Source organism: Amblyraja radiata, chromosome 2, assembly GCF_010909765.2.
Source record: "Amblyraja radiata isolate CabotCenter1 chromosome 2, sAmbRad1.1.pri, whole genome shotgun sequence".
Classification (NCBI taxonomy): domain Eukaryota; kingdom Metazoa; phylum Chordata; class Chondrichthyes; order Rajiformes; family Rajidae; genus Amblyraja; species Amblyraja radiata.
In genome coordinates, this window is record NC_045957.1 from 134,042,039 (window position 1) to 134,096,644 (window position 54,606).

The window sequence follows — 54,606 nt, forward strand, 5'->3', positions numbered from 1 at the left end:
GAGGGGAGGGGAGGGGGAGCTCTCCTAAAGTCTACAACCAATTCCACTGTCTTAAGAGCATTGCGTTGCTACGGCACCAGGACACCAGCTGTGACACTTCCTGTCTGTAGGCAGATTCCTCCCCATCCTGGATCAGTCAAATCAGGGTTGTGTCATCCGCAAACTTGAGAAGCTTGACAGAGGTGTCTGTGGAGGTGCAGTCGTTGGTGTAGAGAGAGTAGAGGAGAGGAGAGAGTACGCAGCCTTGCGGTGCTCCTATGCTGAGCGTTTGCGGGTCCGAGATGTGCTTTCCCAGCCTCACATGCTGCTTCCTGTCTGTCAAGAAGCTGGTGATCCACCGACAGAGAGGTTCAGGCACAGTCAACTCGGAAAGTTTGGAGTGTAGTAGCTCTGGCACAATGGTGTTGAATGCAGAGCTAAAATCAACAAACAGGATCCTCGCATAGGTCTCCTGGTGGTCTAGGTGCTGTAGGATGAAGTGCAGGCCCAGGTTGACTGTATCATCCACAGATCTATTGGCCCGATATCCAAACTGCAGAGGGTCCAGCAGGGAGTTTGTGATATTTTTCAGCTTGGCCAGCACAAGCCTTTCGAGTGTCTTCATGACTACAGAGGTCAGTGCGACAGGCCTGTAGTCATTAAGACTACAATCCTTGCCTTTTTGGGTACAGGGACAATAGTGGAGACCTTGAAGCAGGCAGGGACAGTACAGGTATGCAGGGACTGGTTAAAAATGTCTGTATAGATGGGTGCCAGCTGTTTAACCATATAACCATATTACAATTACAGCACGGAAACAGGCCATCTCGACCCTTCTAGTCCGTGCCGAACACGTATTCACCCCTAGTCCCATATACCTGCGCTCAGACCATAACCCTCCATTCGTTTCCTGTCCATATAACTATCCAATTTATTTTTAAATGATAAAAACGAACCTGCCTCCACCACCTTCACTGGAAGCTCATTCCACACAGCCACCACTCTCTGAGTAAAGAAGTTCCCCCTCATGTTACCCCTAAACTTCTGTCCCTTAATTCTCAAGTCATGTCCCCTTGTTTGAAACTTCCCTACTCTCAGTGGGAAAAGCTTATCCACGTCAATGTTTGGCACAGAGCTTAAGAGTAGATGGGGAAACATTGTCAGGTCCGGCCCTTTTGTCCTCTGAAAAGCCTCACCGCCTCCTCTACGTTTATTGTTGATATTGGATAAGTTATATGTTGTGCAGCACAGAGGGTGGGGGTGATTGGGTGCGAAGTAGTGATTGGAGGGGGGTGGGTGTAGAAAGGCCCAGTCTTTGCAGACTGTGGTCAGGCTGTGAGTGGGTGTGAAGTGTTGGTTGGGGTGGGAAATTGTCCAGTCTTTTCATACTGGAGTCTTGCCTTAAGTAGGTGTGAAATGGTGAAGAGGAGAGGGTGCAGGGTCCATTCTTTGTAGACTGGGGTCTGGCTGTGTTGGTTGGGGAGGGGGGGAGGGGGTACCAGGGTTACGTTTCTGATTTTCAAATCTGCAGTAAAACTCATTCAGGTCGTTGGTCAGCTGACAATTGTCCAAAGAGCGGGGGGCTTTCCTCTAGTAGCTGGTAATTTCTTGCATGCCCTTCCAAACTGAAGAAGAGTCATTAGGTGAGAACTTGCTCCTCAACTTCTCAGAGTACCTTTCCTTGGCAGCTCTGATTCCTCTTCTCAGCTTGTACTTGGCCTGCCTGTAGAGGTCTGCATCCCCGCTCCTGTAGGCCTCCTCTTTAGACCGTCGGAGCTGTCTGAGTTCTGCAGTGAACCAGGACTTGTTGTTGAACCATGTCCGGGTCTTATTTTGGGCACCATATATGAGGAAGGATGTGCCGGCTCTGGAGAGGGTCCAGAGGAGGTTTGCAGGAATGATTCCAGGAATGAATAAGTTAACCTATGATGAGCATTTGTCGGCACAGGCTTCTACTCACTGGAGTTTCGAAGAATGAGGAGGAACCTCATTGAAACATACAGAATAGTGAAAGGCTTGGATAGAGTGGATGTGGAGAGGATGTTTCCACTAGTGGGAGAGTCTAGGACTAGAGGTCATAGCCTCAGAATTAAAGGATGTTGTTTAAGGAAGATGATGATAAATGTATTTAGTCAGAGTGTGGTGAATCTGTCAAATTCTTTGCCACAGAAGGCTCTGGTGGCCAAATCAGTGGATATTTTTTAAGGCAGAAATAGATAGATTCTTGATTAGTGTCAGAGATTATGGGGAGAGGGCAGGAGAATGGGGTTCGAAGGGAGAGATAGATCAGGCATGATTGACTGGCAGAGTAGACGGTGGGCCAAATGGCCTAATTCTACTTCTATTCCTTATGAAATGCAGGATAAAGTGCATGGACCTGAACAAAAGGGACAGGTTACACATTAACTGGATGGGGGTCAATGTTCTGGCAGGCAGGGGGGAGGGATTGACAAATTGGGAGTATAAAGATGGAATTAAAGTAGAAATAAGTACAGGAAATGTTACAAAAGACTCCTGAATTAATGGGAAGAAAAGTTCGAGAAGGGATAAGAGAGGTAGGTCAGGGCCAATAGTGTTAGAGGGGAGGTGAATGCCAAAGTTAAAGTGTTGTACATGAATGCGCGGAGTATAAGCAATAAAGTGGATGTTAGAAATTGGCAAGTATGAAGTTGTGGGAATTACAGAGACATGGCTGCATGAAGGCCAGTGCTGGGAACAATATTCAGGGGTATACGTCCTATTGAAAAGACAGACAAGTGGGCAGAAGGGGTGGCCTATCTCTGTTGATACGGAATGAAATTCAGTCACTTGTGAGGGGTGACATAGACTCAGGAGATGTAGTCAGTATGGATAGAACTGAGGAATTGTAAGGATAAAAATACCCTAATGGGAGTTATCTACAAGCCCCCAAACAGTAGTCTGGATATAGGGTGCAAGTTGAATTAAGAGTAAAAATTGGCATGTCGCAAAGGGAATGCTACGGTGGTTAGGGGAGATTTCAACATGCTGGTAGACTGGGAAAATCAGGTTGGTACTGGACCCCAAGAAAGGGAGTTTGTGGAGTGCCTCTGAGATAGATTCTTAGCACAGCTTGTACTGAAGCCTATCAGGGAGAAGGCAATTCTGGATTTAGTGTTGTGTAATGAACCGGATTTGATTAAGGGAACTCAAGGTAAAGGAGCCATTAGGGGGTAGTGACCATAATATGATGTTTTAATCGACAATTTGAGAGGGAGAAGGGAAAATCAGAAGTGTCAGTGTTACAGTTAAGCAAAATAGACTATGGAGCCATGAGGGAGAAGCTGGCCAAAGTTGACAGGAAAGTGACCCGAGCAGGGATGGCTGTAGAACAACAATGGCAGGTATTTCTGGAAAAAATGCAGGTGTGCAGGATCAGTTCATTCCAAAGAGGAAGAAAGATTCTAAGAGGTGTAAGAGGTGACCGTAGCTGACAAAGGAAGTCAAGGACAGTATCAGAAGTATAACACAGCAAAGATGAGCAGGAAACCAGTGGATTGGGTAACTTTTAAAGAGCAACAGAAGATAACTATAAAGGCAACACGGGGAGAAAAGATGAAGTGCGAAGGTAAACTAGCCAAGAAGTGGCGGTGCTGCCCAAGCAGCTGCGGCTCACCTGCAGTCCGTCTGTCTTTTTTTTTGTTTGTTTTCTTTTGTCCTGTTGTTTAGTTTATTTCGTTTATTTTGGTTGTGTATGTGTGCGGGGGGGGGGGGTGGGAGAAACTGTTTTTAGTCTCCTCCTTCGGGGGGATGCGACCTTTTCTTGTCGTATCCCCCGTCTCCATCTCTGTCTGCGCTGAGGCCTAATCGCGGAGCTGGTGGCCTGCAACTGGGACCGACCTCGAAGCTCCGGAGGCAGAGCCAGGACTTAATTACCAACGCGAGGCTGGCCGACTTCGGGGCTGTGGTGGCATTGCGGCGGTGACCCGACTTTGGAGCCTCGGAGGTTCGGCCGCGGGCCCAGTGGACGACATCGTCGGGAGCTCGCAGGTCCCAGGTTGGTGACCGGTTTTCCGGAGCTTCCGCAATGACAACTTCGTCCGCTGGACTGGAGGGTGGCAGCTTCGGCAGCTTCGACCACCCCAGGCAGCGGAGTTTGAACCGGCCCATTCGCGGAGAGAGGGTTGCGTTTCTGGTCGAGACCCTTCTTCAGACAATCACAAGTACTCTCACCGACGAGAGTTCAGTCTGAAGAAGGATCTTCTCTCCGGAGTCGCTGCGCTACCTGTCCGGCTGAGTTATTCCCGCTTTATGTCTATCTTCAATTTCAGAGAAATAAATTTTTTCACGGGGGGTTTATACCGTCTATCCCCCTTCCTTCCCAACCTCAGCCTCACGGACCTTGGAGTACCCCTAGTTCCTTAAACTCATTTCCATCACTGTTCATGTTGCACTTATAATGCAGAGACCGGGCTTGAAGTGATTTTGTGATAATGGGTGCTATAGAAAGTGGCCCGGTTCCATGGCAGAATTGTTTCCACAGCAGCCTGAAGCACTTCAGCCTCTTAGCCCTGTGACCAGCTGTTTCTAGTTTTGTACTGCTGTTGACTGAAACCAGCTCTTTATCTTTTTGTTTCACGGTGCTTGCTGCTTTGGTGGCATTGCCAGTTAACCACTGATTTATTTTCAAGTGGTCAGTGCAAAGTCTGCCTTCTTAAAACTTGGTATCGTTGCTAAAAGTGACTTGCTGCGTGAAAATGGGCATTTGTAAAAATAACCCCAGTGTCCTCTGAGCTACGTGTTACTGTATTGTTCAATATTCTTGCTAATTGTCATATTAGCATTTCAATGCTGCGTGTGCTTCAGCCTGGGGCCATCCATTAGTTCGATCGCAGCAGAACATAGATTTAGAAACATAGAAACATAGAAAATAGGTGCACGAGTAGGCCATTCGGCACTTCGAGCCTGCACCGCCATTCAATACGATCATGGCTGATCATCCAACTCAGTATCCCGTACCTGCCTTCTCTCCATACCCCCTGATCCCTTTAGCCACAAGGGCCACATCTAACTCCCTCTTAAATATAGCCAATGAACTGGCCTCAACTACATTCTGTGGCACAGAGTTCCACAGATTCACCACTCTCTGTGTGAAAAAAAAAATTCTCATCTCGGTCCTAAAGGATTTCCCCCTTATCCTTAAACTGTGACCCCTAGTTCTGGACTTCCCCAACATCGGGAACAGTCTTCCTGCATCTAGCCTGTCCAACCCCTTAAGAATTTTGTAAGTTTCTATAAGATCCCCCCTCAATCTCCTAAATTCTAGCGAGTACAATCCGAGTTTATCCAGTCTTTCTTCATATGAAAGTCCTGACATTCCAGGAATCAGTCTGGTGAACCTTCTCTGCACTCCCTCTATGGCAATAATGTCCTTCCTCAGATTTGGAGACCAAAACTGTACGCAATACTCCAGGTGTGGTCTCACCAAGACCCTGTACAACTGCAAGCAACTTAAATCACAAGCAACTGCAGATGCTGCAGATCTTGAGCAAACAAACAAACTGCTGGAGAAATATTGAGTCACACCATTTAGTGAAACCACCTAACAAAGGGATGCTCTTTGGAGGCGAATAGTCACTTCCTGACTAACTGCTGACTCTTTTTAACTTGGCGCAGAGTGCAATGGTTACCCATTTTCTGCTGCACAAATGCGTGAGTGAAGAGTTAAGTCAAGAATGTATAATTGTCATGTGTACCCACAACAGAACAATGAAATTCTTATTTGCTGCAGCATAACAGGCGTGTAAACACAATACTCATAGATTGTATGAGAACGTATGAGAACGTATGAGAAGCAAGTAAATTCAATAACTTAATAACCCTAATACTAGTGCAAAAAAGCCCAGGGTGCCCCATCAAATCCTATCAATCGCTTGCTAGTCAAATATCTAACATATAACATATATAACATATTACAATTACAGCACGGAAACAGGCCATCTCGACCCTTGTAGTCCGTGCCGAACACGTATTCTCCCCTACTCCCATATACCTGCGCTCAGACCATAACCCTCCATTCCTTTCCCGTCCATACAACTATCCAATTTATTTTTAAATGATAAAAACGAACCTGCCTCCACCACATCCACTGGAAGCTCATTCCACACCGCAACCACTCTCTGAGTAAAGAAGTTCCCCCTCATGTTACCCCTAAACTTCTGTCCCTTAATTCTCAAGTCATGTCCCCTTGTTTGAATCTTCCCTACTCTCAGTGGGAGAAGCTTATCCATGTCAACTCTGTCTATCCCTCTCATCATTTTAAAGACCTCTATCAAGTCCCCCCTTAACCTTTTGCGCTCCAAAGAATAACGCCCTAACTTGTTCAACCTTTCTCTGTAACTTAGTTGCTGAAACCCAGGCAACATTCTAGTAAATCTCCTCTGTACTCTCTCTATTTTGTTGACGTCCTTCCTATAATTAGGCGACCAAAATTGTACACCATACTCCAGAATTGGCCTCACAAATGCCTTGTACGATTTTAACATTACATCCCAACTTCTATACTCAATGCTCTGATTTATAAAGGCCAGCACACCAAAAGCTTTCTTTACCACCCTATCTACATGAGATTCCACTTTCAGGGAACTGTGCACAGTTATTCCCAGATCCCTCTGTTCACCTGCATTCTTCAATTCCCTACCATTTACCATGTACTTCCTATTTTGATTTGTCCTGCCAAGATGTAGCACCTCACACTTATCAGCATTATACTCCATCTGCCATCTTTCAGCCCACTCTTCCAACTGGCATAAATCCCTCTGTAGACTTTGAAAATCTATTTCATTATCCACAACCCCTCCTATCTTAGTATCATCGGCATACTTACTAATCCAATTTACCACACCATCATCCAGATCATTGATGTACATGACAAACAACAGTGGACCCAACACAGATCCCAGTGGCACCCCACTAGTCACTGGCTTCCAACCTGACAAACAACCATCCACCATTACTCTCTGGCATCTCCCATTCAGCCACTGTTGAATCCATCTTGCTACTCCACCATTATTACCCAACAATTGAACCTTCTTAACCAACCTTCCGTGAGGAACCTTGTCAAAGGCCTTACTGAAGTCCATATATACAGCATCCACTGCTTTACCCTCATCAATTTCCCGAGTAACCTCTTCAAAAAATTCAAGAAGATTAGTCAAACACGACCTTCCAGGCACAAATCCATGTTGACTGTTCCTAATCAGACCCTGTTTATCCAGATGCTTATATATATTATCTCTAAGTATCCTTTCCATTAATTTTCCCACCACTGACGTCAAACTAACAGGTCTATAATTGCTAGGTTTACTCTTAGACCCCTTTTTAAACAATGGAACAACATGCGCAGTACGCCAATCCTCCGGCACTATTCCCGTTTCTAATGACATTTGAAATATTTCTGTCATAGCCCCTGCTATTTCTACACTAACTTCCCTCAATGTCCTAGGGAATATCCTGTCCGGACCTGGAGACTTATCCACTTTTATATTTCTCAAAAGTGTCAGTACTTCCTCTTCTTTGAATCTCATAGTTTCCATCGCTACTCTACTTGTTTCCCTTACCTCACATAATTCAATATCCTTCTCCTTGGTGAATACCGAAGAAAATAAATTGTTCAATATCTCCCCATCTCTTTTGGCTCTGCAGATAGCTGTCCACTCTGACTCTCTAATGGACCAATGTTATCCCTCGTTATCCTTTTGCTATTAATATAGCTGTAGAAACCCTTTGGATTTACATTCACCTTACTTGCCAAAGCAACCTCATATCTTCTTTTAGCTTTTCTAATTTATTTCTTAAGATTCTTTTTACATTCTTTATACTCCTCAAGCACCTCATTTACTCCATGCTGCCTATAATTATTGTAGATCTCTCTCTTTTTCCGAATCAAGTGTCCAATTTCCCTTGAAAACCATCGCATGACTGCATCCAATTGCTGTCTGGTTCGTTGATCGTATTGCTAGATATGAACTGTTTTGGGAGAGAAAAATGTCCTGGTCTGCCCACGGCAGACCAAACATGTTAAACAGAGATTGGTCAGATACTGAGCTTTACGCTGTGAGAAATCATGAGAAATAATCACAACATTTTATTTTAAATGAATGTACCTGCATGTTATACTGTTTAGTTTGGAGATACAGCACAGATAGTCCACTGAGTTCGCACCGACCAGCGATCCCCGCACATTAACTCTATCCGACTCACCCTGAGGACTATTTACAATTTTACCAGAGCCAATCGGCCTACAAACCTTGATGTATTTGAAGTGTGTGGAGGAAACCAGAGATCCAGGAGAAAACCCACATCAGTCACGGGGAGAGGTACAAACTCCGTGCACTCAGCACCCATAGTCACGAATGAACCCAGGTCTCTGGCCCTATAAGGCAGCAACTCTACCGCTGTGCCACCATACTGCCCGCACTGTTGAAGTGGCTTGCTACTTGTGTGTGACAGCACTTGCTGCAAGTTTCAGTGGGTTCATCCATTACAATGCAGGTACTACTTCCGTTCAAGTGGTACTTTCTGAACGAGTCCAGGAACAACGACGGTGGCCATGGTCAAGTGTAACTGAAGTACCGCTACTCCCTCCTCACTTCCTGGAGTGCACCACTGGCTCACTATTGTTTGTGATGTTTGCTTTTCAAATATATTCAAGTATTCCGCCTGTCTTTCTCTTGCAAAAACGGAATGCATTAATAGCTTGTCTCAATCTCGTCGGGTTAGTTCACCTCATCAACTGCAACTCTCCAGAATGCAGCTTCCTTTACTTCAGAATTTAGTGTCTACCTTTAAAATAAATCCGTGGTCCGCTGAAGAAACAACACGATAGACCACTCTGGAAGTGCAAGTTTTGCTGTACACTTCATACTGTAGAACACATCATAATACACCTTGAGTGAATTAATGGGATTAGATTATTTTTTAAATCTGTTGTCTAGAATTAATCGACACCCACCCTATGTACCTTATATCAGATTTAAATCGGAATTCAGATTTTTTTGTTTTCCTATTTGTTAATTTTTTTGTGCCCGATTATTTGGCGGCCAATCAACCGCTGTCTCTAAGGGGGTTGCATCCAATCACATAATGCGGTTTAATGGTAATTAGCAGCTACGGTAAAGGTTGGAAGCCAGCGGAGGTACTGACAGTCAGACGGGAGCAGGAGAGATTAAGACACTGTATAATCCATAGCATTTTAATGTACAATTTCATAATATATATTAAATAACAGGGCTGACAGACCTTGGCTGGGAACCTGTGGCTCACCAAAATTATTCCCAATTGTGCCTCATACCTCCTAAGGCCGGCCCTGCAGCATACAGTGAAGAAAGCTAATGGCATGTTGGCCTCCATAACAAAAGGAGTTGAGTATAAGAGCTAAGAGGTCCTTCTGCAGTTGTACAGGGCCCTAGTGAGACCACACCTGGAGTATTGTGTGCAGTTTTGGTCTCCAAATTTGAGGAAGGACATTCTTGTTATTGTGCAGCGTAGGTTCACGAAGTTAATTCCCGGGATGGCGGGACTATCATATGTTCAAAGAATGGAACGACTGGGCTTGTACACTTTGGAATTTAGAAGGATGAGCGGGAATCTTATTGACACATATAAGATTATTAAGGGAGTGGACACGCTAGAGGCAGGAAACATGTTCCCGATGTTGAGGGAGTCTGGAACCAGGGGCCACAGATTAAGAATAAGGGGTGGGCCATTTAAAACGGAGATGAGGAAAAACGTTTTCACAGAGTTGTGAATCTGTGGAATTCTCTGCCTCAGAAGGCAGTGGAGGCCAATTCTCTGGATACTTTCAAGAGAGAGTTCGATAGAGCTCTTAAAGATAGCGGATTCAAGGGATGTGGGGAGAAGGCAGGAACGGGGTACTGATTGTGGATGATCAACCATAATCACAGTGAATGGTTCGAAGGGCCGAATGGCCTACTCCTGCACCTTTTGTCTACATGCTATGAATCCCAGTTGTGGAGACACTGGTATCGTTGTCTCGTTGTTGGACATTGATCATCTTTTAATCTGGATTTTTAACTTAAGTATTGTGGGTTTTTGTTAGATATAAATTATGATGTTTTTATGTGATATACCATGATTTTATATATATTTATGATATTTGATATGCAATGCATTTTTTAATGTAATGTTGCCCCTTGTCTGGACCTTGAGTCCGTAATAAAGTTTATTATTATTATTATTATTATTATAACCTCAGTGGCATTTAATAGTTAAATTAAGGTGGTGTTCAGCCTCACCACTTGGAATTTCCCTATTTGATTGCAATATAAACCTATTTACTTCCTCTTTTCAAACACTATATATGGTATGAGAAGCCATAACAAGGTTTTCAAAATGAACTAGAGAAAGCAGAGATGGAATAAAGCTTGAGGTAAAACACATATTTTCTGATGAAACTTTCCGTACAGTTCTTATTTAATATTTGAAGATTCTCTGCTTCTAATTTCCATAAACTAATGCCAGTTTCTGAAATCTACTAATCTGTCAAAACTTACTGTTATTTACTTTATAAAGGAAGTAAAGGGGGTGGCACAATGGCATAGGGGTAGAGCTGCTTCCTTACAGCGCAGTTTATATCTTTGGTACGGAGTTTGTAGTGTCTTCCTGTGATCCCGTGGGTTTTCTTCAGGTGCTCCTGTTTCTTCCCATTCTCCAAAGGTCGGTTAACAGGAATTGATGATGTTTCCCCAGAGATGCTGTCTGACCCGCTGAGTTACTCCAAGCTTTAGTGTCCATCTTCGATTTGAACCAGCATCTGCAGTTACTTCCTACACAGGTAAATTGGCTTCAGTAAAATTGTAAATTGTCGCTAGTGTTGGTGTATCCTGATCGCTGCCGACTGAGTGGGCCGAAGGGCCTGTTTCTGCGCTGTATCTCTAAAATCTAAAGATCAGCGGGGCTTTTACACCGGTCAATGCTTTTGCTTCATTACTGTCCATGTTAGGCAATATATATATATATATATATATAGTCATTTCTATCATTGGCTTGGTTCAGAGATTTAGTGACATCATGACATGCTGTACTCGAGAAAAGGTAAAACAAATGATTCCAAGGTCATTTCAACGGATCAATGGTGTTATTTGTCACATATGCAATTGCACAGTTGAAAATATTTTTTGCACGGGCATTTTTGGCGCTGTAATTCAGTCCGCTCTGCCCGTGTGCTCCCAGTACTGGAGCAGTTCTCACAAACCGACAGACCTCTATATTCCTCGCCCCGTTAACTTTCTAACCCGGGGGCGCCTCCCGCAGCCTGAAGTCTCCGGCTCCCTCCCCGGTCCAAACCAGCCTTCGGGCGGGTTACACGTCCCGCCGACCGCTGTCAATTTCTGCAGATTACCGGTCCCGCCGAGCCTTCGGGCGGGCAAGATATTTTTAACATTCATGTTGGAAAATATGATTTCCCTTTTAGTAAGGAAAACCTACTATGTTTGAAGGCAAATATCCATGGATTCTTAATTACATCTATCCATTCACTTGAATCTGTGCTACATTTTAGCATTTTAAGTGGAAGTCAACAATACATCGAGAACGTCATTGCTTTACATTTATTTGTTTCAAATATTTAAACTCGTGTTAATCTTTGATATCAATTTAGAGCAAAGTTTTGTAACTTAAAATGCATGACCAAGTAGGATGCAATTGTTGAAGATTTTCAAATGGAGTCTTTAGAAACGAAAGTGGCAGAACCTCTGTCAAACGATCTTTTCCAACATGAGTGTTCAAAGTATTTTGATTTATTGCTAATGTTCTTTCCAGTAAGTACATAGTGAATAAATACAATTCTATTTTTATGGCATAAAACACGTAACATTGATTTTAAATGTAAGTAGACCAAATGGGACCCGTTGGTGGGTGGGGGGGGGGTCACACACACACACACACACACACACACACACACACACACACACACACACACACACACACACACACACACACACACACACACACACACACACACACACACACACACACACACACACACACCCCCCCCTTGATATTATATAAATATTATTCATTCGCTCCAGAGAGAGAGGGGCAGAGAGAGAGAAGGGGGCAGAGAGAGAGAGAGAGGGGGCAGAGATAGAGAGAGGCAGAGAGAGGGGCAGAGAGAGGAGCAGAGAGAGGGGCAGAGAGAGAGGGAGAGAGAGAGGGGCAGAGAGAGGCAGAGAGATGGGGAGAGAGAGGGGGAGAGAGAGGGGGGGAGAAAGGGGCAGAGAGAGAGAGAGAGAGGGGAGCGAGAGGGGCCGAGGGGGAGAGAGGGGTTCCGTCCCGAGGACCCGAGAGCTCGGCCGCTCCAGTACAGGGCCCAACTTGCTCGTTCTTTCTGCGTCTTTTGAATAACTGGGGGGGGAGGGGGGTGACATCACTCACAGCACGTGAGAAAGCAGCGAGCGAAGCAGACCCATTGTGACGTCATCAGCGAAAGGCAGTTGATTTTAAATTCCACGTTTTGTCATATTTTTAAACATTTACAATAATAAGTCGAGAAATAAAGCATGAAATTTTCAGATAAGTCGTTTTTGGACGACAGGAAAAATGTCCACCGGAATATCTAAATATTTTATCGTTACCGTGGCATTTTTTGGCGAAGATGTGATAACAAACAAACAAACAAACACAAACAAACACACAAACAAACACACATACACATACAAGATCAGACTTTTAATAGTTAAATGATATGATATCCATCAATTCACAAAAGTTTAAACTTAAGTGTTGAATCACCCACTGAGTAATTTACATTAATTCACGTGGTTTAAGACCAATTTGCTTTGGGTTGGACTTTTCTGATTTTTGGCTAAAAGCATTTGCAATATTCTATAATTAGCACGATATGAATAACATTGGTTGATATTTTTAAAACCCTTTACTGGAAATGCTGATATGTTATAATCATCAAGTCATATGATTAATCAAACCACTTGCCAAGATTCATGCCAAGTTTGAAATGTCATAAGAAATCACCAAAATATTCTCAAAATGAAGGAGAAAAAAGGGTTTGATATGAGATAATAAACTTTTATTTAAAGTAATTTTAACTTATTCCTGTATTATTTAAATTGTTATTTAAAACAATTCCATTTCGAATTTCAAGGGATGAGGATTTTTTATAATTATGTGAAACATGTTTTTTATGAATAAAGTTTCCTGAAAAATGTTGTTTATTGGAAACCTAAATTATCCGAGGTTACTGGTGACTTCATGAATTTTCAGCTTAGTCAGTTGAGTAATATCCTGTCTGGTTTGCCAAAGGATATTTCTAAAAGTCCAGGGTGAATAAAAATATTTTCATTTTTTGAAAGTTTAAATAAAAGTAATAATAATTTGAAATATTTTGATACCCATCAAATCATGACTGTTTAACACTCAAGTGTTGAATTACAATAATTGAGATAATTAAATAAAATCAGACACGTTTAAACCAATCTGCAGGTTATTGCAACTTTTGGCTGAAAACAACTTTGCATATTTTATAACTGACGTATTGCACCGATTAATTTCTTTAGAACCTTTTACTGGAAGATTTTTCTTTTTACAAGTCAGCATGGATTTATGAAGGGGAAATCTTGCCTGACTAATCTTCTGGAATTTTTTGAGGATGTGACAAGTAAAATGGATGAAGGAAAGCCAGTGGATGTAGTGTATCTGGACTTTCTGAAAGCCTTTGATAAGGTCCCACACAGGAGATTAGTGAGCAAAATTAGAGGACATGGTATTGGGGTTAGGGTATTGACATGGATAGAGAATTGGTTGGCAGACAGGAAACAAAGAGTAGGAATAAACGGGTCCCTGTCAGAATGGCAGGCAGTGGCAAGTGGAGTGCAGCAAAGCTCGGTGCTGGGGCTGCAACTATTTACAATATATATTAATGATTTAGATGATGGAATTAAAAGTAACACTAGCAAACTTGCAGATGACACAAAGCTGGGTGACAGTGTGAACTGCGAAGAGGATGCGTAGAGGAGATTGCAGGGTGACTCGGACAGGTTGAGTGAGTGGGCAGATGCATGGCAGGTGCAGTATAATGTAGATAAATGTGAGGTTATCCACTTTGGCGGCAAGAACAAGGAGGCAGATTATTATCTCAATGGTGTCAGATTAGGAAAGAGGGAAGTACAACGAGACCTGGGTGTCCTTGTACACCAGTCACTGAAAGTAAACTTGCAGGTACAGCAGGCAGTGAAGAAAGTTAATGGCCTTCATAACATGAGGAGTTGAGTATAGGAGCAAAGAGGTCCTTCTGCAGTTGTACATGGCCCTGTTGAGACCACATCTGGAGTATTGTGTGCAGTTTTGGTCTCTTAATTTGAGGAAGGACATCCTTGCTATTGAGGGAATGTAGCGTAGGTTCACGAGGTTAATCCCCGGGATGAGGAAAGATTGGAAAGAACTGGGCTTGTATTCACTGGAATTTAGAAGGATGAGGGGGTATCTTATAGGAACATATAAAACTATAAAAGGGCTGGCAAGCTAAATGCAGGAAAAATGGTTCCATTGTTGGGGGAGTCTAGAACCAGGGGCCACAGTCTAAGAATAAACAGGAGGCCATTTAAAACTGAGATGAGTTGTGAATTTGTGGAATTCCCTGCCACGGAAGGCAGTGGAGGCCAATTCACTGGATGAATTTAAAAGAGAGTTAGATTGAGCTCTTGGGGCTATCAGATCAAGGGGTATGGGGAGAAGGCAGGCACGGGTTACTGATTGTGGATGATCAGTCGAATGGCCTCCTCCTGCACTTATTTTCTATGTTTTATGTTTCTATGTGTGACATGTTTTAATGTTTAAGCTAAATGATGAATGAATCAATTATTGAACAGGATTAATTATTACAGATGTTATTCAACAGCGACAATGTGGTTTTATAAATCACCTGGCTTCTATACTTGGCTTTAATTGCGTAAGATAATTGTCAGGTGAAGAAGACAAAAACAATTCCACATTTATTTGGTAAGTTGATCTATAATTTGAGCCTGTGAATTAATGTGAAAATTTTTAAAGTGATAAATAAGATGCAGTTTTCTGTTTTAGATGGTGCTTTAACTATAAATTGTTTCCATTTTCTTCTTCGCAAAACTATTTCCAAAGCTAAATCCATCAAATGTTTTAATGTAAAAATTGCAAATGCATTACCTGTACAGGACAGGAATTAAGCTAACTTTGTTTTCATTACATGAATCCAAGTTAAGAATTCAAATATTTATAATTTACTTCACTCTTTCTAATACTTTAAGTTTTAGCTGATGACTGGAAAAATAATAATGATTGCTTAATTTGTAAAGACAATAAATATTAGATTTTCAGTGACAACAGGGGGACCTCATTGAAACTTACCGAATAGTGAAGTCTGGATAGAGTGGATGTGGAGAGGATGCTTCCACTAGTGGGATAGTATAGGACCAGAGAGCATTGCCTTAAAACAAAAAGACATACCTTTAGAAAGGAGATGAGGAGGAATTTATTTAGTGGTGTTTCAGTGGAATCCATTGCCACAGAGGGTTTTGGAGGCCAAGTATATGAATTCAGTTAGTATATTGTCACATGTACCGAGACACAGTGAAAAGCTTTAGTTGCATGCTAGATTGACAGATTCTTGATTATTATGGGTATCAGGGGTTATGGGGAGAAGGAAGGAGAATGGGGTTGAGAGGGAAAGATAGATCAGCCATGATTGGGCTGAATGGCCTAATTCTGCTCCTATAACTGTTGAACCTACCCGGCTGGGATCTTCATCTATATTAATTAGTAAAGGATAGAATAATCTATTTTCTCACTTTAATGGAGGAGTTGACAGATCACAGACATAATCAGGTGGGGTTGTATTCCATAAATATAAATTCAGTGGCTGCCTGTGGTTAAGGTTAGATCTGAGTTCTTACAGACAATGGTGTCTGATTACGATAGGGAGTTTAGAGTCAGAGCGGTAACAGGAAACAGCATGGTAACAGTCACTTCAGCTTTGTATCAGAGCATCCTGTAACAATTGTCCGTATTCTTCACCAGTAATTCAAAGAAAGATGATGTAATTTTTTTGCTGCATAATACGATTCTACAAAAACAAGAGCTCATGGAATCTGACAAGCAAATATCTCAAAAAATGATCACTTTGTTTTATTCTCATTTGAGCAATAGGTTCAAAAGGTGGAAAATGGAAAAAAACGGTGAAGATATAGCTATTATCGGAATAGGGTGTAACTTTCCTGGAGGTAAGGAAAACATCGAAGGAAAACTAACCTTTCAGCAACATTACTGAATATGATTGACAAATTAGGGCTGATTTTTCCAGCGCTCAGAAAATTGAAAAAGTTCTCGAAGGTCAATGACGTTCCTATAATGGGCACAGCCAATTTTCTGTCCCCTTAGTTTGGTCAGTCTGCAGCACCCCCTGCCCATTTTTCATGTCTTTAAGCACACCGGTGATTCTTACGGCTGTGTATAATACAATTAAAGCATGGCCAGATCAAATCAAAGCATCAGATAGTTTTCTCTTTATACACTATTATATATGTTGGGCATCGACTTTCATGGGTAGAATACTGAAGATGTTATAGTTGCCCAAAGTTAGTTTTATTGAATTCATGGATTTAAATAACTAGTGTCTTCTCCTTGATGGGTGGGTCTTTAGGTTTTACTGGGGATTCCAGGGAATTAAAAAAAAATCATTTGCATATCCACTTCCAGAAAAAAATACTTGTTCTCAGTATTTTCAGAATCTGCTTAGATTGGCACATTAGCTGGTGGATCAATGCCAAGACAGCAGCAGCCTGCCTGATCCCACTGTGTTTCAGGATAACATTACATGCTAGGCCTTTAAAACCCATCTTATTAGCCATGGCACAAAGGTGAAGGTATTTGGCCACCCATTTATAATCTTAAGATGGTGGGGGAACCATCTTCCTAAATAGATTTATAACCATATAACCATAAAACAATTACAGCACGGAAAACAGGCCATCTCGGCCCTTCAAGTCCGTGCCGAACACGTATTTTCCCCTAGTCCCATCTACCTGCACTCAGCCCATAACCCTCCATTCCTTTCCCGTCCATATACCTATCCAATTTATTTTTAAATGATAAAATCGAACCTGCCTCCACCACCTTCACTGGAAGCTCATTCCACACAGCTACCACTCTCTGAGTAAAGAAGTTCCCCCTCATGTGGGGGAAAATAATTGTTCGGCACGGACTTGTAGGGCCGAGATGGCCTGTTTCCGGGCTGTAATTGTTATATGGTTATATTATATGATTGCCCCTAAACTTCTGTCCCTTAATTCTCAAGTCATGTCCTCTTGTTTGAATCTTCCCTACTCTCAATGGGAAAAGCTTATCCACGTCAACTCTGTCTATCCCTCTCATCATTTTAAAGACCTCTATCAAGTCCCCCCTTAACCTTCTGCGCTCCAAAGAATAAAGACCTAACTTGTTCAACCTTTCATTTATCTCAGCTTGATAATTTTTTGGTGAGTGAAAAGAAGATAGTCTCATTTTCTTCCAATTGAATCCCTCCAATTGAGGCTATACCAGAAAGAGAGGAATAAAGAAACTCACTTGCAGCAAAGAATAGTCGGTTCAATCAGCTGCAGTCTTATCATGGAAAATAGAAAATGCGCACTTATTTCGTGCTGGTCATACAGGATCAAAAAATGCTGATGTATTCTCATATTTTGGATTCAAGGATATATCAATATTTGTGAAGCAGGAGGGAAGTTAAGGTAACATTGATAAGGATTAGCCTTATCAGGTGGCTTCTGACAATTGTGGCAAGAAAAACCACAATTCAAAATGTAGAAAGAGAACTGCAGATGCTGGTTTATACCAAAAATAGGCACAAAGTGCTGGAGTAACTCAGCGGGTCAGGCAGTATCTCTGGAGAAAAAAGATGGGTGATGTTTCGGGTCGGGACCCTTCTTCAGCCTGGTAGTTTGAAGAAGGGTCCTGACTCAAAACATCGCCTATCCTTTTGTTCCAGAGATGCTGCCTGACCTGCTGAGTTATTCTAGCACGTTGTGTCTATCCACAATTCAGAATGATGGAGATCTGTGCATAGCTTGAGCTTTGCACAGTAAAGGCATCGTGCAGGCAGGCCGACGAAACGACTGAGTAAATGGAGCGGGAGGTTTCATGTCCTAGATACCCCACATTCAGCAGGAGAACCAGACGGTTCCACATGGTAGGCTGCTCTGGAAGGTTAGATTGCATGGGATCCAAGGAGAGATAGCTAAATGGATAGAGAATTGCCTTCGTGGAAGGAAGCAGTGGGTAATAGTGGAAGGTTGCTTCTTTAACTGGAGCCTCTGACTAGTGGTGTACCTCAAAGTTTGGTGCTGGGCCAATTATTGTTTGTCATCTATATCAATGATTTGGATAAAAACGTACATGGCAAGATTAGCAAATTTGCAGATAGAATAGAATAGTTTCTTTATTGTCATTGTAACATGAACCATGTACAACAAAATTTAAAAATGTCAGCCAGTCAGTGCACCATTCAAACATTTCTAAAAGCTAACGATACATACAAGGTAAAATATTAAAAAAAGATAAACAACTAAAATAAATATCATGAAAATAGCACGCATAAACACCCAACCCTACATCCTTCTGTGGATTTCACAGTGTACCACAGTCCCTTAGTATGTATCGCCCCTGCGTTCCTTGGCGGCATTTAGTGCCTTTATAGCAGTGGGGTAAAAACTGTTTTTAAGTCTGTTTGTCCTTGTCCTTGTAGATCTGTACCATCTGCCTGACGGCAACAGTTCAAACAGGGAGTGTCCGGGGTGGGAAATGTCCTTTATAATACTCTGGGATTTTTTGATGCAGCGGGAACTGTGTAAGTCCTCCAAGGTAAGGAGAGGGCAGCCGACAATCCTCTGGGCTTTGTCAATGGCCCTCTGGAGCGCTTTCCTCCGAGCCGCTGTGCAGCTGGTGTACCATACGCATACACAGTATGTTAGGATGCTCTCAATGGAGCACCGATAAAAGGACAGCAGGTTGAGTAGGCTGGGACTCTATTCCTTGGAGCGCAGGAGGATGAGGGGTGATCTTATAGAGGTGTATAAAATCATGAGAGGATAGATATGGTAGATGTATAGTCTATTGCCAAGAGCAGGGAATCGAGAAGCGGAGGACATAGGTTTAAGGTGAATGGGAAAAGGTTTAAAGGTTTTTGAGGGGTAACTTTTTCACACTAAGGGCGGTGAGTGTATAGAAGGAGATGCTAGAGGAGGCAGTTGAGGGAGGCACCATTACAACGTTTAAGAAACAATTAGACAGGTACATGGATAGGACAGGTTTAGAGGGATATGGGCCAAACGCAGGTAGATGTGGCTCGTGCAGATGGGACGTGTTGGTCGGTATGGGTAAGTTAGGCCGAAGAGCCTGTTTTTATGCTCTGACTCTATAACTCTACCGTTTGCTGTGACTTTTATTTCCAGGGCTCTTCAGAAAAAGTTACAATACACAAACACGCAAGCACCCCAGAAAATATTTGCCTGCTGCTAATACAAATTTTACTTGTGAAAAAGAAATTAACAGCTTTAATTAATTTGATCACAAGCTTTCACTATAACCTCCCACATCTGTACCCACTTATCACTGACCCGACTTTGTCTTGTTCCCACCGCTCTTTGTCAGCTTTCTCCCTCCTGCCACATTTAGTCTTAAGATGTGTCCCAGCTAAGACATCATCTGTTCATTCCATTCACGGATGCTGCCTGCCCGCTGGGTTACTCCAGCACTTTGTGTTTTGCTCAAGATTGCACCATCTAGTCTCATGTGTCTCCACTCAGAACTGTTGGCAATTCCCTCCAGACATCAGAGAAACTGACACATTGAAGCATCAGAAACTGCTGCTAATTCTTATTGCATAGATGCAGAATATTGACACTACACAAGAGACTGGCCTGGTCCATGAAACGTTACCTACTCACAGACAAATAACTGAAATACAAGGGTAAAGACAGTTAATATCCAAATGATTTTCTTTCATTTTCCAGGCGAAGGCATTGATAATTTCTGGAAAGTTCTTCTTCAGGGAAGGAACTGTGTGGTTGACATTCCACCAAATCGGTTCGATACGACATTCTGGTATAACTCTGATGGCAACAAAGCAGGGAAAATGATCACAAAACGAGCAAGTTTAATCGAAGGGTAATGACCTGTAAAACATTTAACAACATGACAAATTGAATGATAAATATCAATAATTATAAATCAATAAAGAGCATTGTACTGTTTAATCTTGAGGTCTAGTTGAACTCGGAATTAAATATGCAGATCATCATCGCGATGCTATTAAGAGGGCAAAGATTTTAACCATTTGTCAGAGGTTGCTGGTCAGGGCTCGGTGTGAAAGTGGCCAACACAGTTGGTACAAACAGGTTAAATTGGCAAAGTTAATGATATAACTACTAGTAACAAATTTAACTTTGTTTTATCCCTATCATAAATGAACATTAAATCAAATATATCTGATTTTGCATTCTGCTTAAAATTATGCAGTCTATCTTTAATTGATTTTCATTGCTCTTTGACATAATGCAGTTTACATTTTTGCTAAATTTCTGTGAAAGTTTTCCAGATAATCCAAACTGTCAATCCAATAATTCAACAGAAGATTAGTTATGAAGTGACCATAATGACTTTTATTTCCAAGGTTCTTCAGATGAATTTGCAGTCCATGAATATGTGATCACACTGGAGCACTCGCTGGCTGTTAACACAAACTTTATTTATTTTTTTAATTAACAGGTTTAATGAATTTGATCACAACCTCTTTGACATAAGGCAAATCGAAGCCAATAGTATGGACCCACAACATAAACTTCTGTTGGAGTGCACATACAAAGTGTTTGAAAATGCAGGAATTCCTATGGAAGAAATCAGTGGGAGTAAAACGGGTGTTTTCATTGGTGAGTAGTTATTGCTAGAACATGCATATCAGACCTGGTTATTTGGACCCCAAAACTTGTTTCATGATGTTATTGAAAGGAACATTCACCCACCTTTGACTGAGTAAATTCACTTTACAACCATTGCCTTTTGGACAAGGAATCCTAGATTTCCTTCAATGTTTATGGGAAGCCATGGCGTCAAAGAGTCTTAGTATTATCCAGCACAGAAACAGGCCGTTTGGTCTACCATGTCTTTGCCAACCTATATACCCATCTACTGTAGGTACACAAAAAAGCTGGAGAAACTCAGCGGGTGCAGCAGCATCTATGGAGTGAAGGAAATAGGCAACGTTTATTTCTGGGAGGGGGGGTGGGAGAAGAAAGGAAAAAGGAGGAGGAGGAGCTCGAGGGCTGAGGGAGAGATAGGAAGGGGAGGAGACAGCAAGGGCTAACAGAATTGGGAGAATTCAATGTTCATGCCACCAGGATGCAGACTCCCCAATTTTTTAGGTCCTTGGTGGAGTTAAGGTGGTCCAGGAGTCGTTGATTGAAGAGGTGGATCTTCTGGAGGATGAAGTATAGTTGGGGTCCGTTGCAGGTTTGGGTGAGTGAGGCCCGATGCGGGAGAGTCAATGCGAGGTCCTGCTGGTGCCGGCACATCGCAGCCAGGGTAGATCTCAGTGCCCAGTTGGAGAATTGTAGTGTATTGCCGGTAGATAGCCAGTCGTGTTTTAGATCCTTGGTGGAATCTACTGTAATCCCATTTACAACACATTGGGTTTGAATTCTATGCCTTGTCTATTTAAATGTTTGTCTAAACGCATCTTGAGTGTAATAATTGTATCTGATTCCACCGCCTTCTCTGGCATCGTTCCTTTTATTGACTATCTTCTGTATTGCCTCAGTTCCACTCTAAAACTTCTACCTTTCAGCTTAAGTCTATGCCATTTTATTTTTGATAATCCTCCCATGGGAAGAAGATGTGACCACCCTGTCTATGGTTGAGTCCACAAATTAAAATCCTAAATTTCCCAAGGCAAATTTTCAAAGTATTCGACAGGGTCTTGTTGATTGCAAGAGGCAGATAAAGGGACATCTGCAAGTGGGATGCTTTTAAAAGAGAAATACGGAAAGTTCAAGGACAGCATGTTCCTGTTAGAGTTAAAAGCAATTCTGGCAGGAGTAGGGAACCCAGGGTGATAAGATGTATTGAGGCATTGGTCCAGGAAATGAAGGAGATGTATGTCTGGTATAGTAGGCAGCAAAGATCAAGTACATCTCATGAGAAGTATAAAAGATATACAAGCACACTTAAGAGGAAATGAGTGGAGTATAAAACAGGACACAGGGTAGCTTCTCCAAATATGTTAAGATCAAAAGGCTAACCAAGCAGAAAATAGGTCCCTTTAAATGATCACTGTGGGGTCATTAGGGATGGATGAGGTGTTAAATGAATATTTCCAATGTGTATTTACTGTGAAATAGGTCCTGGAAGCTAAGAAATGTAGGAAAAAGGTGATGTGTTAGGACATATTCCCCAAAAATGTTGTTTGTCACCTTTATTAACGGTTTGAATGACAATGTTGTTAACATGGTTAGTAAATTTGCAGATGACAACAAAACTGGTGATGTAGTGGTCAGTGAAGAAGGTTATCTAAGATTATAACAGGATCGAGAATAATTGAGGAAGTGGGTTAAGAAATGGTAAATGGAATTTAACTCAGACAAGTGGGAGGTGTTGCATGTTGGTGAAGTAAACCAAGGCTGGATTTACAGAGTAAATGGCAGGGCCCTGGAATATGTAGAACAGAGAAACCAAGAGGTCCCTGAAAGTGCCGACATGATTAGAAAGGGTGAAAAGAAGACATTTTGGACACACTTGCTTTAATGGGTCAGGGTATTGAGTACAAGAGTTGGAGCATCGTGTTATAATAGTACAAGTTGTTGGTGAGACCCCATTGTGTGCAGTTCTGGTCACTCAGATACAAGAAGGATGACATTGAGCTGGATAGGGTGCTGAAAAGATTTTATGAGGACTGGAGGGCTTGAGCTATAAGGAGAGGCTGGGTAGACTGTGACTTTTTTCCCTCGGGCATAGAAGTTTGAGGTGTGACATTTCAGTAAGATTATTTGGGAAATATTAAGAATTATTATTGCATTAAATGGTCATGTACAAAGATGAGTTTAGGGCCTAACCTCTTCTGGGAGACTTAGTTATAGAAACATAGAAATTAGGTGCAGGAGTAGGCCATTCGGCCCTTCGATTATTATATATCATAGAATTTGTTTTATGTAGCATTTGGAGACCATCTTGATTTACAGATCTAATTGCACAAATGCATTCACAGCAAATTGCTGTGTGATTTGCGTGTTCAAACAGTGAACTCCACTAACATTTTGAACACAAAATCCATTTCATAAACTGCATATGTTTGAGAGTAAATAATGGCTGATGGGAAACTGAAATTTCAATTATAAATTATAGTGAATTTTCCTGTGGTAAATGCAAATGGAAATAGGACTGGAAGGGGAATAGGATTTTGAGAGAATGATCAGGAGGAAGTGTTTGGAGTAGCTTGGGTAGTAATGCCAAATGAAGGCTCTAATTTCTACACAATGTAATACATTGTTTAACCAATACAGATGTAATATACTCATCATCACTATATGACACTTTATCCTTGCCTTCACGTTTTAGGGCTCATGAATCGTGATTACGAGGGGATTTCAAATAACATTGCCAAAAATATCACCCATTATAATGGGACAGGATCAGCAATGAGCATAGCAGCAAACAGGATTTCTTTTGCTTTCAACCTTACTGGACCATCATTGGCTATTGATACAGCATGTTCTTCATCACTTGTGGCTTTACATTATGCTGCTCAAGCCATCAAGCAAGGTACAGGAAATATTTTTTATTGACAGTAAACACTGTTACTTATTATTCACAAATTAAATGAAAAGCATGTATCAGCTCTTTTTACAACAAACTAAATTTCATATGATGTCCACCCATGGAAAAAATAAATTCTGTAAGATAGTGCAAATGGGTGAAACCAAGTTGGCAGCCCCTTTTACATTTAACTTGATTTTTGCTTCCAAATGCTTCATGATTATGTATTTTCAAGAATCTAAACTATTGTGACTAAGGAAGTATTGGGTGAAAAATAAATGTTTACGTGCATGGGACTTTGAACCCAGATAATGTATTGGTCAACATGGTAAGTCTCGTAAGTCACTTACTTCATGAGCCAGTCCTTTAGAGCCGTCAGGGTAGGCAAGGTAGGCACTGCCTAACCTGACTAAAATTTTTAAATGGTAATTACTAAATATAAATAGTAAAGGCGTGGGAGAATTATGCCTATCTAAGAGATCAATCTCTTAGTTAGGCATAATTCTCCGTGCCTTTCATCCACAGCAGTTGCAACACGCGAAGGTCTGTGCAGCCCACGTGCCGTCGGCGCTGCTTCAAGCTGACAATTTCAAGGGGAGCTGAAGGCAGCAGAAATTCTGCCTTTGCCGTACTGCGCAGGTGCAGCAGCCTACTGCGCAGGTGCAGCGCCAGTCTCTTAGCGGGTTTTTCAAATATGGATTGCCATTATCTGAAGAGTATCTCAGGAAGCAAAGAGAGAAGAATGGAGTTTGTGTAATGTGGTAAGTACATTTCTTAGTGCTATATGTTTTTAAATACCGTATTTCCCGGGGTGGGGGTGGGGCGGGGGGGGAGAGTTCCTTTCACAGCGTTTGGGGTAAAGTTGTGGGGAGGGCAGGAGTGTTGTGAAGGAGGGGGTCGGGATCATGCCACTTGCGACGATCCTTGCACGGACGCATGCAATGCCACCGCATTGAAGCCGGGGGGGAGAAGCAGCCACTGGGCCGGACAGCAGAACCGGCCGCCACCTAAGCACCTTCTTCCGGCCCCCGCTCATCTCTGGCAGTTCTCCGTCTAAAAACCTCTCTCCTGCCGCTCGTTGGTCTCACTCATGTCATCCGCTTCCCGCAAATCCTTAAATACTGACAGCGCAATTGAGCTTACTCGGCTGTGGGAATTTAAGGATTTGCGGGAAGCGGCTGATATCAGTGAGGCCGGCGAGCAGCAGGTGAGAGGTATTCAGACAGAGAGCACTGCCAGAGGTGAGCGGGCCGGCAGAAGGACGTGAAGTGGCGGCCAGTTCTGCTTTCGGGTCCAGGCGGCCACTCGTAGCCACCCGAGCTGCTTCCATCCCCGGCTAAAATGCGGTGGCTCCACGTTCGGAGCACCGCAGCAGCGGTGAGTGAGTGAGTTACTGGCATTATTCCCGACCCCTTCTTTCTCAATGCTCCTGCCCTCCCCGCAACTTTACCCCTGGCACAGACTCTCCACACGCTGTGAAAGGTACTCTCCCCCCAATTGGTCCCTTGAACAAGTCTTGTCATTCAATAAGATGACAACTGATTCAACTTATCCCTGTGCTCCAGTTTTTCACACCATCTCTCCACCTGCCGTCACCCTTCACCCCCCCCCCCCCCCCACCCATGCAGTAATTCAGAATTAAGGAGACTTGGAAGCCTTGGACAAATTGAATTGTTACTGTTTTTATTTTTATTTTGTATTTTTATGGAGAGAACAATCTGCACATGTGCGGTTTAAGTTTTTTTTTAAAAGCCGACTGACTGCCTACCTTGAATAATTACCCCCGGCACGTGCCTGCTTTAGAGAGATAATGGGATCAGTATATAGTGATCTTTGGAAGTAGGAAATAAACATTAAAATTAACCAGAAAGTAAATTTGCTCTGAGAGATAATAAATATTTCATACATGCCCTGTTTTTCAGTATTGTTTATTTCAGATACACTGACTTTTTTTTGGCACATATTATAGATAAGAAAACCAACAACAATGCTGTAAATCTATTAATGTTAGTGTGAGTAAACCGTGGAGATTGATTGTAATGATCCTATAGAGCAGAATTTCCAGAAATCTCCCATGTTTGCTTTCCTGAATTTCCCTGGCTTATCTGCAGCTATGTTGACCTAAGCTTAGATATGAAATGCTGGAGTAACTCAGCTGGACAGGCAACATCTCTGGAGAGACGGAATGGGTGACGTTTAGTGTCGAGACAGGGGTCCGAAGAAGAGTCTTGACCCGAAACGTCACCCATTCCTTTTCTCCAGAGATGCTGCCTGTTCCGCTGAGTTAATCCAGCATTTTGTGTCTATCTTTGGTGTAAGCCAACATCTGCCGATCCTTCCTACACTTGACCTAAGCTTATCTGGAGGTTGCTGCCCTGATAGTCTGGTGAGGTGCTGAGGCAGTCAAGTGAGGCAGAGATCTGTAAAAGGTCCTTGAAATAATTTAAAACCCATTTGATAATCAGAGATATTTAATAATAGTTGAAATACATTAAAATAATCAGCGAGAGTAAAATTTATTTTTAAATTGCCGTATATACTTATAATACCTTAAAATAAATATACTAAGGAAACAAACCAGTTACCACTACTTTTTCTTTCAATAATAATAATAATAATAATAATAATAATAATAATAATAATAATAATAATAATAATAATAATAATAATAATAATCTTTATTGTCATTGTACAAGCCAATGAAATTTTGTTGGAACAGCTCCAGCTGCACAGGAATATGAGTATAAAAATACGTTTAAAAAAGAACTATTAAAAAATTAGACTATAAACATATAGGAGTATGGGCGGGTGTGTGAGAGAGAGGGGGGGAATCAGTATGGGAGGGGGATAGAGTTCAGTAGTGTCACAGCTCTATGGTAGAAGCTGTTTTTTAGTCTTGTCGTGCGGGCGCTCATTGTCCTGTATCGTCTTCCTGAGGGCAGGGGGGTGAAGAGGCAGTGTCCAGGGTGTGTGCTGTCTCTAATGATGCCCTTGACCCTCCGGATGCAGCGGGTCCGATAGATGTCCTCCAGTCTGGGGAGCTGGGTGCCATTGATCCTCTCAGCAGTCTTAATGACGCGTTGGAGAGCTTTCCTGATCTCTGCGGTGCAGCCAGAGTACCATACTGTGATGCAGTATGTGAGAACTGACTCGATGGCTGACCTGTAACCAGCAGCTGTTGTGGGAGACGTGCCCTCTTCAAGCACCTCAGGAAGTGAAGCCTTTGAAGTCCTTTCTTGGCCGTCGCCGTGATGTTGACGTAATCATAGTTAATGACCTCATTCAAATACATCTGCCTACCATCTGTGGCATAAAGCTGAAACATAGAAACATAGAAAATAGGTGCAGGAGTAGGCCATTTGGCCCTTTGAATCTGCACCGCCATTCAATATGATCATGGCTGATCATCCAACTCAGTATCCCATCCCTGCCTTCTCTCCATACCCCCTGATCCCTTTAGCCACAAGGGCCACATCTAACTCCCTCTTAAATATAGCCAATGAACTGGCCTCAACTACCTTCTGTGGCAGAGAATTCCAGAGATTCACCACTCTCTGTGAAACATGTTTTTCTCATCTCGGTCCTAAAGCATTTGGTTTCCCAGTTTGGGCTGGTTGTGCACAGACAGTGGTAACCTGAGTGGCAGAGCAGGAGGAGGGATGTAAGAGCATCTGACCTCCAGCCCATTTCTGACTGTGTTTCAAAGTGCAGGACCAATGAGCTGATTAGCTAGGAGGACTTCCTCGGCAATTTCTACAGGATCACTGTCAAAACATAAGTACATTTATCTGTAGTTATGAGGATCTTCACATGATCCCTAAGTACTGCAAAACTAATAATTTTAATTTAAAGCAAATAGCTTTTTAGCCAATTTAGCACTGCCAAGTCCTGTAAGTAGTAAATAGTAAATAAGTGATCTGCTCAATTGTTTTGGAGGTGATTGTATGATGAATGTTGGCCATGTCGCCAGAAGAGCACATTGTTTTTCTTTGAATAAATCAAAATCGAGTCAATTTTATTTTCAAATGCACGCGTACAATGAAGTATAGGTACGATGAAAATCTTGCTTGCGGTGGCATCACAGGCACATAGACTGAGACAACACACAAAACATAAATTATTCAACACGGTGAAAAGAAAACGAATGTGCAAAAACAAGGCCGCGCATTAGTGCAAATCGCAATTAGAAATCAAGTCCACGGTAGAACAGGCCTGCTTCAGCAGTCTAGTGTTAGGCATGTAAATCACATAGTTAGTAGTTTATTTTACATCTGCCGAGATTCAATGAAAAGCTTTTTTGTTGCATGCTATCCAGTCAGCGGAAAGGCCATGATTATAATCAAGCCGTCCTCAATGTACGGATACAGGATAAAGGGAATAATGTTTAGTGTAAGATAAAGTCCAGTAAAGTCTGATTAAAGACTCTTCAATGAGGTGGATGGTGGGAAGGAACTGTAGATGCTGCTTTACACAACATTCTGGAGTAACTCAGCGGGTCAGGCAGCATCTCTGGAGAAAAGGAACATAAATTATTTAAGAAGAAGGGTTTTGACCCGAAACGTCACCTATTCCTTTTCTCCAGAAATGCTGCCTGACCCACTGAGTTAATCCAGCAATTTATAACCATATAACCATATAACAATTACAGCACAGAAACAGGCCATCTCGACCCTTCTAGTCCGTGCCGAACACGTATTCTCCCCTAGTCCCATATACCTGCGCTCAGACCATAACCCTCCATTCCTTTCCCGTCCATATAACTATCCAATTTATTTTTATATGATAAAAACGAACCTGCCTCCACCACCTTCACTGGAAGCTCATTCCACACAGCCACCACTCTCTGAGTAAAGAAGTTCCCCCTCATGTTACCCCTAAACTTCTGTCCCTTAATTCTCAAGTCATGCCCCCTTGTTTGAATCTTCCCTACTCTAAGTGGAAAAAGCTTATCCACGTCAACTCTGTCTATTCCTCTCATCATTTTATAGACCTCTATCAAGTCCCCCCTTAACCTTCTGCGCTCCAAAGAATAAAGCCCTAACTTGTTCAACCTTTCTCTGTAACTTAGTTGCTGAAACCCAGGCAACATTCTAGTAAATCTACTCTGTACTCTCTCTATTTTGTTGACATCCTTCCAATAATTAGACGACCAAAATTGTACACCATACTCCAGAATTGGCCTCACCAATGCCTTGTACAATTTAACATTACATCCCAACTTCTATCTTCGAAGTAGATGGTAGGACAGGACCGCTCCCTGGTTGGTGATAGGATGGTTAAATTATTGGATAACAGCTGGGAAGTAACTGTCACCTAATCTGGAGATATGCGTTTTCACACTTCTGTACCTCTTGCCTGATTGGAGAGGGGGGAGGAGAGGGAATATCCGGGGAGTGACTCGTCCTTGATTATGCTGGTGGCCTTGCCGAGGCAGTGTGAAGTGTAGATAGAGTCAATGGAAGGGATTTTGGTTTGTGTGACGATCTGGGTTGCTTCCACAATTCTGTGCAATTTCTTGTGGTCTTAGATGAAATTTATTCCCAAACCATGTCGTGATGCGTCCTGATAAAATGCTTTCTATGACGCATCTGTAGAAATTGGGGAGAGTTGTTGGAGACATGCCAAACTTTCTACAGGAGTAGAGGCGTTGCGTTTTCTTGGCTATTGGTTTGATATGGCTGGTCATATAAAGATTATCGTAGAGGATGTGCCCATCCATTGGAGCTGGCTAATTGGATTTAGAGCCTCAGTGTTGGCGATGTTGGCCGGTAGAGGACACTGACGTTGGTTTTCTTATCTAACTAATAGATTTAGTGCATTTGCAGAAACAGTGTTGATGATAGCTCTTCACTCCTTTCAAATGCCTCATGGAGGTCATATCCCTCAGACATTCAGGAGGGCAAGGCACACCACTGCCCAGTGGATCATAAACTTTGTGCTGGGTTCCTCGGAGGTCCAAAGGTTGGCACATTGGAGAATGTAGTGAATTTTACCATTGAGTTCTGTTTTCGGATATATGGAGAGTTCTCCACTTTTTACCAAAGTGTCATCGTGGTTCTTTATTTGTGGGTCGGGATGAGATTGGATCTGTGGTGGACCCATTTATTAGAAGCAATGGTTGCTATGTGGCAAATGTAGAGTGGGATGAATTTAAGTGCAGCCAAGGATTCCCCAGTGCTTGATTCTCCAGAAAGAGGCCAGGCAGCATCCGAGAGAGAGAAACAGAGTTATGATTTCTGCTTGCTCTGTGACTGTAAAATGAGTTCATTGGATTTCGAGTGAAATGAAACTGAAACTTCATTTTACGGAAACTTAGTTTCAGTTCCATTTCACTGAAACCTGTCATGCTCTGATTCCCAGTAGAAAGACTGGTTGTATGACATTGTTGAAGTCACTGCTGCACCCTGAAGAACATATCTTTAGTCAGAAAAAAGAAGGGTTGTATTTCAAGTGTACATTGAGATTATTTGGAGCAGTGTATGAGATCAAAATCAGAAAAAAGCTAAAGTGTGAGTGGGATAGAAAATTAGTTAGACAACTGAAAGCTCAGGATCTTGGTTGTGGACTTAACACAGTTTTTCTACAAATTAGTCAAGCAACCTGAGTTTATAGAACAATAAACTGTACAGCAGAAGAACATGTCATTGATCCTTAATATCTGTGCCGAACATGATGCTAAACTAATCTCCTCGCCGTGGATGCAATCCATATATTTCCATTTCATGCATATCCAAATGTATTTCTAAAAGCCTCTTATACACTGCTATTGTATCTGCTTCCACCAGCACTCCTACCACTCCCCTCATATCTCTTTTAAACATTTCCTCTCTGACCTTAAGGCTATGCTCTCTAGTACACCCTGGGAAAAGTTTGAATGTCTACCATGCTTAGAAACATAGAAGAATAGGTGGAGGACCCGGCCATACGGCCTTTTGAGACAGCACCGCCATTCAATATGATTATGGCTGATCATCCAAAATCAGCAAGCCGTTCCTGCTTTCTCCCCATATCCCGTGATACCTTTACAAGGACCCTGTACCACTGCAGTAGGACCTCCTTGCTCCTATACTCAAACCTTCTTGTTATGAAGGCCAACATGTCATTTGCTTTGTTCACCTGCCTACTGTACCTGCATGCTTACTTTCAGTGCGAACTGCCCCTAAGGCAGTTCGTCGTTGTCTACAACCTCGCTCTGGCAGCTCCTGCAACGGCGCTGGTGCCAAACTGTAACGGCCCCGCTGTTCCTTTGGATCAATCAGCGATGTGGAGAGGGGGGACGTGCTGCATGGGCAACAGCCTGTCCTCTATATGACATCGCCCAGGCTAGCATCCGACCATACATCACCTGCAAACTAGGATGCATCACCCATGGTCAGTCGTGACCGAGAGGGGCCTACTACTTTCAGTAACTGATGTACAAGGACACCAAGGTCATGTTGATTCTCACCTTTTCCTAATCTGACAGCATTCAGATAATAATCTGCCTTCTTGTTCTTGACACCAAAGTGGATGACCTCACATTTATCCATATTATACTGCATCTGCCATGCATCTGCCCATTCGCCCAACCTATCCAAGTCACCCTGTATCCTCATAGCATCCTTATCGCAGCTCACACTGCCACCCAGCTTTGTGTAATCCGCAAACTTGGAGGTCACATTTAATTCCCTCGTCTAAATCGTTAATATATATTGTAAATACTGGGGTCCCAGCACCGACCCTTGCGGCACTTCACTAGTCACCACCTGCCATTCGTAAAAGGACCTGTTAATCCCTACTCTTTGCTTCCTGTCTGCCAACCAGTTGTCTATCCATGTCAACCTCCTACCCCCAATACCGTGCTCTAATTCTGCACATTGCAAAACTTGTGTGGGACCTTGTGTCCTACACAAGATCCTAATCTTGTGTGGGACCTTGTCAAAGGCGTTTTGAAAGTCCAGATACACCACATCCACTGGCTCTCCCTTATCCATTCTACTTGTTACATCCTCAAAAAATTCCAGAAGATTAGTCAAGCATGATTTCCCCTTCATAAATCCATGCTGAATTTGTCCAATCCTGTCACTGCTTTCCCAATGCACTACTATAACATCTTTAATAATCAACAGATATAAGGACACTACTGATATAAGGCTAACTGGTCTATAATTCCCTGTTTTCTCTCTCCCTCCTTTCTCAAAAAGTGGCGTTACATTGGGTCCTTGACTACTGGGATGCAGAACATCAGGCCCTGGGGATTTATCTGCCTTCAGTTCCAACAGTTTACCTAACACTATGTCAATGCCATGTTTGTTTTATATTTTGCAGAAGATACCTTATTATGCACACAAAGTGCAGTATACTAATCTAGAAAGGGTACAAGTGAATTGCTGCTTTGCTAAGAAGGAATGTCTGGTCCCTGGACAATGAGATGAGAAATGGTAAAAGGCCATTTAGCATCACCTGCATAAGAAGCTGCCATGGTCAGGGAAGTGGATGTTGGTGGAGATGTAAGAGTGAATCAAGGAGTTGTGGAGGACACAGAACCTTTGTTACGCTGAAAGGGGACAGTTGGGGAAGAGATGCCAGGGAGGTAATCTATTAAATATTGTGGGCTATGGACGCTGTGGTGGTATAGAACATAGAGCATAGAGAATCCTATGCTGTGGGTGAGAGCACATATGGTGAGAGCAGAGATATAGGAGATTAAACTGAGATGGTTGAGATACCTGCCAACTATGGTAGAGGAGAAACCAAGACTGAGGTAAAAATGACAGGTCCATTGTGTGCGGACCATTTTTACTTGTGTATCATCATTAAGGGTGAGGATGTTAATGGAGTCTCTTCCTCTTCTTTGCTTGATTGTTTTAATTTGATCTGGTCTGTTGGTTATGGGATGAGTTAGCTCCATCTGAAGAATGCTGATTCTGCTGTGTGGTACGAATGGATTATTATTAAATTGCTTCCTCACTTTTAGGAGGTCCTGGTATTATTTCCTGGCTTGCTGTTCCACACTGTTAATTAATCACAATTAGTAACCTAGCATTAACATGATGACAGATTGAACAACATGCCAGGTTGTGAGTTGACATACTGTGATGGAAGACAACTCTGTAGCTCTTGAGGTCCCAACGAGTCTACTCCACAACTCAATCATGGCTGATCTGTCTTTCCCTCTCGACCACATTCTCCTGCCTTTTCCCCCATAACTCCCCGTGACACCCTCACTAATCAAGAATCTGTTAATCTCTGCCTTAAAAATCCCCAATTATTTGGCCTGAAGTTTTATTTAGCCATAGTTTGGTACTCGCAGACTTTGTTCAAAGTTGCCTTTTGTCTCTCAGGTGATTGTGAGATGGCAGTTTGCGGGGGAGCGAGCTGCATCATTGAACCAAGAATCAACGTGGCTCTGAGCAAGGCACAAATGATATCTCCAGATGGAATGAGCAAGCCATTTTCCATCAAAGCCAATGGATACGGCAGAGGAGAAGGTTGTGGAGTTTTGCTGCTCAAACCACTAGCAAAGGTGAAACATATTTATCATACTTTGTTCTCGCATCAAGAAAATTCAATTAAATATCAGTATCTATTTTCAAACATTTTATTTTTTATTTTTTATTTTTTAAACTTTCTTTACCATTAATATATTCATTAATCCTATCCACAGGCTCAGAAAGATCATGACCATATTTGGGGTGTAATAGTCTGTAGTGCAATTAATCAAGATGGAAGAGCAGTCACGCCCATCACCAGACCTTCCCAGAAGCAGCAAGAAGAGTTATTGAGAAGTATTTATCTCAGAAATGTTGACCCATCACAGATTCAGTACATGGAGGCCCATGGAACCGGAACACCAGCTGGTGATCCGACTGAAGCAGCCAGCATATCAAATGTTATTGCACAATCTAGGCATTCAGATTTCCCTCCACTTACAATGGGTTCTGTCAAAGGAAACATTGGCCACACGGAGTCGGCTGCGGGAGCTGCAGGATTAATTAAAGTTCTCCTCATGATGCATCATGGAAAAATTGTATCATCCCTCCACTACTCAGAGGAGAACTCAAGCATCAATGCAAAAGCTTTGAATCTACATATTCCAACTGCTGTGAAAAACTGGGAAGAAAACGGGGAGAAAGAAAAGATGGCAGGAATCAACTCATTTGGATTTGGAGGGACAAATGCTCATGTAGTCATAAGGCAGTTGAAGCGAGAATCTGTTCCTAACTCTGTACAAAAACCACTAGAAATATTTGTGCTTTCTGCTGCCTCCCAGAATTCAGTTAGAATGATGATAAAGGACACAAGCAACCAAATAAGGGAAAGCGAAGACCTAATTCTCCAGAACCTGGCATATACATCTGCTTGTAGAAGAAGCCATAAGAATTACAGATACAGGAAAGCATTTAAAGCTTCTTCCCTTGAGCATCTCCAACAGCAGCTTAGATCAGCTGCAGATACTGAAGTGGCTCAGATCAAGTCTGATGTAAACGTGATATTTGTGTTTTGCGGTAATGGTGTTTTATATCAAGGAATGTGCAAACAACTTTTACAAATAGAACCAAGGTTCAGAACACAGATTGAGGAGATAGAAAAAATACTCCAACAATACACAGACATCAACTTAATACATTTAATTGAGAATGACTGCGATAACCTTACAAAACCAGACATAGCACAGCCACTGCTTTTTGTCATTCAGGTAGCAGTCGTGAATCTTTTGAAGTTCTGGGGTATTCAGCCTGACATTATCATTGGCCACTCAGTTGGGGAAGTTGCTGCTGTATATTGTGCTGGGATACTTTCACTCCAAGATGCTGTCAAGGTGCTTTACCACAGAAGTGCATTGCAATCAACGGTAACAGGAGGGAAAATGCTGGTCGTTAGTAATTTACCTGTGTCAAAAGTGTCAGACAAACTCGATTCATATTCAGGGAGACTCTGCATTGCTGCATTCAATAGTCCCTCATCATGTACAGTTTCAGGTGACGATAATGCTATTGACAAATTGCGCACAGATTTGCACAGTTCATTTGGAGATAAAAATGTATTCCTTCACATTTTGGATGTGCCTGCAGCATATCATAGTCACTTGATGGAACCTATCCTAAACGAAGTGGAAGAGAGGATTGGTAAATTACAGAAACATGAAACAAAAATTAAAGTAATTTCCACTGTCACTGGACAATTGGTTTCAGGAAATGATTGTGTGACAGGGACGTATTGGTCTAGAAATATTGAAAATCCTGTTCTTTTTGAACAAGCTGTTAGAACCGCTGTTGCAGAGGTTAAAAATGCAGTGTTTATTGAAATTGGACCAAGAAGGGCCTTACAAAGGTACATTAAAGAAATTGTAGGAAATGAGACTCAGGTTTTCCCTGCAATGCAGCCAGAAAGAGATTATGAAACTATGCTTTCAGTTTTATCAGGGGTGTTTGAAATGGGTTACAATCCTAATTGGCAAAACATCTTCAGAGAACACAAGGGTGTTCCAACATTGTGTCCATGTTATAAGTTTGACCACACTCAGCTTAACATCAATTTTGAAGATTTTAGGCAAGGTAATGAGAATGCATCATCTGTAACACATCCACTTCTTAGCAGTTCAAACAAAGATGGCAAGGAGTACAATTACAACCTAACACTAACAACCGCCCCATACCTGCTGGAGCACAAAAACAATGAAGTACCTATATTACCTGGTTCTATGTATGTTGAACTTGCATTAGCATCTGCCTTGGCAAGCATTAAACCAAAGGTACCTCTCGGGTTCTGCCAAATGAATATTACTTTCTTGAATCCTTGCATTGTACAGCCAAACTCGACTGAACTAAAGGTCAAAATTAACAGTAAAGATAAAATAACTGAATTTACTGTTATGGCAGCAACTGTTTCTTATGCAAAAGGAGAGGTTTGTCAAAATATGGAATGCATTGTGGAAGAAAATATTATTTCCCTTGAACATGTTTTGCAAAGAGCCAATGAAAGCATAAAGGCAGAAGTTATCTATGAAACAATCGCATCTTTAGGCTTCCAGTATGCTTCAGTCTTCAGAAACCTCAGAGAAGTGTTCTATTCACATGAACTCAAGGAAGCTATAACATATATCAAGGTACCAGATGAACTTGTAATGCAGATGCATGAATACTGCATTCATCCAGTTATTTTAGATTACTACATGCAAATGTGTGCTGTTCTGGCAATGCAAATGTCAAACCTGAGACCAGGGTTCCCAACTTCCATCGGGAGTTTGATAGTATGTCAACCAATGCAGCAGGAAATGATGTTATACGTAAGGACTTATAAAAATACTGCAGAATATTTTGAGGTCTCTGGGGCATTTACAGATACAAAGGGCATAGTCATTGCAGAGTTAAAAAATGTCAGAATTACGTTTCTTGGTCAAGACAATTCTACAGAATTCAATAATTTCTCCTTTGAAAATACTTGGGAGGAAATCGATAACCTTGCCAAAGATAGTCCTTCTGCACCTAAAGCATTGGTATTTGCAGATAACGTTGGAGTTGCCAAAGTTCTGCAAAGGCACTTGCATAGGCAGTCCTCATATATTCCTTATCAGGATCCATCCACCTTGATGGACAGAGAAGTTGCACAGATTCTACGACAGCACAATGTGACAGATTTGACCTACTTCGATGAAGTGTTGTTCTTATGGGGAATGAAAAACCTAACTGGCCATAATAGCGAAGTAGTGGTGAATCACATCAGCGGCTGCTGTGAGGTTTATCGACAAATCCTGCAACTGGTTCAAGGGGGAAAATCCTCAAAATCTGTCAGAATAGTCACCTTTCGGACATCAGAAAAAGCAGTGGATCAAATCACTGCAGGTTTTGCCTTGTGGGGAATGACCAGATCGTGTCTTCTAGAGCTTCAAGAGGTTTCTCTTCAGCTGATTGACATTGGCTCTACCAGTGAGATGGATATTACAGCATTAGCTCACACAATCAGCCTGCCTCATAATTACCCTGAAGTAATGATTCAATTCGGAAAGATCCATATTTCACGAGTCAGACGAGCAGCCAATATAAGTTCCAACGGTATTCACAACATGGCACCTTATTCTGGTTGTGGAGATATTATTTTCCAGACAATGAATCCCTACAAAGTTGTAGATTTCCATGCAAAGCCACAAGAAAGAAGATTGAATGAACCTACAAACCAAACAGTGCATGTTAAAATCGATGCAATGTGCATTCATTCTTCAGATTACTTTCCAGTCAGTGTCTCTGCTGTGAAATTTGGACAGACACTGTATTGGAACACAACCAACACTCAAGGACATGAGCTAATTGCTGTAGACTTCAGTGGTACAATCACATCAGTTAGCAATGATGTAAAATCCTGTAATGTAGGAGATCATGTTGTTGTATGCTATCCCGTTGCTGCACATTCGACCGTCAGTCTCCCTGCATCCGTGTGTTTCAAAAGCAGCAACATTCCACTACTAAAGCAAACGCCCTGCGTTTCATACTTTACAATTGCCTGGGAAATACTCTGTAACATTTTGCCTCAAGTTAAACATCACAAATATTTGGCAATTCATTCCTCAGCACCAGAATCTTGCTTCAGGAAAGTGCTGTCCCTAGCAGCTACTTCAGTGGGCTGGCAAGTACAGGTTCAATCAGAGCTTAATGACTTTCCACAAGCTTTTCTTAGTTCTGATGCATTGCTTTTCCTGCCACCCATTAAAACAAGCCTCATCAAGAAGATTGTTAACAATTGTTCTGCTAAGCATGTTATTGTTCTCGTTGATAACAGCCAAGTATTTGAAATTTCTCAGAACATGCTTGGTTACGAAAAGGATAATGTTCAAATTCACTTTTTGCAGGTAGCCAACATACTTAAAACGTGGTATCTTAAAAAATCGGCAGACAGTGTTTACAAGTGGATGAAATCATTGCGCTTAAAGAGCAAGCAGCATGATTTTCCAAGGATTAACTTTCACTCACTGATGTCTGATATGGATGAATGTAGGAAAGAGTCCTACCTCACTAGTGAAGCTGTCTCAGTTGTGGATCTGAATGCAAATGCATTAAATAGTAAGATTTCAGAGATACCAGTGTACAACTGTCAAAAACAACTATTTAGTAGAGATGCTGCTTATATAGTTACAGGGGGACTTTCAGGGCTTGGCTTGCAGACAGTACATTTTATTGCTGAACATGGTGGAGGAGTTGTCATTGTTCTGTCAAGACGCTCCCCATGTACCGAGAAGAAAGAAGAATTCAAAAATATTTGGAACCAGTTTGGGACAACTGTAGTCAGTGTTCCCTGTGACATCTCAAAACAGTCAAATGTTGAGTTGGCGATCAATCAGTTTTGTTACTCCTTCCCAAAGATTCCAATTAAAGGAGTGTTTCACAGTGCCGTTGTATTACACGATGCCCTTCTTCAAAGTCTAAATAGGTCCTTATTTGATAAGGTTTTAGCTCCCAAAATTGCAGGAGTTCTGAATCTTCACAATACAACAAAATCCTTCCAATTGGACTATTTTGTGTGCTACTCGTCAATTGCATCATTCATTGGGAATCCTGCCCAAGCAAACTACTCTGCAGCAAACTCTTTTCTTGATTTCTTTGTGCATTACAGGAGAAATCACGGACTAGCAGGGCAGTCTATAAACTGGGGTGCACTCAATCTTGGACTATTACTCAACAAGGTTGACATCCAAAGATTTCTGGAATCAAACGGAATAATGATTTTGGAAATTTCGGAAATTAAAAAATGTCTTGAGCAAACCCTGGAACTAAACAATCCGCAGCAAGCTATCTGTAAATTTAATTTCTCCACTTTATACCATAATGTAGTTTCTCAGAACCCTGCAATCAGAGCACGAATTGGTTCACTTGTGGAACATGAAAACAATAAAGCACATATTAGTCCAAAGCATGTTTTATCCACTAATTCACCAATGATCCCTGAGCAGTATATCATTGCATTGTTGAGTGAAGTCAGCGATGCTGATCCTACAAAGTTTACAAAAGAAACTTACCTGTCCAGCTTTGGCCTTGATTCCATGCTGAGTATGACGGTGCAAAATCGTATTTATCTGGAAATAAATATTAATTTGCCACTCGTGACATTTCTGGATCCAAATACAACAGTAGGTACTGTAGTGTCACTGCTTGAAAAGCAAAACCCTGTACAGCCACAAGTTAGCGAAACAAATCTGCTACAGTACCAATCTTTGACTGCTGAGTCTGATGAAAACACTGTATTCTAATTACAAATATTTGCACTAATGAAGCAGAAATTAAATTTCCACATGTAGAAAATAGTTTTTTTTTGGACATTTTTACCATCAGGAAAGCTGTTCTGAATGTAGAAACAAAGAACTGCAGATGCCGGTTTATATCAAAGATAGTGCTGGAATAACTCAGCGGGTCAGGCAACATCTCTGGGGAAAAGGGTTAGGTGACCTTTCGGGTCGGGACCCTTCTTTAGACTGAAAGTGTGTGTCTATCTTCGTTCTGAATGTTGCCCATAGTACATTGTAACGATGAATCAAATTATGTTAATTCTCTAATTCTGAATGCTTTTCTGTTGCTATCTGCAATGCCTCTAGCTGATATTTTTAAACAATGACATTTATTTAAATATGATGTATATGTGTTTATATATGTACTCGTACTGCTCTACAATGTAATAAAAATACTTATTAATTATGAATTCCAAATTTGTAGTATACTGAGAATCCATGGCCCCAGTCATCCCCACTGCAATTCTTTACTAGCATCAATATTTCTCTGGAGTTTAGGTTAGATTTATTATTATCACATACAGTGAAAAAGTTTGTTTTGTGTGCTATCATAGAAACATAGAAAAATATGATATGTGCAGGAGTAGGCCATTCGGCCCTTCAAGCCAGCACCGCCATTCAATATGATCATGGCTGATCATTTAAAATCAGTACCCCGTTCCTGCCTTCTCCCCATATCCCTTGATTCCTTTAGCCCTAAGAGCTAAATCTAACTCTCTAAATCTAAATCTAAATCTGTAGTGTATATAATAGTAATGGTAACTTTAAGTACTGAGTACTAGAATGGTATGATTTGAGTCGTGATATATTCAATATCTTATCAGCCTCGTGAATATGTGTGAGTATGCGCAGTGTACTTTCGTGAAATAAAGAAGACCCACACTGGCAACAGTGTGTACTGAAAACCTGTGCTTGTTTCTATCTGCATGCTGAAGCTGTAATATCTTATAAAATCTATCCAATCAGATTATATAATACTATGCATAAATATGATCAGGTCAAACTCAAGTACAATAGATAGAGCAAAGTGTGCAAAATATAGTTCTCAGCATTGTTGAGCATCAGTTCCAGAGACAAAGTCCAATGTCCACAATGCGATAGAGGTGAACTAGACAGTACCCTAACTTGCTGAAAGACCATTCAGAAGTTCTGCACTGTGATGGCTATGGACAATTGTAATATTGGGACTCTGTCCATCAATATAATTCCAGTACAGCTAAACAAAGCTCCAACACAGAAATGAGGATGGTAGTCAGTGAAGTTAGATTACAATTCTGATCTCTTTCTTAGAAATAACAATATAATAACTGAACATCCAAGAATTCCAAGTATGGAACAACAAAGTTAAATATATTTAAAGAACCGAGAGGTCGCATATTGCAGCAAGCTATACTGGATGCGATAACATCTTAGAAAACAAATTCTAGGATGACACAAGGTATCAAATTGGGAAAGGACAGAATGTAAGCTGGGCACCATAGTACTTGATACAGAAATTGTTAGTAAAATGATTTATACACCAGGATTATTTTCCCCACGCTGTTTTACTTAAGGCTGGAATCTAGATCATAAAATAGTACAGCAGAGTAACAGGCTCTTCGGCCCATAATGTCTATGCCGAACATAATGCCAAGATCCGCCTAGTTGCCTACACATAATCCACATCCCTCCCATCCCTACATATCCATGTACCTATCCAAAAGTCTCTTAAATGCCATAATTGTATCTGCTTCCATCACCACCCCCGGCACCACATTCCAAGCACTTGCCAACTGTGTAAAAAAACCTGCCTCCTTTAAAATATTCCCCTCTAATCTGAAAAGTATGCCCACTAGTATTTGATATTTCCATCCTGGGAAAAACATTCTGGGAAAGGGTCTATCCAATCATTAAGTTCTATACTTCTATCATGTCTCTCCACAATCTCTGGCAAACCAGAGAAAACAATCCAAATTTGACCAACCTCTCCCTGTAGTTAATATCAACTAATCCAGGCATCTTTCTGGTAAACCTCTGAACCCTTTCCAAACCCTCCACATATTCTATGTAATGGGGCTCCAGAAGTGCACTCAATACTCCAAATGCAGCCTAACCAAAGTCATTTGAAGCTGGAATATGACGTCCTGACTCTAAAACTCAGTGTCCCAATCACTGAAGGCAAGCATATCATATGCCTTCATTACCACTCTACCTACTTGTGTTGTCACTTTCAGGCAAATATGGACCCGGTCCCCAAGATTCCTCTGTACATCAATGCTGTTAAGGGTCATTCCATTAATTATATATTTCCCCTTACATTCAACCTCCCAAAATGCAACACCTCACATTTGCTCAAACTAAACTCTATCCGCCATTTCTCTGCCCATTTTAGTAAATCATTTATATCCTGTTGCATACTTTGACAACCTTGCTCACAGTCTGTGACCGCAAAAATCTTGGTGTCATCTGCAAACTTACTAATCACACACCTGTGCCCCCCAGGAGGCTGGAGATGCCCCCCAGGAAGTAGCAGAGAAGCGGGGCGGCAAAGCCTGCCTGTGTTGGGGGAGGTGGTGGTGAGGCATCTTGGTGGGACCAGCGGTGGGACCATTCAGCAGCGGTGGGGCCTCGTGGTACCTCTCAGCGGCGGTGGTGGAGTCTCGGGCCGGACTGAATCTTGCAGCAGCGGTGGAGCCTTGCAAGCCAACCCATGGTCGGTGGTATGGCAGTCGATGAGGACACAGGGGAGCACCTTGTTGCAGGTGGGGGGGAACAACAAAGGAGGACCCGGCGAGGGGGGACCGCGAAGGGGGAAGGGGATAGGTAGCGGGGTAGAACAAAGAGGGACCGGGTGCGGATACTTTGTAACTTTGTCAGCGCTATTTATGTGACCACTATTCGAATACCTTGGGTATGTTTGTAAGTAAAGAATTTCACTGTGCTTTGTCACATGACTATAAAGTATTCAGTTCAATTCAATGTTCACGTCCATGTCATTTATATATATCACAAACTATAGAGATCCCTGCAGAGCTCTGCTGCTCACAGACCTTCAGACTGAATATTGTCCTTCCACCACAACTTTCTGATCTATCAGTAAGCCAATTCTGAATTCATACGACTGTCACTGTTAATCTAGTGAGTCTTAATCTTCATCAATCACCTTCATCACCTCCTCAAAAAATTTGATCAAGTTAGTAAGACACAATCTGCCGTGAACAAAGACATGCCGACCGTCCCTAATTAACCTACTCTCCTCCAAATGGAAATAAATACAATCCTCTCCGATAGCTTCCCTACCACGGACATGAAGCTCACTGGCATATAACCATATAACAATTACAGCACGGAAACAGGCCATCTAGTCCGTGCCGAACATTTATTTTCCCCTAGTCCCATCTACCTGCACTCAGATCATAACCCTCCATTCCTTTCCCGTCCATATAACTATCCAATTTATTTTTAAATGATAAAATCGAACCTGCCTCCACCACCTCCACTGGAAGCTCATTCCACACAGCTACCACTCTCTGAGTAAAGAAGTTCCCCCTCATGTTACCCCTAAACTTCTGTCCCTTAATTCTGAAGTCATGTCCTCTTGTTTGAATCTTCCCTACTCTCAGTGGGAAAAGCTTATCCATGTCAACTCTGTCTATCCCTCTCATCATTTTAAAGAGTTCTATCAAGTCCCCCCTTAACCTTCTGTGCACCAAAGAATAAAGACCTAACTTGTTCAACCTTTCTCTGTAACATAGTTGCTGAAACCCAGGCAACATTCTAGTAAATCTCCTCTGTGCTCTCTCTATTTTGTTGACATCCTTCCTATAATTAGGCGACCAAAATTGTACGCCATACTCCAGAATTGGCCTCACCAATGCCTAGTACAAATTTAACATTACATCCCAACTTCTATACTCAATGCTCTGATTTATAAAGGCCAGCACACCAAAAGCTTTCTTTACCACCCTATCTACATGAGATTCCACCTTCAGGGAACTGTGCACAGTTATTCCTAGATCTCTCTGTTCCTCAATTCACTACCATTTACCATGTACGTCCTATTTTGATTTGTCCTGCCAAGATGTAGCACCTCACACTTATCAGCATTAAACTCCATCTGCCATCTTTCAGCCCACTCTTCCAAATGGCCTAAATCCTCTGTAGGCATTGAAAATCTACTTTATTATCCACAACACCACCTATCTTAATATAATCTGCATACTTACTAATCCAATTTACCACACCATCATCCAGATCATAGATGTACATGACAAACAACAGTGGACCCAACACACATCCCTGTGGCACCCCACTAGTTACCGGCCACCAACCTGACAAACAGCCATCCACCATTACTCTCTGGCATCTCCCATTCAGCCACTGTTGAATCCATCTTGCTACTCCACCATTAATACCCAACAATTGAACCTTCTTAACCAACCTTCCATGAGGAACCTTGTCAAAGGCCTTACTGAAGTCCATATATACAACATCCACTGCTTTACCCTCATCAATTTCCCGAGTAACCTCTTCAAAGAATTCAAGAAGATTAGTCAAACATGACCTTCCAGGGACAAATCCATGTGGACTGTTCCTAATCAGACCCTGTTTATCCAGATGCTTATATATATTATCTCTAAGTATCCTTTTCATTAATTTGCCCACCACTGATGTCAAACTAACAGGTCTATAATTGCTAGGTTTACTCTTAGAACCTTTTTTAAACAATGGAACAACATGCGCAGTACGCCAATCCTCCGGCACTATTCCCGTTTCTAATGACATTTGAAACATTTCTGTCATAGCCCCTGCTATTTCTACACTAACTTCCCTCAATGTCCTAGGTCGACAGATGGGACGACAGATGGCACAATGGGCTAAGTGTTCGGCTGGCAACCGGAAGGTAGCTGGTTCGAATCGTAGCTTGGAGTGCATACTGTCGTTGTGTCCTTGGGCAAGACACTTCACCCACCTTTGCCTGTGTGTGTCCTTGGGCAAGACACTTCACCCACCTTTGCCTGTGTGTGTGGATGTAATTATGTGAAGCACTTTGGGGTCAATGCAAGTTGACTAAAAATGTGCTATATAAATAAAGAAACTTAAATTTAGGTAATATCCTGTCCGGACCTGGAGACTTATCCACTTTTATATTTTTCAAAAGTGTCAGTACTTCCTCTTCTTTGAATCTCATAGTTTCCATAGCTACTCTACTTGTTTCCCTTACCTCACATAATTCCATATCCTTCTCCTTGGTGAATACTGAAGAAAATAAATTGTTCAATATCTCCCCCATCTCTTTTGGCTCTGCAGATAGCTGTCCACTCTGACTCTCTAATGGACCAATTTTATCCCTCGTTATTCTTTTGCTATTAATATAGCTGTAGAAACCCTTTCAATTTACTTTCACCTTACTTGCCAAAGCAATCTCATATCTTCTTTTAGCATTTCAAATTTCTTTCTTAAAATTCTTTTTACATTCTTTATACTCCTCAAGCACCTCATTTACTCCATGCTACCTATAATTATTGTAGATCTCTCTCTTTTACCGAACCAAATGTCAAATTTCCCTTGAAAAGCATGGCTCTTCCAATTTTTACTATTTCCTTTCAACCGAACAGGGACATAAAGATTCTGTAAAATTTCACCTTTAAATGTCGTCCATTTCTCTTCCACATCTTTCCCATAAAACAAAATGTCCCAATTCACTCCTTTTAAATCCTTTTGCATCTCCTCAAAGTTAGCCTTTCTCCAATCAAAAATCTCAACCCTAGGTCCAGTTCTGACCCTCTACATAATTATATTGAAACTAATGGTATTGTGATCACTGGACCCGAAGTGTTCCCCAACACATACCTCTGCCACCTGACCTGTCTCATTTCCTAACAGGAGGTCCAGCACTGCCCCTTCTCTAGTAGGTACCTCTATGTATTACTGCAAAAAACTATCCTGCACACATTTTACAAACTCCAAACCATCCAGCCCATTTACAGAATGTGTTTCCCAGTCTATGTGTGGAAAATTGGAAACTCCCACAATCACTACCTTGTGCTTACTACTAATATCTGCGATCTCCTTACATATTTGTTCTTCCAATTCTCGCTCCCCATTTGGTGGTCTATAATGCACCCCTATAAGTGTTGCTACCCCTTTCCCATTTCTCAGTTCCACCCAAATAGCCTCCCTAGACGAGCCCTCTAATCTATCCTGCCAAAGCAGTGCTGTAATATCTTCCCTGACAAGCAATGCAACACCTCCACCTCTTGCCCCTCCAATTCTATCACACCTGAAGCAACAAAATCCTGGAACATTTAGTTTCCAATCACAGCCCTCCTGCAACCATGTTTCACTGATCGCCACAACATCATACTTCCAGATGTCAATCCAGGCTCTAAGCTCATCCACCTTTCTTACAATGCTCCTAGCATTAAAATATACACATTTAAAAAACCTACCGCCTCTTATTCTCTGTTTATTATCTTTTTCTTCTTTCTCCCCTAAATTTTGGGTCCGAGTGCTACCCTTCTCTGCCTCCTGCCTCACACACTGACTGCTAGCTTTCCCTATTTGAGTCCCTCCCCCCAACCGTTCTAGTTTAAAGTCTCCCCAGTAGACTTTGCAAATCTCCCTGCAGGATATTGGTCCCCCTCGGGTTCAAGTGCAACCCGTCCTTTCTGTACAGGTAAGTTCCTGGATTCTAGAGGATGCAGACATCCTCTAGGGGCGCTCTACCAGTCTGTTATTTCAATCTTTTTTTTTATTTTTAGTTACTCTAAAGTTTTGTGTTGGGGGAAACTTTAACTTTTCTATGTGGGGGAAGTGGGCAGGGTAAGGGGGAAACCATTTCCCAGCCTCATCCTGGCGGGGACACGACTATTTCTCCGAGTCGCGTCCTCGCCCCCCACCTCGCGGCCTACCAGCTGGATCGGGGCGGCCTTTCCTGCCGGGGACCGGGAACCGGACCGGGGCTGCTACAGCTGCGGCGCAGCGCTGGTGTCACCGCGGAGCGGGCGATGCCTACCTGGGTCGCCGTTTGGAGCTCCGGAGCGTTGGGCCGTTGCTCAAACATCATGGAGCTCTGGTGTGGAGAGCTTCCAACGCGGGCAGCGCTGACCGTCATCGTGGAGTCCTGGGGCGCCTTGCAGAGGGCCGTCAGCAGCAGTCTCCACCCGGCGCGGCCTACAGACTTTGGGAGCCGCCGACTCCGGTAGGAGGGGGCCGACACTGTGTCCACGCTGCTGAAGACGTCCCGCAGCCCCGACGTCGGACTTGTATCATCCCGGCGAGCGGTCCTGGACATCGGGCCGCCCGTAGCTGCAACTGCGGAGGGCTTGGGGAGGCCCTGACCACGAGGAACAGTGGAGGAAGAGACTGACTTTGGTGCCTTCCCACACAGTGGGAAACTTTGATTCTGCTGTGTGGGGATGTTTTATGTCAAATTCTATAGTGTGCGTTCTTTATTTTTTTTATTGTACGGCTGTATGGGAATTTCATTTCACTGTGCCATCTGGCACATGTTACAATTAAATGTATCTTGAATCTTGAATCTTGAATCTTTCTACTTCCATCTGAAAAAAGGAATCACATTAGCTACTCGCCAGTCCTCCAGAGGCTCTTGAGGCAAGATCCAAAGTTCTTTGTCGAGGCTTGTGCAATCTCCCCTCTTATCTTTCTCAAGAGAGAAACAGGTTGCTTTTCAGGCTGGTGGCTTGTGACTAGTGATGTGCCTCAGGGTTCGGTGTTCGGCCCATTACTGGTTGTCTTCTATACCAATGGTTTCGACGCCAATGTACATGGCAGATGATACAACAATGGGTGGTATTGCAGATAGTGAAGATGGTTGTCCAAAAATGTAGCAGGTACTTGATCAGTTGGCCAGATGAGCTGAGGAATGGTTGATGGAATTTAATACAGAGAAATGCGAGGTGTTACATAGAAACATAGAAACATAGAAATTAGGTGCAGGAGTACTTGCCCTTCTAGCCTGCACCGCCATTCAATACGATCATGGCTGATCATCCAACTCAGTATCCCGTACCTGCCTTCTCTCCATATCCTCTGATCCCCTTAGCCACAAGGGCCACATCTAACTCCCTCTTAAATATAGCCAATGAACTGGCCTCAACTACCCTCTGTGGCAGAGAGTCCCAGAGATTCACCACTCTCTGTGTGAAATGTTTTTTTCTCATCTCGGTTTTAAAGGATTTCCCCCTTATCCTTAAGCTGTGACCCATTGTCCTGGACTTCCCCAACATCGGGAACAATCTTCCTGCATCTAGCCTGTCCAACCCCTTAAGAATTTTGTAAGTTTCTATACGATCCCCTCTCAATCTCCTAAATTCTAGAGAGTATAAACCAAGTCTATCCAGTCCTTCTTCATAAGACAGTCCTGACAGCCCAGGAATCAGTCTGGTGAACCTTCTCTGCACTCCCTCTATGGCAATAATGTCCTTCCTCAGATTTGGAGACCAAAACTGTACGCAATACTCCAGGTGTGGTCTCACCAAGACCCTGTACAACTGCAGTAGAACCTCCCTGCTCCTATACTCAAATCCTTTTGCTATGAAAGCTAACATACCATTCGCTTTCTTCACTGCCTGCTGCACCTGCATGCCTACTTTCAATGACTGGTGTACCATGACACCCAGGTCTCGCTGCATCTCCCCTTTTCCTAATCGGCCACCATTTAGATAATAGTCTGCTTTCCTGTTTTTGCCACCAAAATGGATAACCTCACATTTATCCACATTATACTGCATCTGCCAAACATTTGCCCACTCACCCAGCCTATCCAAGTCACCTTGCAGTCTCCTAGCATCCTCCTCACAGCTAACACTGCCCCCCAGCTTAGTGTCATCCGCAAACTTGGAGATATTGCCTTCAATTCCCTCATCCAGATCATTAATATATATTGTAAATAGCTGGGGTCCCAGCACTGAGCCTTGCGGTACCCCATTAGTCACTGCCCGCCATTGTGAAAAGGACCCGTTTACTCCTACTCTTTGCTTCCTGTTTGCCAGCCAGTTCTCTATCCACATCAATACTGAATCCCCAATGCCGTGTGCTTTAAGTTTGTATACTAATCTCTTATGTGGGACCTTGTCGAAAGCCTTCTGGAAGTCCAGATACACCACATCCACTGGTTCTCCCCTATCCACGCTACTAGTTACATCCTCGAAACATTCTATAAGATTCGTCAGACATGATTTACCTTTCGTAAATCCATGCTGACTTTGTCCAATGATTTCACCACTTTCCAAATGTGCTGCTATCCCATCTTTAATAACTGACTCTAGCAGTTTCCCCACTACCGATGTTAGACTAACTGGTCTGTAATTCCCCGTTTTCTCTCTCTCTCCCTTCTTAAAAAGTGGGGTTACGTTTGCTACCCGCCAAACCTCAGGAACTACTCCAGAATCTAAAGAGTTTTGAAAGATTATTACTAATGCATCCACTATTTCTGGAGCTACTTCCTTAAGTACTCTGGGATGCAGCCTATCTGGCTCTGGGGATTTATCGGCCTTTAATCCATTCAATTTACCCAACACCATTTCCCGACTAACCTGGATTTCACTCAATTCCTCCATCTCCTTTGACCCGCGGTCCCCTGCTATTTCCGGCAGATTATTTATGTCTTCCTTAGTGAAGACGGAACCAAAGTAGTTATTCAATTGGTCCGTCATATCCTTGTTCCCCATGATCAACTCACCTGTTTCTAACTGCAAGGGACCTACATTTGTTTTAACTAATCTCTTTCTTTTCACATATCTATAAAAACTTTTGCAGTCAGTTTTTATGTTCCCTGCCAGTTTTATTTCATAATCCATTTTTCCTTTCCTAATTAAGCCCTTTGTCCTCCTCTGCTGGTCTCTGAATTTCTCCCAGTCCTGCTGCTTTTTCTGGCTAATTTGTACGCATCATCCTTCGCTTTGATATTATCCCTGATTTCCCTTGTTATCCACGGATGCACTACCTTCCCTGATTTATTCTTTTGCCAAACTGGGATGAACAATTTTTGTAGTTCATCCATGCAGTCTTTAAATGTCTTCCATTGCATATCCACCGTCAACCCTTTTAGAATTAATTGCCAGTCAATCTTGGCCAATTCACGTCTCATACCCTCAAAGTTACCTTTCTTTAAGTTCAGAACCATTGTTTCTGAATTAACAATGTCACTCTCCATCCTAATGAAGAACTCAACCATATTATGGTCACTCTTGCCCAAGGGGGCACGTACAACAAGACTGCTAACTAACCCTTCCTCATTACTCAATACCCAGTCTAAAATAGCCTGCTCTCTCGTTGGTTCCTCTACATGTTGATTTAGATAACTATCCCGCATACATTCCAAGAAATCCTCTTCCTCAGCACCCCTGCCAATTTGATTCACCCAATCTATATGTAGATTGAAGTCACCCATTATAACTGTTTTGCCTTTGTCGCACGCATTTCTAATTTCCTGTTTGATACAATCTCCAACTTCACTACTACTGTTAGGTGGCCTGTACACAACACCCACCAGCGTTTTCTGCCCCTTAGTGTTTCGCAGCTCTACCCATACCGATTCCACATCCTCCAAACTAATGTCCTTCCTTTCCATTGCGTTAATCTCCTCTCTAACCAGCAACGCTACCCCACCTCCTTTTCCTTTCTCTCTATCCCTCCTGAATATTGAATATCCCTGGATGTTCAGCTCCCAGCCTTGGTCACCCTGGAGCCATGTCTCCGTGATCCCAACTATATCATAATCATTAATGGCTATCTGCACGTTCAACTCATCCACCTTATTACGAATGCCCCTTGCATTGAGACACAAAGCCTTCAGGCTTGTTTTTACAACGCTCTTACCCCTTATACAATTATGTTGAAAAGTGACTCTTTTTGATTTTTGCCCTGGTTTTGTCTGCCTGCCACTTTTACTTTTCACCTTGCTACCTATTGCTTCTACCCTCATTTTACACCCCCCTGCCTCTCTGCTCTTGTACCCATCCCCCTGCCACATTAGTTTAAATCCTCCCCGACAGCACTAGCAAACACTCCCCCAAGGACATTGGTTCCATTCCAGCCCAGGTGCAAACCGTCCTGTTTGTACTGGTCCCACCTCCCCCAGAACTGGTTCCAATGCCCTAAAAATTTGAATCCCTCCCCCTTGCACCATTTTTCAAGCCACGTATTTATCTGCAATATCTTCCTATTTCTACTCTGACTGGCCCGTGGTACTGGTAGTAATCCAGAGATTATTACCTTTGAGGTCCTACTTTTAAGTTTATCTCCTAGCTCCCTAAATTCATCTTGTAGGGCCTCATCCCTTTTTTTACCTATATCGTTGGTGCCAATATGCACCATGACAACTGGCTGTTCACCCTCCCCCTCCAGAATGTTCTGCAGCCGTTCAGTGACATCCCTGACCCTTGCACCAGGGAGGCAACATACCATCCTGGAGTCTCGTTTGCGGCCGCAGAAACGCCTATCTATTCCCCTGACAATTGAATTCCCTATTACTATTGCCCTTCCACTCTTTTTCCCCCCCTCATGTGCCGCAGAGCCACCCATGGTGCCATGAACTTGGCTGCTGCTGCATTCCCCTGATGAGCCATCTCCCTCAACAGTATCCAAAATGGTATACCTGTTTAGGAGGGAGATGACCGCAGGGGACTCCTGCACTACCTGCCTACTGCTTTGCTGGCTATTGGCCACCCGTTCCCTTTCTGTCCTCTTACCTTTTACCGCGGTGTGACCAACTCGCTGTACGTGCTATCTACGACTTTCTCAGCCTTGTGGATGCTCCAGTATGAATCCAGCCGCAGCTCCAATCGTTCAATGCGGTCTGCCAGGAGCTGCAGCTGTACACGCTTCCTGCAAACGTAGTCACCAGCAAAGATCTTATAGCGGAGCTCTATAATCTTTGCTTTGGATTTCAGCGGGTGGCATACCGGAAGTCGCGTTTCGCGTTAAGAAATGGCGGCCGTGACGTTCCGTCACGTACTACACGTCAGTCCATTGGATTTCGGAGGAGTGGTCTATCTTGCTCCGCTATAAGATCTTTGGTCACCAGGGACACCGACCATATCCCTGATCTCCCACATGTTGCAGGCTGAGCAAACCACGGGGCCAATCTCCACTGACATATCTTACTCCCAAATTAACTCTATATTAAATATTAAAAAACACAAAACTTTATCCTTTAAACTTTACTAATAAATGCTAATAAATACTGTTCACTCAACTCCCACAATCCTTAACCTGAAGGCAGAAATGTAAAAATGTAAACCTGGGGTTGCACCCAATCAGCTGCTTCCTCTGGTCCTCTTCCACCAATCAGAGGCTTCCACCAGACTCCTTCTCTGGAACGTTGCCGATTTTGGTGTCAGGTCCCTGGGCCTCTGTGAAAGCAAACTCCGCGATGTATTGTATACTTACAGCGCAGGTACTCCTCCCCTCGCACCAACGGCTCCCTGGGCCGTTCTATTTTGGGAAGTCTAACACGGGCACGACTTATACAGTGAATGGTACGGCTCTGTGCATAGTTCCTTGAAAGTGGAATTGCAGGGGTGGTCAAAATAGCTTTTGGCCTCTATCAGTCAGAGTATTGAGTATAGAAGTTGGGAGGTCATGTTGCAATTATATAAGATGTTGGTGAGGATGCATTTAGAGTATTGTGTTCAGTTCTGGGCACCATGTTACAGGGAATATGTTGTCACGTTGGAAAGGGTACAGAGAAGATTTACAAAGATGTTGACAGAACTCAAGGTTCTGAGCTATAGGGAGAGGTTAAGCAGACTAGAACTAGAGTGCAGAAGAATGAGGGGTGATCTTATAGAGGTATATAAAATCATGAGAGGAATTGATTGGGTAGCCACACAGAGTATCTTGCCCAGAGCAGGGGAAAATTGAGAAGCATAGGTTTAAGGTGAAGGAGGAAAGATTTTATAGGAAACTAAGGGTTAACTTATTCACAGAAAGGGTGGTGGTGTATGGAACGAGCTGCCACAGGAGGTACTTGAGGTAGGGACGATCGTAATGTTTAAGAAGCAATTGGACCGGTACATGGGTAGGGTAGGTTTAGAGGGTTAAGGGCCAAACACAGGCAGGTGGGACTAGTGTAGACGGAACATGTTGGTCAATGCGGACAAGTTGGGCCGAAGGACCTGTTTCCACACTATGACGCCATGACCAATCATGATGCAGCTGTATAATAAGTCCTTGGTGAGTATGGTGTGCAGTTCTGGTTGTAAAGCTTTTATAAGGAATTTCTAACATCATCAGGATGTTACCTAGATCTGCAGTTTTGAGTATTTAAAAAAATGCTGAGTAGGCTGAGACATTTTTCTTTGGGTTAACTTTTTGAAGTGTTCAAAATCACATGGGGCATGGATAAAATGATTGCTCACAGTCTTTTTCTGAAGATAGAGGATTCTAAAAATAGAAGTCATAGGCTTAAGCTGAGAGGAGAGCGATTTAAACGGTACCATAGTGGCAGCTCTTTAACTCATGGTGTGGTCTCTATCTGGAATGAGCTGCCAGAAGAAGCTGTGGAAGTGGATAGTTACATTTTTCAAAATAGTATTTTATATCATTTTATGTAGTTCCAAATTCAAGCAAATGTGATTAGCCCAGAAACCCACCTTGCTCGACATGAACCAGTTAGGCCTGTTTCCATGCTCTATAGTTCTATGACTTCTTAACCAGGAAGAATAAGAAAAATAATCAGGCTATTGTTAACATTGGAAATTCCAAGAGGTTAGGTTGACCATTTATCTGGTTTACTGATTTAATCCCACTTACAATTCTGTCTGTCTTTCTGTTTTATGTATGGTCATGTACACAATATTGATAGGTTATTTCCTGCAATTATACAATGGACTCAGTGGATGGTAAATACAGTTATTCACTCATGAGTCTAAAGTCAATGGTCCTACAGTATTAGAATTAAATAAAGGTGACTTCCTTAATGGAAATCATTGTTATTTTATCATCAATCTAATAGAACCAGTCTGCCAAATAAATTAAAATATTTTCAACAATAAAGTCTGGGTTGTTTTTGCATAAAATAAAAATTATTTGACCTGTCTTTTCACATGAATATCCTTAGCCCTTGGTTGTCACCAAGAAACAGGCATTTAGTATCATTGAAAATACGTGCAGGTAAATCATCAGATCAACAAGTGGAGGCTGAAGCTAGTGAATGGATTTAGTTACAAACAGAGTAACCAATCACTAATAAATAATTGAAAGATAATCTTTGTGGTACATTTCAATGGAAAACAAAAACATCAATTTAGAACCAGGTAGGCTCACTCAAATTAAAACATTAACTATTTTTCTCTTTTCACAGATGCTGCCTGATCTGTTGAGTGTTTACCAGAATGTTATGTTTTATTTCAGATTTCCAGCATGTGCAAATTTTGATTTACAGGCATAATTTGGGGTTTATTACACTTTTCATGATGGGTTCTTGAAAAGAGGCAGAACATGGGGAAGTTGAATCTCAAGCTAGAAATCCAAAGCCAGCTGATTACATTGTTTTGTGAACTAGATATATATTAAAAAAAGAGAGAGAGAATAAAACATGCAATGAAATAATCTAAATATAATTCTGTTGATACAGTTCTGAATGCAAGCCTTCTTGTGCTGTGTAAATCTAAGGAGCTTCTTTTCTGTGCTGTAAAGTTCAAATAAAGCAGGTTTTGAATCTGAGAAATCCATAGTATTAAGAGATGAATTAAGAAAGATTAAATTTCCAAGGTTGTGTGCAACACAACCTTAGAAGTTAAATGTTTCAGAACCAGGTGAAGGGTGGATAAAGATATTAAATAGGTATATCTCTCTCAATCACTTTATTTGTATTTCCTTTCTGTCTCTCTATGTCTTTTTTTTTTCTCTTCTCTTTTTTATACCATTTCTTTGGGCTTTCTTTACTATTTCACGAACCAACAGTACGGCTTAGGATATTATTTTCTCCTCTATCTTGACTACTCTCATTTTCTGTTCTATTCTGCTAAATTTGAAAAAAGAAGTTGTACATTAACTGTATTATCTCATTATGTATTAGATACTTATGTACTACATTATTGTACTTACTTTTAATTAAAAAAAAATTAAAAAAAAATTCCAAGGTAAGCTCTCCGACTGGAACAAAACTAAGGAGAACATTTTAATATTTTTCAGGAAATTTATGACATTAGATTGGTTGCTTGTGTTTTAGGCAAATTTGGCAGGTTTGTTTCACGCATAATGACTTATGTTGCACGTCCCAAACTCCTGCGTTCCAGTGTCTGGGCTGCAGCAGGCCTCCAATTGGCCCAATTAGCCAGTTGTTGACTTTTTCCTAACTCCCAGAAGCAGCAAGTTTAATTATCGCTGGCTGGATAAAAGTTTGCAAGCAAATGGTTATTTAAACCCAGGAGTTGTCCATAGATGTTTGCACGGAGGGAAGCTCAAATGGAAGAGGCAAGCAGTTGAATTATCTACAAGCAATAACTTTATGCAGCAGCTTAGATCATGAACACAAACAATGAGGCCAACTGAGTAAATTTAAATAATATTATATCCGAAATATTATTATT

General features: G+C 42.1%; 1 protein-coding gene across 2 annotated transcripts; it reads left to right on the forward strand.

Moving 5' to 3' along the window:
• Positions 1-14,879: 14,879 nt before the first annotated feature.
• Positions 14,880-39,969, forward strand: LOC116969233 (highly reducing polyketide synthase PKS6-like). 2 transcript variants are annotated; one of them, XM_033016134.1, is made up of 7 exons: positions 14,880-14,973; positions 16,156-16,229; positions 20,016-20,169; positions 20,770-20,930; positions 23,611-23,814; positions 33,132-33,313; positions 33,455-39,969. In XM_033016134.1, the coding sequence occupies exons 2-7, from the start codon at positions 16,172-16,174 to the stop codon at positions 39,026-39,028; spliced, it is 6,333 nt and encodes a 2,110-aa protein (XP_032872025.1). In that variant the 5' UTR covers positions 14,880-14,973; positions 16,156-16,171; the 3' UTR covers positions 39,029-39,969. The 2 variants fall into 2 exon arrangements, with proteins under 2 accessions (XP_032872025.1, XP_032872027.1); XM_033016136.1 differs by lacking the exon at positions 14,880-14,973 and having other exon boundaries at positions 16,135-16,229.
• The last annotated feature ends 14,637 nt before the right edge of the window (positions 39,970-54,606 follow it).

Bases quoted from the DNA above. Each gene is read 5' to 3' on its own strand.
- LOC116969233 (XM_033016134.1), top strand. From the start codon at position 16,172: ATGGAAAAAAACGGTGAAGATATAGCTATTATCGGAATAGGGTGTAAC. The intron at 16,230-20,015 runs GTAAGGAAAACA...TTCATTTTCCAG, and splicing joins AGGGTGTAACTTTCCTGGAG to GCGAAGGCATTGATAATTTC. The intron at 20,931-23,610 runs GTGAGTAGTTAT...TTCACGTTTTAG, and splicing joins TAAAACGGGTGTTTTCATTG to GGCTCATGAATCGTGATTAC.